The 69216-nt window shown below is 40.9% G+C and overlaps 1 protein-coding gene and 1 long non-coding RNA gene across 6 annotated transcripts; both read left to right on the forward strand.

Annotated features, from left to right (window-relative positions):
• Window positions 1-33370: 33370 nt before the first annotated feature.
• HNRNPA3 (heterogeneous nuclear ribonucleoprotein A3) lies at window positions 33371-53395 on the forward strand. Of its 5 annotated transcripts, none has more exons than XM_024198498.2 (13): window positions 33371-33444; window positions 35108-35224; window positions 39231-39333; window positions 46964-47086; window positions 47176-47322; window positions 47406-47616; window positions 47863-47952; window positions 48035-48139; window positions 48235-48315; window positions 49201-49374; window positions 52309-52434; window positions 52513-52582; window positions 52672-53395. In XM_024198498.2, exons 3-12 carry the CDS (start codon window positions 39268-39270, stop codon window positions 52563-52565), a joined length of 1176 nt encoding a protein of 391 aa, XP_024054266.2. In that variant the 5' UTR covers window positions 33371-33444; window positions 35108-35224; window positions 39231-39267; the 3' UTR covers window positions 52566-52582; window positions 52672-53395. The 5 variants fall into 5 exon arrangements, with proteins under 5 accessions (XP_024054266.2, XP_024054268.2, XP_024054265.2 ...); XM_024198497.2 differs by lacking the exon at window positions 33371-33444 and adding an exon at window positions 33916-34019; XM_024198500.2 differs by lacking the exon at window positions 35108-35224 and having other exon boundaries at window positions 33404-33444.
• A 996-nt stretch (window positions 53396-54391) lies between these two features.
• On the forward strand, window positions 54392-59568 carry LOC112105637. The gene is made up of 3 exons (XR_002908032.2): window positions 54392-56363; window positions 58314-58392; window positions 59235-59568. It is a non-coding gene; the product is annotated as an uncharacterized LOC112105637 (long non-coding RNA).
• The last annotated feature ends 9648 nt before the right edge of the window (window positions 59569-69216 follow it).

Here is a 69216-nt window from a genome sequence, read left to right on the forward strand (position 1 = left end):
GGAGGAAGAAGCTGCCTGATTTAAATGCAGAGAGGACAAGAGCCAGACTTGGGGAGTTTGTGTAGTGAAGGAGGCTATTGTCTGTGAAGTTGGAAGCTGTGTACTATTTGAAGTACTGGCGCCCACAAGTCTAGGCTTGCCCATAACGAAGTGCCCTCCCCCACAACTAAGGGAGAGGAACAATTAAATCCAAGATCCAATTGATTACGGTGGGACAACAAAGGAAAAGCGGGAACAAGAGTGAGGTCAAAGGTTGAAAATCAAGGAACCAGAAGGGGATACCGCGCAGAGAATCTGAGACAGCGCCCACTGCTCCTCATAGGCATCTAAGGAGTCAGTGGACACTGCCCAGAGGAACTCTGCCCAGAGATGTGAGCAGACAAGGGACAAGAAATAGGCCCCCCAATCGCAGGGCAACCCCACCCCTTTCAGCATCCATCTTGGCCAGTGCCAGGAGGAGGTTGATGAGGTGATCCTGTGACTTTGTGGGGCCAGGGTTGGGGTGTGCATAGATCAGGAGGTGTGGGGGGAAGTGCAGCCAGAATGGAGCTGGAAGAGGGGTTGCACTCTGACGCATCCTCTGTAGATGTACACCAGGGTCTCCCTCTTGCCACAGAAATGACAGATGTCAGGAAAGGTTTGTGCAGAAGAATGTCACAAGACAGTATCAAAAGAGGCAGCAAAATCATTTTAGATGGATAAACAGCTAAAAGTGGTACACTACAAACAGGCAGCAAAAATACCAAAATGGGGTTCCACACAACTGTGGAAAACAGAAAAATATCAGCACAAGTTATAACTGCCCTTAAACAACTAAGGTCTTGTCTTCACTGCTATATGAGGATTTGTTTTTTTACCTCAGCATAAGTAACATGTGAGCTATCTCAAGGAAAAAATATCATGAAAACAAAGCACTTTAGCTTTCTTGCCAGGTAAACTAGATGGGGTCAACCATAGGCGGGGGTAAAGTGCTGACCTTGCCTGGTTTACATCATAATAAAATGAAAGTGGGATTCACTTCTTCAAGACAGGGACCCCACATCATCATTTGTGTTATATATATGTATATATATTTGTGTGTATATATGTGGTATAATAGTAAGTACTGTACAGTAGAAATACCACTGTGATGAGAACAAGATAAGAATCTATATAGAATTGCTCCCTGATCCTAAAAATATGAATATTAAATAATAATTCAAATGTATTTACATAGACAAATGTAAAAGAAATATTCCATTGAAAATTAGACTTTGTCCCATGAGACTAAGATTCTAAATTATATAAATGTCAAAGAAAAGTACTTCAACAAGATTATTCTGATCAATTAAAAAGACTGGATTGTGCACAACTGCATAGTTAAGATACAAATAATTATGAAAGCAAAATAATAAGTTGTTGATTGTTAGTTGAGAATTACTTTATTCAATTTACAAGATTTTGAAGTACACATTAAAGCAACTATTTTTCAAAATCTTACCAAAGCCTGTATTAATTTCAAATTGTGAAGACTGTGTGAGACTCTCAAACTCAAAATTTCTCTGGGATTAAAGTAAATTTGAATAAATCTAAATCTGAATCTCAATATGGCAGCATATTTCTGTTCTGCCACTTCACTATCAGTACATACTGATTTAAATCACATTCACTGTACATAATAATACTGAGAGATTGGCTGCCTCCGATCCTCAGTGCAAGATGTCTTCTTTCTTGCTTGAGAGCTTTTTTTTTGTCCATTTCTAGTTCATTCTTTCATTGTATTTATTGAATATATCATTGTTCTAGTCTCTGAATATTATGTTTTTGTCAGCAAAATGTAACTGTTCTAACAAAACACATTCATCAACACCAAGCGTCTTTTTAAACCTATCTAAATGTTATCTAAATGCATTATAAAAGATTTCTTTAGAAGAATTGGCTTTTCCTAAAACACCTTGAATTGGAAACAAAACTAAATTAATGCAGTAATGCCAAGACTTTTCATGATGAATAAACAAGACAAAAAGTGTATCCTTGAAATATGCAGAAGCAACATATTAAAGACAAGCAGATAGGTTACATTCTCTCTTGATAATAATGTATATTTAAAGGTAGCCACTAAGGTGTCAATACTAATTTAGTGGATCAATTCCATTACATACTATTAACTTTCCCCACCTAATCTCATTTATTAAAGCTGATGTATTTGTTGAAAATCTGCAACTATAATTTAATAAAATATTATAAACACAACCAGGTCCAAGAAATATTTAATTTAGTTTATTTAAACATACATGCTTGTTTCTAATATAAACACTTGAAACTTTAATCTAAAGGCCCTGGAAGCATTATTCCTTTATATTCAGGAACGAACCATTGCTAATTACAATACTGCTTACAGTAACTCATCCAGTTCTGTGTGCTAAAGAACAGAAGAATCCTGTTCAGCAAGCTGGCCTTTAACATTTTTGTAAACTGTCAGGAATTTAACAAGTGAGTAAGGTATTATTTAAAACATTGGGTACCTATGTACACACTCAGAACTCTGATGGATGATAATTCTTTGTACCTCTGTAGTGCCTTCCATCTGAGGAACCCACAGCAATTTAATTAAACCACACTACAGCACTGCAAGGCAAGTGAGTATCTGTATTCCGATTTATCCTGCACTGATGATATGGGAGTTTTCTGTACAGATCAGTGGGCCATGTAAAACATCATGACTCCAAATTCACTCTTTCATTGGAATTTCTGGGCCAGAATCACAGTTGGTGCAAATCAGCATAGTGATTTATACCACCAAAGGATCTGGCCTTCCATGTCTAAATCAACTCTTTCAGTATACTTGTTTAAAAGATATGAGTTATTTAACTCTGCTAGCTATTAAACAGATTTGGCAGACTGTTCTCTTTGGGAAATCCTAAGTGTCCACATTTGCAGTTTTAATAACAACAATCTGCTTGAACATAAAATGGATTTGACACATAGAGTTTGTAAATGGATAAAGGTTGAGCAAGAGTGCTACATACAGATACACTATTAAATATACTGCATAATACAGTATCTAATTTGTTTTGAGCTAGTCTTCTGATTCTATTTTTACTCACTGTGATTTACCACCAGTATCCTCTGGGTGATAGTTAAGGAAACAGATGCTGGGAATCTCTGTCCCTCTGGTTCCTGAGAGGAGGGCTCTGACTCACACTCATGCCCAGTCTCTCCTTTGTACTCACACATGCAAAGGGTGGTGGAGTGAAACTTAAATTACTGCTTGATTTCCAGTTTCTCATTGCCAGTTTCCTCAAAGTTTCCACTTACGTATTTTACTGCCTTACCAGTTTCATTTAAAACAGACTTTATTACGTTTCCCCTTTCAAAACCTGAACTGCATGTTCCCAGGATAAAGTTAAATTCTTTTCTTTCAAAATATTCTTTATTTAGGATTTTCCAAATGTAACTAGATAGAAAAATGTACAGATCTGGGACTAAGTTAATTTTTAACAGATGTTTCATTCTGAATTTTTCCTCTGACACTGGGGGAAAAAAATACATGTATAGAATTTAGCATAGAATTTAGTACTTAAGAATGAAAGACATATTAGATCATCAGTTTCATCCCATAAAAGGGAAGAATAGAGCTCCCCAGCACAGAACATATATGACACAGATATTATTATACGGAGTCTGTGCTTATTTATAAAGGCTATCACAAAACTATTGTGTGTTTGTGTATATAGGCAAATCTTGACAAGATTGTTGGCTTAAAGTGACAAACTATTTCCTAAGGGGTTGAAAAAGCCACAGGCCGAGGTAGTTCATAGTGGTCCTCTCCAGTGCAGTAGGACATACCAGGTGTGACCTTGCACGCTATTGATCTGAATGGATGTTCTTTAAAAACTGGTGCCAAAACATGCAGCCCTGTAGCAGTGAAGAGTTAAACTGCTTGCCTTCTACTGTTTAGAGGAGATGTCTGCTTGGCTAGAATAAGTCACAGCACAATTCTGAGATGTGGTCCAGTGCAATTCAACAATGTGTTCTGGCCTGGCACAGTTTATAGAAGAAACAGTATAATTAATTTGGTGGAACAGCTGGATACACAGAATGCAATTAATTTTGCTCTGAATATTAACAGTTCCACAGTAGTGAGAAAGGGATGATATCAGTCAATAGATTTTTAGATTAACTAGTTTGTGAGCAATAAAGCAAATGAATGCTGGCATTGTAACAGCATTTAGGTCAACTGGAATATGAGAATAAATTTAACGATTTAATAAATATGCACACACATTTATATAGGAGTACATAACACCTAAATTTCAACCTCTAGCCAAAAAGTGAAGAGAAGATTCAAAGAAATAGACTACTCTGTTCATTAAATAGGGCAAACATGAATCTTCCTCAGTTTACTAGTTCATCTTTTAGTATGTAAATAGATATATCGGAACAGTGCAGAATTGACATCCATATGTTGAAAAACTGTATCTCAGATAATCAGAGATATAGGAAATGTTTCTTTAACAGCTTCTTTCAGGAATATTTCTCTGGTAAATGCTGGACTTCCAGACAGATGGTCACTGAACAAGAAACAGTTGAACAGTGGCACCCAGAGGTGAAAAGTGTATTGCTCCTAGAGATTTATATTATTTACAGTAATGTATTTCTCAGCTACCCCGTCTGTCACTCCCATCTTACTCCCTTATCCCTCCCCCCCATCCAAGTAACCAGTGCCAGAAATAGTCCTTTTTCTGCAGTTTGGAAGAGCATATTCCAGTTTTCAAGAAAACCTGCTTTTTGTAGCAACTGCCTAGTGCAGTTGGGTAGAGAAACTTTTTTTTCTATTTATTTTCTCTAACAAAAAAATGATAAAAATAATAATGAAAAAGAGCAGCATCACCTCAGATGTAGTGTTGAAAACACAAAGCCCTGTACCCTCCCTAAACCAACAAAACGTAATGGGTAGGAACACGGTATTAGAGCAACCTTTAAGGTCCTACTCTTAAAGGTTGGTGGATTTTTGGGAAGGGGAGCTAGGGAAGGTGATAGGTGTAACAGTGTTGCTGGCACAAGTGGTTCATATTCTGCAAGATCAGACTGCTTTTAATAACTTTCTACAGGCTATTGTATTATAGACCACAGAAATTCCAGCAGTGAGAGTGTCACTACTAATCGCTCAGCACTCTACTGAACATACACCTAAGTGCCAGTTATTTATTTCACCAAAACTTTAATTAAATACAAAGAAAAAAATGCCTGGTTCTCTTGCATCAATCTAAGCAAGGCCCAATAAAATCAGGCCCACTGATTTTAATTAAAAAGGCTATCCACCTTTGCAATTAACAATGAGTGCCTGCATTGCGCAGTTAAGAGTGGGGCTTAGTACCTGCGCTGAATTGCGGCAAACCACATCCACGCGCTCCCAGGAGCCTCCAATAAACCTTCGGCTAATGGGGCCAGAAGAGGGCAAGGATTTCTGCAAGCGTCTGTTTAAAAAACACACACACAACAAAACTGGCCTTTGTTTTTAGCTCGTATCTGAAACACAACGTTTAACTGGGGTAGGTAGAGGGGACTAGGGAGGTGATTGGAATTAATCTGAGCCCATGGATTTTCGTTTGTTACTTAACCTTCATTGGCAGCGCGATCCTTTTGTCTGCTATCTTCCCCACACGTTGATGTCAGGGCGGGGGGTATTATTATTATCACGTGTAAGGGGCAATGTTGATGTGACAGGCGCCGGAATAAAACTCGTCTTTCCCGAACTGTGCCTCCAGTTCAACAGACAGAAAGAAAAATGTTCCCAAACTTATCCTCTGCTCCAGCCCGCACAGGATTTCATTTAAACTGACTACCATCCCTGCGTCCTCCAGGAACCATCAGCTGAGGTTAATTTTCAACAATTTATGGGGCAAGATATTTCACTTCACCTGCCTTTCAAGAAGGATTTAAAACAAATATGTAAAAGCACATGAGGAAAGGAATTATGGCTCTATGCAAATCCATATCCTCTCCCCTCACTCCCAAACAAGAATGTGACTATTTGCATGCACTTTTTTTCATTAGAATTCCAGGGCAATAATCGCTGCAAGGATTCAGCATGTTGCAGTTGAATGTAGATTGTTGGGCTGGGGGAAGCTGTGGAGCATTGCCGGCAGAGAGCAATCCCCTTTTCAATGCAATGATCCCATAATGATCCCTGCCCAGTGATCATATTACCATAATTGTATCGCATAACGTCAAACTTATTGCATATTTTAACAGATCTTAGGGTTTATTACACATCAATCATATGGATCCGTTGAGCTGCCCCGCCGCATGCATGGAAAATCAACAGCTTCTCGAAGTGCAGAGGAAATCGGGGTGGGGGGTGGTGCGAGGATTCGGAATACGGAGCAGTGGATAATGGCGCCACCCCGTGGCTTGGAAATATAAATCTTCTAGCCTATATGCAAAAAAATAAAAAACCTTGCACTGCAGAGTTATTACATTGCACACTGAATTAAGTTTGTTTCAATGACCTTAAAATACATTGTCAGGACGTCTTGGTATAAAGTCGGACACTCAGCAGAATAGGGAAATGGTAATCATCAAGTGTTCTTTCCACATATAGCTCTACAATTCATTGACATTCAAGACAATTTTCATTATTTGTACTAACCGAAGTTTTCATTTCTAATTTTTTTCCTCTCAAGGAAAGCCCAATAAAGATTGATTCAGACCTGTAAAGAACATTATCAGTGCAAAATCCCAGATTATGTAATATGCAGCCTTTCAACTGCATCAATCATAGGGGGGATTTAGTTTATGTCCAGAAAATATTTTAATGAGCCCAGTTATGACTGTTTGGCTTTATTGTATTCTATGTGTGTTCTTTTAGCAGTTATGGACAGGATTTTGGCTACATTGTTTTTACATTTTAAGTTTTGGTTCCCAGAAAATGTCATCTGTAAAGTGATCTATTCCTTCTGAAACAAAAGTTACTTAAATGCATGACTGAAAATATAAAACTTAGCAACAATGTTTTGACCGCAATTCCTTTTTCAGGACTGAACCATAAAGAAAAAATTGCCAAGCTATAAATAAAGACAACACCTTTAATTTCATATAAATATGTAGGATGGGGAGGAAAACTTTGTGAAGGGAAAGAATGGAAAAAATGGTAAATATTTCCTTTGAGGGAAAAAGAAAGAAAGAAAACCACTGTTCCTTCTAAACAAGCACAGTTGCCTTATATGGATGTACGAAGAAAAATTAACAGTCTTTACTAGTAATAGACCAAGTAAGAGAAAAGTTGAAACAACATTAATGTTCTTGTTTCAACATCAATATTAAGATAAGTGGAATACCAGGTAGTTTAGCCTCCCTCCTCCCCATCCTTTAATTGCTTTTCTTTATAAATGTCCTTTTAAAATAGTTGGCTTTTGGGGAAAACGCTTTCCAACCCTGAAAATGAAAAGATGTTGCCTTAACCCTTGTTGCTTTACTTACATCCCTATATGTGTTTTTTCCCTAGATGTTATTAACTAAGGAGATCTTTCCATATTTAATAGTCAATGTTATGCTTAACTACCCAACATATTTCCCCGCATCCTCATCTCCCACCCATCTTGCAAACACTGCTGCTTACGCTGCATGGTGTGCTTTAACACAAGAAAATTGATATTTGCAATACTCTTGCATTTGGGTAAATGGTGTAAGAATTACAACTGTGCACTCTTTTTTCACTATTAACATTTCTGTTGCCTGTGTTCATGCCTAGAAGCTGAAGTGTCCTGTAAATGTTAGATTATTTTATATATACACACCTCAAATACAAATTATGGGCCTGATCCTGAGGGTTGATAAGCACCTAAAATTCCTGCTTATGTCCATGATGGCTGAGGAGTGCTACTAGTCTGCATCAATCATCATATTAATAAGTGATGCAGGTGCTGAGCACTTCTCAGAAACAAAGTAATTGCCAAACTGGATCAGGTAAATGGTCTAGCTAATCAAACATCCTGTCTCCTATAGTGGTACATACAAGGTGCTTCACAGGAAGGTGCAAGACAGCCCATGAAGTACAATCCTGGAATAAGCCATCCATAGTTAATTTTTTCCCCAAACTCAGGCAATTAGTGGTTGGCATACACCCTGAAGCATGAAGGATTATATCTAATGTAACAGTGAATATTATTATTCATATTACTGGCTAATATCTTGGATCAAAACAAAAAGATTTAATTTTGGATTGGAAACTTGATGTCAGTTGAAAATATAGTTGATAAATTGGAAGCCTTCAAGAAAATAGTAGACTGGACACAAATTACACAATGTAGTGTAGGGGAATACACCTGAATTGGCACAAAGATGGACTAGATTATCAAAGAGGTCATTTCCATTTCTAACTTCAGTGACTATGATTAAAAAGTTATAAAACACTTGAATTAAGTTATTTGATATAATTAAAGTATATCAGTGCTATATAAGCAAACTCAATTATATACCTTTATTTCTGGACATATAAATTATATGTTCAATAAATAATGCAATGTTATTTATTTTGTAATTTCTGACACCATTTAGAAAAAGTAATTGCTTTATACACAGATGTATAAAGCCCTTACCCTGCAATTGGATCCATATAGACAGATCCTTGACCTATGCAGATCTGACTGTAGGATCAGGACCTAACATGGGACAATAGGCTACATTCTACCAAACAAATACGTATACCAAAATGACAGTATTGTTTGGTAGCCCTCTGAGTGTAAAAATAAATTACATTTTACATATATTTATTTTAAACCTTTAAACATAGGCCACATTTCCCCTCCACAGGTGCTCTGTACAATGTGTACAGTGATTTGTTAAGTGCCGGATCTTGCAAGGTGTAGATATAAACATATACACACACACACTTTCATTTATATATATGAAACATTTTTGTTCACGTTTTTATGTTAACTTCTGTTGCCACACTACAATGCTTAAACTATGTACTGTAGGACAAATAAGGGCTGGATCCTGAAGCATTTACTCAGTCAAAACTTCCAATGATATCAATAGGAATTTGCTGAAGTAGGGCATGGAGTGGGCAAAAAGTTTGACACAACTACATATTTTTGTATGGTGATGATTACACCCTAAGTATCATAATAATAGGACCAACATGAAATATAGGGAGGAAATTACATAATAATGGTCAGTTATTCGACCAAACCAATGTGTTCTACCACTTGGGAGTCCTTAGGTGTCTTACTTTCTCAAGAATTCCCCTCTCCTGCAATGGAATATGTAAATCAATTGCAAAATGTAAATCAACAGTAATTATTTTACTACTCAAAAGAAAATCAATTAATCCACTTTTCTCTTGTTTGCCTCTCATTCTTTTATTCTTTCTGATACTTTAAAAGCTCATTTTGATGGCCAGATGAGATAACAGCAGTCATGAATCTTCTTATTGGATGTGGAGCTTGCAAGCCAATTTGCCAATCAGTGCAGAGCCCTCAGACCACCATTAAATCTGGTCAAAGGGCAGTCATCAATGATGGGTGACATTGTCTGTCTTTGGCCACAGCCACATGTGGGATCCCCTTATTGGCCCCAGGTGTGAAGGGTGGCTGCACATTGATCCTGTCCCATTTGAAATCCATTTAGAAGGGCCTGACATGGCAAATCAAAGCTGAGTACACACACAGTCAGGCCAATTATAAGAGACTGGTTTCTGACATCAGCTGCAGACTATTCTTCATACCATATCAATGCCACAGAGAAGTCTGGGCAGTGTAAATGGGCCCCTAACGGGCACCTTAGCAATAGGTGCACTCTTGGGTGGTCAAAGAGGTCTGTTGTGGTAGGCTCTGCTTTGCCTGATATTCTTAACCATTCTGGTTGTAGCATTCTCATGATGGATGTGTGGAGGAGTGATGTTGCTTAATACAGGAAGCCATGGTATTGGTGTGGGTCTAATCATCCAAGTTACGATTTGCACAGTTGAATATAATTGTGTGTCAACCAACTTAACATGAGATTATTGAAACCAGACCAGAGCACAGTATCATGATGCAGAGTAACAGACGGCTAAACTGGTTGATCAGAGATTTTTGAGCATTTGATCCCCATGAAACGCTGGCCAATTTACTTAGAAGGTTGACATGCAACTAAGGTATCTAAGTTTTTCTCAGGTGGTTAGAATATGTGAGAGATCTCTCTAGGGTTACTCTGAAGTAGAGTGGGTGGGATTTGTGTTTCAAGCCCTATCCACTGAGAAACATATTCAGTTCTTAGGCTGCTCTAGTATTGTAAATATGAAACACACCTGAAACTGTCTCAGTCACACTTGGTTGTAAATGCCCCCAACTACAATATTTGGCCATTTTAATCAAGTCAGTGTTTAGGGCATCTACAGTTCTGGGAATGACTGTGCTCAGATCCCAAAGCAAATATCTTCTGCGTATGTGAACTTGCGGGACTGGATAAGCAGAAGTCATGAATACCTATCCACTTTTAAAAGATCACATAATCCAAAGAATATATATGAACCTTTAGAACCAATGAAGTGAATTAAAATAATCATTTGTGACTTTAATATTTACCAGTTCTTAGAGAACCATGTAAAAGGAGGAATTAACATTATAATAGATAAAATCTAATTTCACCAGTACAAAGGTACCAGAGCAATGTTAAATTCAGGAAAAAATGTGTTACTCTTTCAGTTGTGTCTTTGCTAACAATTTGGAGGCATCCATTGTATTACTACTGCAGTGTTATTGAGCTAGTTTTATTAAGGCAAATTTATAGCAATGTTAGAAATTAATACCACTCTTATTTCCTCCACTGCCTGGCTTTATTGAATGCCATGGGGCATATTAATCAGTAAAGCCAACTAGTGCATGAAATAAAAGTATAAATTAACCAGTAACATGAATGTAAAAAGGGGCTTAATAAAATAGAAATAAATAACACTTTAGTGATAATCAACCCAACCTGGCTTAACCAACCACATAGTGTCATACTGCTAAATACAAAAAAACCCCACATTTAAATAAAGTTTAAATTGTGACAAACAGACAAACATAATAGCCAGACTTCAGGATAATACTTAATTCACTGCATTGTTTAAACACTCACAAAATCTTTCAAGGTCCAACCCTGATGTAGGCAAAACTCCAATTGACTTCAGTATCAGGCACAAAATGTGGGTTATTTACCTACGAGATAAGAATGATATCGGAGTAATTCTGCTCTCTGAGTCTCTATGGTTAAATATGCAACCATATAGGATCTTTTGTATGGTATATTTAACATATATACACATCTCCAAGTATCCAATATTTACCTGATAGACCAGAACCGTCGTTTTAAAGCCATTTCACCCGACAGGTGGTATATGTGTAATGTGTACAGTGATTTATTAAGGGCTTGACCTTGCAAAGTGTGAAGCCATTCTAACCTGTCATTAAAATGCATACTTTTTAAAAACATGTATTACATGGTATAATGGAACACCTCTATTGAGTAAATCCTTTTTTATCTCCAGGGTCTAGTGGAAGTCAATGAGACTACTCACAGTGCCTAAAGTTAAGCCCATTGTAAGGCTTTGCAGGATCAAAGCTCATTTTGCAAGCATAAAATTGTTCATGAATCAATTTCTACCATTACTGCATTTGTCCATACAAATGCAATACCACCTGTTTGTGCCTGCAAATTCATTAAATTGTATACGCAAAATGTTTGTATTCAAAATTAGACGCTGAAAATTTGGCCCTAAACCTGTGAAAAGCATCAAATAGCAAAGTGTGAGCTCCTCCTGCAGGCTCCGCTGCAGAAATTAAGTAACAAACTGTTGCCATAATTGTTCTGATATGGATGATGCTGACATATAAACATGGAGCAACTTCATGACAAACATGAGGTTGGGTGGAGGTGAGGTGGGAAACACTGCATCAGTGTTTGCCAAAGGGAGAAGCACAAAAATGGTAAAGAAAAAAATGTTTACTTTCAAGCTAAGATAATACAAAATAGAAAAATTTAAAACATTAAAAAAATAAAGTTCATTATATCATCATTTGAGAGATGCAATAATAGCAGATGCAATAAAGATTTAAAAGATACTACAAGGTATGTTTGAGGTACAATCCTTAGATAGAGGCCTGTACAATGACAATCGGTGCTGTTTAACTTTGTCACATTTGCCAATTGTATAAAACAGGATTGCAGTCTGGCTGCATTTAAAAGTGTATCCTGGGTCCAATAGAATTGGTTAAGGATCTTATTTTAGAGAAAATGTAATGGCACTGAACAGGAGGCAAGCTTAACATTTAGTCCAAGTGAGGTCCCAGTACTCTTCGGTGATGTTCACTAGGAGTTCTGTCAGCTAATGAGTTGAACCATCTGTAGCAGTTTCCTAACAGATGTGGAAAATTCCCATACTGAGTCACAACATCTTCTAATGGAGAGATCTGTGGAGGGCTCCATCGACAACATTCCGAATAAAGGATAGGATATTTAGCCATCAGGAACTCAAATGTAGCAATTCTTCTTTGTAAATAATCAATCAGCTTTTTTTGCCAGAAGGTCTTCTATACACAAAATTCCCATTGATTTCACAATGAGTGCTATGCATGGAATGACTGAAGAATCAGAGGATCTTTTCTTTTCAGTCTAGTTCAAGCAGAATGAAATACAAAAAGTGAACAAACAGCACACATAGTGAAAAGCACACCGGGTGTCTGAAATGCCTTCACAATTAATATAATCTAATTTGCTTTTAGTAACAGATGAAGATTTTTCTTCTATATAACTTTTAGCTCAACTACCCTTTTAAATAATATGCCTGTGAGTTTGCACAAGTTGATGTAATCCCTCAACAAAAATCATTGCTTTTTTTAATTCAATGGCATTACATAACAATGTATTTTCACACTAGTGCAGTCACACACATTAGACTGCCAGTAAGATTGTGACAGTTCTGCTTACTGCTTGCAGATGTCACTAACATTAGATCTATCTTCACAAAACATGATTGCAAGTGTGTTCATCTGGCTTATCCTTATTCACAATAGGTGACCTTCATGGGTACATGTGACATTTAAGAAGAAAAGTTCTCCTTTATAACCTTCAGTGTGATTTTAGTTATAAATTACTCATAGAGTATTAGTAATAATAATTGATTTTAGCAGTAAGTAATAGAGTTATAAACAGGTCCCACTATTTAATGATATAAATGCCTCAGCCTCTAATTTTATTTATTAGTATTCAAGAACCTTCCACAACCCCACTAAGATCAGTTATCGCTTAATTAAACTAGAAAAAATAGCCAATGATTCTTTATTAAAAAAAAAATACTAAGTATATTTTCAATTTCCCTGCAAATTTTACTTTTCTATTCAATTACATGATGATTTGAATACATATGTTTGCTGTACATAAGAAATTAGCTGAATTTTATCTTATATGCTTATAAAAACTGGGCTTTTATTTTCACTTGATGAATAAAAAAAATAGCCATTGAAGAGTTTTACACTTTATTAGCCACGTTATAGCTCTCCTTCTTAGTGTCCATAAGTGAATCAATAGCAGAGATAGCATAGGTACACTCAGGGAAGAAATACTCTCAACTGAATCTTTTGGGGGGGAAAACCAATATTAAAATATACTGCATTTTTAAGAAATGCGGTATTTCTAATCAAATGCTACAGTAGTTACATGTCCAGAATAGATAGCTAGTGATGACCAAAGTAAGAAACCAGCGACTAAAGACTGGCAAATGGTCTAATGCATGATGCAATCTCTCCATCAATAATAGCAAGAAGGTTTCAAATAAACAATCCCCAATTAAATCCTATTGGAAAATGATGGCAGCTGTCTGATTTTTTTTTTCCAGTCAAAATGCAGTGATAACTCACAAATAAAATGTAATGTCACATTATCATGATGCACATAAAAATATACTGTACACTTACATAAATGACAAGTCTGAGACACTACCTGTATATCATCTTTCACCACTAGCTGGCACCATAGCTTTAAAAATGTGGTGATGTAGCCCATTTTATATTTTACTAATTAACCAGCCAGCCAGATAATTTTCAACAGAAAACAATTATTCAGAGCAATGAGAAATATTTGGGGTCATAAACTAAAATGAATCTGAAGGTAGTATTCTCAATGACTTAAGTCATTTGCTGAAAAAATAAATGTATAAAGTTAATGGACTCTGAGCTCATTTTTATTAAACAGAAATAAATGGTTCTGTGCATAGATGAAAGGGTCTGATTTCCCCCACCCCTAGATGAGAAAGTGTAGAGGTCACCATGTTGGGTTATGAGGGGTATAAACCCAAATCAATTGCCACTTTACCAGACTTTCCAGTCCCAACTAACCTCACAGGGCACACCAGGTTCACTCCCAAGAAAGCTTCTTTATTGGACTTGCTAATAAAACTCACACAGTAGGTCTCTTTCACTGGTTTCCCTTTCCTAATAACTGCCTGTACATGATGCCCCAAGAAGCTAGGTTTCTGCTCTGGGACTGGAGTAGAAGTAAAGCAAATCTGGAGCCTTTTCCTGTGTGAAAAGCCCCAGGGAGGTTTTAACATTGTGAGGAAATTCTTACTAAGAATAATCCAGTTTCCCCACATCCACCCAACATAAAAGCCACTCTGAAATGTGGGGCATGCACAGAGGACTTGTGCAGTTACAATGGCTCTTCTGTCCCCCAATGCTTTACCTTTGAGCCCTGGCAGCACAGCTTCATTGGAGCTATGCCCCTCTGGCCACGATGGCTCCATGGGGGGATTATCAGGGAAGTTTGTGCAAAATGTGGCTGTGCTGCCTGCTGTACTCACTTTTTCATCTATCTTCCACAGAGCCAGAGGGAGGATGTTTTGCACCTTTATTAGCAATGTCATCCACATTACAGATTCTGTGCAATATCTAGCCAATACCCCCTTTTCCCCCACAACTGTTGAACAGGTCTCCTCTCTCCCCACAGAAAAACTCACATCACTGAGACAACAGGAAATCCCAAATGCACAATGTATTTGGGGGGGGGGGGGTTATATTCAATGAGATAGAAGGTGGCAGTTTTAAACCCAATCTGAGAAAGTACACCTCTTAATGATTTTTTTGTCCTAAACCATTTTCTGGAAGCGAGGAATCTAACTCTTAAAATAGTCTGTATACAGCACTACAAGGTACTCTGTTCCCAATACCCTTGAAATCAATGGGGCCATTACAGAGTAGGGCACTACTCCATGTTGGTAAGGGTATCAGAATCTAGCCTTAAGACAGCACATTGCTTCTCTACCAGAGCAAACAGAGCAACAAAAACAGCAGTTGCATCAAGCACTTCTGTCACTGAAGAGGTTACACAGGCACAGAATTTACCTGTGCTACCAGAGTGAGTACTATACTGGCTTCATAAGGTCTGCAGTCTAGACTGAGACCACCATTTCTACTAGATTATGGATTTGGAAGGATATATATGGCAGAACTGGGGGTTATTGAATAAAATTGCAGCAACTATTAAAATTGGTGCCATATTTTTTCCTTTCTCTAATTAAAAACTGTTGCTTTTCAGAAAAAAATCCTGAAGAGTAATAAGAGGAACACTGCCAAAATATATTCTCTTTCGATGTTTTAAATCTCTCTAAGGTCATTCCACTTGCATTCTTGGCCAATGTGGCTGTTTTTTTTAAGCAGGTTTCGATCCTGCATTAGCCAGGATTGTGAATGTGAACACTTTGTTGTCTAATTTCTTTTAAAAACAGAAGAGCACAAAGAAACAGCAAAGGCCACCTCTCTGTGAGGAAAAAAAAGATTGTGTGGGGGTGAGAGCACATATCTTTTCACAAGATGTTTAATATCAACATTTCTTAAATACATCTGGAGTTTTCAAATGCCTAAATGTTGTTTGTTACAGGTTATCCTGGCACTGTGTTGTTTGTGCAACTAAAGTTAATACAACAGATTTTGAGACTGAGCTTTGTCTAACAAAACCCTGTCAATGAACAATAAGTTACAGCCTCTTTCTAAGGTACTACAGTTGCCATTCTTTGCTATATGTGCTGCCATGGCATCAACACATCATAATGTCACAACAGAGCATGCTGGTGTTGCACTGTCCCGAACTTATTTTGGGCTACTTTGATGATCCTGTACACGCTCAACAGAACAGTCCCATGTAACCGAAGCAAGTCCACAAAATTCAGGACAGATGGCAATGTGAGACAAAGGGTCATAAATTGGAGAAACACTAGCTACAGTGATTGCAATAGAGAAGCTTGTAATGGCTGCAGTACGATAAAGAAGTGTTAGAATTAATCCACTGCTATCTGTCTTTATTTTGCTAACCCATTCAAGTGGACGCCACAGAACTGAGACTACATTAATCAAAATTTGGAATGACCTGCTTTTCATTGCAAACTGCAGTTATCTTTCTTTACTGATTGGCCTTGACCTGTCAGCTGCATTTGGTACTGCTGACCCTGGGGATCTTTTGAAGAGCCTTGACTACTATGTAGGGTTGTCTGACTCCATTCTTGCTTGGTTTAATTCATATTCTTCTCAGCGTACCCATTTTATTTCCAATAGAAATTGCTCATTTAATCGCACTGTAAGTTTTATGGGGTACGCCCCAGGCTGCGTTCTTTATGCCAAGCTTCTCAATATTTATATGAAGAGCGGTTGGGGGGGAGGAGGCACTTACAAAGCAAAACCAGGTTTCACAAAGCTGACAATTTTCACCTCTTTATTTTGTGCAAAAAGCAATTCTCTGCAGTAAAACAGAGTTTCTATGTCACAAGCATAGACTTACTTGCCAAATGTACACTTTTTTATTTAATGAACTTAATGTAGATTTTTTTTCCTCATAGATTTAGGAGTTCTTTTCTTAGTGCTGATGCATATTAAGATTAGAGATGGACCCAAACCACATCTTTGCATCTAACCACTTCTGAAGTTTGTGGGGATGGGGTTGATAATATGAACCCAAATCTGAATTTTGTAGTTCAGTCCCAAGACATTGATATTAGTGCTGCTGTATAAACTCCTCCCTTTCGCTCTGCCAAAACAACTCTGATTTGACCTCCTGATGTTTCCAATTCCAGGCATCAATAAACATGCTAACTACTTTGTGTATTTGTGATGTTTGCTAAAATATACAAGGGATTAAAATTGAGACTACAAAACTATTTCACCTAATCAGTTAATCTAGATCTGATTTCCAGTTTCCAGGAAGGCATTAAAATATTATGCGCTGTAAACAGACTCTTATCAGAACAGTCCATAAACCTGCATAGGAGTGCCACTTCTTTTAACAGGGCTAGATTGAAGGTAGAGGGACCATAGCCAGTATTTAGGACCATCAGATTCTTCGACCACTAGATGACTAGGGAAACAAAGGGCAACCAAAGTATAAGGTATGGGTACTAAAAAAAGGATGCTATATACATTCTGATTTTCATTGCATACTTTGTATTTATAGTATATTTCAAAATGCAGACCTGGGCCTCTAACTCATATATTTGACTTTATAATAGAACTAATTAATTCTACTAACAATCTCACAATCACGAGGCTTGCAAAATTGAAAGTAGCATTACCTTTCAGGAGTTCAGGAGAGGGGATACATTTCTTTTAATGATAGAGAAGAACAGGACTAACTTGGGCCCTTCTTCAATTTGTTCTGCTTTGGTGGACTGCTGCACCCACACATAGCCCCATTGTCTTCAGTGGGGCTCCATGCAAGTGTAAGTGTCTGCCCATACAGATACAATTGCAGGATTAGGGCCTCAGAAAGCAGAATACTGACACTGTATTACTTAGAAATAAAACAGATTTTTCTTGTTAGTATTGTTTATTTTTAACATGTAAGTAAGTTTGTTTTATGCAGTGCAGTGCAAATCATCACATTTAAAAAAAGATGGAGAGGGTTCAGAGATGAAAAATTAAAATTAAAAAGGTATGAAAATAAAATGTATGAAGAAAAGTTTTGAGAACTGGGTAAAAAAAGAGATGAAGAGTGATAGGAGACATGATAACCATTTACAAATATGGGAAAATTATAAAAAGGATGTTATATAAAAGGACTATATTGGTTTCACTTATCAATACAAACAAAGCAATGGACAGTAATTAGTGAAGAACCAGAATGCAAACCTTGAATCCAAATAACTCCAAACTTCAGGAAAATTCTGAATTTGATCTGAATCTGAATTTTGTGACTTGGGCCAACATATAGTAGAACAGGGTTAAATGCAGCAGGAAAATTTTAGACTATTATGTAAACACAACTTGACAAAACGCAGAAATGACTGAGATTCTATGTCATGTAGCCCAGTTTTACACTCAATTGACTTAGGTGGAGTTATTCCCAGTTTCCTCCATGTATAAGTATGATCAAAGACAGCCCAAGGGAGTCTAAGGCTATGTCCACACTAGAGAGCTTACAACGGCACAGCTGTATAGGGTGAGCAGATGAGAGACATTAAATATTGGGATGTGGGGGGGATGCCGGCGGAACAAAAAAAAAAGAGCTGCCGGAGCATAGGAAAAATTGGTGGGGGGCTGAGAACCCACCGACAGCGCCATGCCCCGCCCCCCCGCACCAGCTCACCTCCGCTCCACCTCCACCTCCCCTGAGCGGGCTGCCGCGTCCTGCTTCTCCCCCCTACCTCCAGCGCTTGCACCGCCATACAGCTGATTAGCACAAGCCTGGGAGGAAGAGGGGAGGGGGAGGAATGCGGCGTGCTTGGGGAAGAGGCGGGGCCAGGGCAGGGATTTGGGGAGGGATCCAATGGGGCAGTGAGGGGGCAGGGCTGGGGCCGGGGCCAGGGTGGGGATTTGGGGAGGGACCCAATGGGGGACGGAGGGGGCAGAGTTGGGGCGGCACGAGCCCCCTCCGCCTGTGCGCCAGAGGGCAAAATATCGGGACAATTCGCGTCCCGACCGAACATTGGTCAGGACGCAGGACAAACAAGTAAATATCGGGACAGTCCCAATAAAATCAGGACGTCTAGTCACCCTACAGCTGTACCAATCCAGCTGCACCACTTTAAGATCTCTCATGTAGTCACTCTACGCCGACGGGAGAGAACTCTCCTGTCAACATAATTAAGTCATCCCCAACAAGTGGCAGTAGCTATGTCGGTGGGAGAAGCTCTCTTGTCGATATAGTGCTGTGCACACTGTCACTTCTGCCAGCATAAGTTATGTCGCTCGGGGGGGGTGCTATTTTCACATCCCCGAGCAACGTAAGTTTTGCCGACAAAAATGATAGAGTAGACATGGCCTCCACAGTCAGTATCCACCCACCACTTGTACGGAAAAGTTTTTTTTTTCTTTCTATATCTGCCACCACACAATTCTCCAACCACTTTTTTACTATATCAACAAAAACAAAAATATTTTCTCCTACTAATCTGTAGTGCTCAGCTCAATAGCAAAAGTAGGAGAACTTGAGAATCAGAAATAAGGGCATCCTTACTCATTAATAGCTGATTTTTCTTCTTCCAATCACTCACATTGACATTCTTTTCAGACCAAAGTCTCCCTGTTGAACAATAACTGGCAGGGCAATATTCTGATTGAGACCACGTGTCATAACAAATTGCACTTTGGCTTTAACTTTCAGCTCTACCTCTCAGTAGCTCACACATTACACAAGGGGAAAAAAACACCTTACAAAAATAAACTAGGCAATACTGTTTTTCATTTATGGTAAACTTGGTCATCAGTCTGTAGCTGTATGTGACACTCTTAGGCAAAAAAATGATTTCCCCCCCCACTCAGTACTATAAAAAGCACACAGATATATTCTCCCAAGTGATAGGAAACATATAAAATCTGTGTTCACAAAACGTTTAGCTGTGACACTTGGAGTATCTTCCCAGACCTGAAGAAGAGCTCTTTGTGGCTTGAAAGCTTGTCCCTTTCACCAACCGAAGTTGGTCCAATAAAAGATATTACCTAACCCACCTTGTTTCTCACACCATGTTTATTCTGGAGAATACCCATTTACAAACCAGTTCCCCCACCTCCAGCCCCAGTTAAAAACACATCCCTGTCTTGCAGCATAGATGGGGATGAACTATGATGTATCCATGTTCCCAAACCATGCTACAGTCTGTGACTTTGAAGGGTTGTAGCACAATTTAGAAATTGTAACAAGGTAGCAGGATCTACAATCCTACACAGGTATTCAGGGCTCCTAAGCTAACCCAGGGTGCAAGCACTACGTTCTGGTCAGAGGGATGTAGGAACAGGGACAGGGAAGTCCTGCAGGAATAGCTAGATTTGGGGAGAAAACTTAGGCTTGAGGTTTATGTTCAATTATTTAAATACCAACAAAGCAGAACCCCAAGAAGGGAGTGAATTTGGCTTTTCTAGACAGTGTAGACATTATTTGGCTTAAAACATGGTCCAGTCCCCTCAGTACCATACAACAAAACTGTGTTTTAACAATGTTTTAGTGTAGATGGGAGTTTAGTTACCAAGTAATGGAATCTATATACTGTGTCCTCCGTCCTGAATCCCACTTTAGTGTCTTTGTACTACTCCAGCATAGCCATGTCTTATGTTACCCTCCAGATGGCCCCCAGCACAGCAGGCGTGCTAGAGGCCTTCCTGTGAGAAGGAGGCATGGCTGGAGTGCTCACACTACCCTCCAGCAACCCTCAGCTAATGAATAGCCTCCTGGGGGCAGAGATAGCCAAACACATTTTAGCGCAGCCCTGGGCCTATGCTGGACCTGAACTGGCCCCAAGCCAGCCTCAGTACTGGGAAGGCACAAACAAGTGCTCCCACCTCAGCTACACCTAGCAGATTTGTTGCAGCTGAGCACTGAGGGGTATGTCTTACCTGCCTGGCTTTGCCAACTACTGTATAAATATGTTCGATAATAGTAGTAGATCATTCCTTGTACTATACTTTGTTTACCGAACTTTATATTAACACTAAGGGCTTGTCTACACTACCGCTTAAGTTAAGATGATGTAACTTATGTCACTCAGTGGTGTGAAAAAACCACCCCCCAAGCGACGTAAGTTACATTGATTTAAAGCGATGTCTGTCACCGACATAGCTTTCGCCTCTCCCGCTGACACAGCACGTCTTCACCAGATGCACTGCATCAGCGCAGCTGCACCCATGTAGCACGGTAGTGAAGACAAGCCCTTAGGCTCTGTTCACACTACCACACCCAACAGCCGCAGATATAGGTGGTCAAAACTTATAAAGAGTGTTTGCAAAAAATTCAACATCCAGAGGTTCATAAATGTATTCAAAATGTTTTGATTGGAAAATTGTCAGTTTGGAGTTTTTTCTCTCCTGTCTTTCCCTTTTTACTACTTTCCCCTTTTGACACTGAAAAAAAGAGTGGAAGGGAATGGGTAAAAAGGAAAAATTGAAATGCAAAAATATGAGAACCAACTTCTTTTGGTTTTGGAGTTCATAAGAAAATTTAAATTTCAAAAAATTAAAACGTCACACAAATTTCTGTTTTAAAAAAGACTTTTTACAACACTTTTTAAATCAAAAAATGTCTACCATCTCTTGCCACAGCAGTATTTGAAAATTCACATCAAGCACTATTCCAGTTATTGATAACTGAGTGTTTGTAACTAGCAAACATTAATGCTCCAGTGCAGAAAGGGATAAAAAAAAAAAACACAAATGTAAGCACATATATATTTGTTAAAACCATGATGCAATCCCTAGGTTAAAGTAGAAATTGTTGACAAAGGGTCACTGAACCAAACAAAAGGGTAAAAAGAGAGCTGGTAGCACATGAGTAGATAGTGATATTGCCAAGTGTAACAATGTTCCACAATTGGCTAACAGTAATAGCTCTCTCCTCTTTCTCCCACCACTACAGTCATGGTCAGGACTGTCTGAACTTGTGCTTCCCACTGGTCAGCTTGGAATATTACATCAGGGCAATAGTTAAGCAGTTCCTTTCTTCTGTCCAAGTGGCCTGAGAATGGCTTCATTCGCCAGGGAAGCAGAGGATAATCTTTAGCCAGGGAGAACCCTCCCAGCACAACTGGAGCAACCTCCGCATCATTAATGGCCACAGTCACCTGGAGGCAGCTTCCTTTATTCATAAAGGCAAACGGCCGAGTTCCAAAAGATCCTAGCATGATGGACCTTTGCAGACCACCATTAATGTTTATGCACCATTTATGTTTATGCACCTTCGACGGTGCTTAATCAGGCGTTGGAGCACCAGGAAGAAATACCCCTTTCTATTTATAAACTCTGAGCCCTGGTGAGAGGGGCAAACAATAGGCACCTGGGTTCCATCAATTGCCCCAATTCAGTTTGGGAACTCTATGTGTGCAAAACCATCAATAATCTCCTGAGCATTACAAGCTTTATAACTTGGTGCACTACCTTAATGCACAGCATCACACACCTGTATGACAATGCCCCTAACAGTTGATCTCCCTATGCCAAATTGGTCTACATATTCAGGCATCTGAGGCTCACTCTACAGCAGGGGTCGGCAACCTTTCAGAAGCGGTGTGCCGAGCCTTCATTTATTCACTCTAATTTAAGGTTTCGTGTGCTGGTAATACATTTTAACATTTTTAGAAGGTCTCTTTCTATAAGTCTATAATATAACTAAACTATTGTTGTATGTAAAGTAAAGAAGGTTTTTAAAATGTTTAAGAAGCTTCATTTAAAATTAAACTAAAATGCAGAGCCCCTGGACCGGTGGCCAGGACCCGGGCAGTGTGAGTGCCACTGAAAATCAGGTTGCTATAGGTTGCCTACCCCTGCTCTACAGCATTAAAAACAGCAGTATAAACATTGCAGTTCGGGTTGGAGCTCAGACTCTGAAGTACTGAGAAACAGATGGGCTTTCCACGCCAACTACTGTGCGTCAACTCAGCATAAACTAAACCCGCCCGTGTAGACATGGCCTCAGTTGGTGTAAGTTGACACAGCTCCATCAAGGTCTCAAGAGCTTACATCAGCTGAGGATCTGATCCAATGACTTTTAAAGACTTTATCCAGGAATTTTCTATGTTTTGAGGACATTGTTAAAAAAGAGTTAGATTCCATCAACGCTACAAAATCATCAAAGTGTTTCAATCACACTGGGGACAAGAGTATTGTAACCAGTTCCCTTGACATCTGATAAGTGTAGGTTAGATGGACACCACGTTGAGTGTGGTTCTGTGACACATGGCCAGAAAGGGTTAAACATCCTGCAAATTAAACAACCCTTAAAAACATGTGGGAAGATAATGTTTGTGGTTTTGTGTATTTACGTATATATGGGTAGGGGGTGGACAATGTAATCAACAGTCCCTGTCTATGCTGTATTCTGATAATTCAATCAAAAGAACATCCTAGCATTTAAATGAATTGAAAATACGGGATCCCTCTGTATTCATCTCTCTTTGAAATGTATACCAAGTCATCTGTGAATGGTGGAGGAACAAGCAAATTGCCTTATGTTAATTCGTATAGCTAAGTACTGGTGATGGACCTCCTTCAAAGTCATGCTAATTACCTTTTGTTCCCGGAAGAACTCCAACTTGTCAAAAAGGACATGAAATTGTATACAAGATCCTTGCATCCTGATCCTGTTCATCTCAGATCTGCATAAGGCTTCATACAGGGGAAGCTTAGGCCATAAGGACTGAGATCCCAGTCCTAAACTGAAACACCCTGCAATGACATTGGACTATAACCTATGAACTACTTCTGAAAGAACTCTTTGCAACTACAAAGCTCACCATCTCTGCTATGAATCTGAATCTTAAGAACTGAACTCATGTCGGTATGTATATTGATCTTTTAACCATACTCTCTCTCTCTTTTGTTTTGTAATAAATTTTAGTTTAGTTAATAAGAATTGGCTGTATGCATGTATTTGGGTAAGATCTGGAATATTCAATAACCTGGGAGGTAATGTGTCCGATCCTTTAGGATTGGTAAAACCTTTTCTTTTATAAGATGAAATAAGATTTTCAGAAATCTTCATTGTATTTGATGTGGATACCTGGATGGAGGCCTTAGTCTGGACCCCTTTAAGGAAACTGTGTTGTTTGAACTTCTGAGTAACCAGTAAGGTATAAAAGAAGCTGTTTTATGCTGGCTTGGTAAATCTAAATATTGGAATATCCACCAGCTTTTTGGGGATTGTCTGCCCCATTCTTTGCAGTTCACTCTAATTGAGTGACCACAGCTGGCCCGCACTGGGACCCTGGTCACAGGTTGCAAACCACATTTCAGCTGCGTTTGAGCATAACAGTGTTTTTGCAAACATTGATACAAGCTCTGGTGTGGGCAAAGCCTTACATTATGAAAACTTCTGGATAGTTCTCAACAGGATCCAGAGGAGATCAAATGGATATTTCACAAAAACCCACATTTGTCTGCTTCTTCTATCTAAGCCTGCTAAGTACTGTTTACTTGAAGTAGTTTTCTCATCACAAAAAAGACAACATTTCCAATGTGAATGCTGTTTCAGTTATGTGAAATCACTTGTTTAAAAATTAATTACTGTCTCAAAATATTATTCCATTTTTATGTATTATACAGTTGACCTTATCTTAGATTTTTGTTTGTGTAAACTGCTTACATTACTATCCTTCTTATTAATATATGGAAAATGATTAATTATATGGTCAACGAAACCAGGAGAACTCAAATCATGTGTGTCCTGAAGGCAGGAAATGTCATCGGGTTATATATTGCCATAAATATTTCTAGTATATTCAGCAGTTTCCAACTGTGCCTGTTGCAATGTGACCTACAGTATTTGGTAAACAGGTGTACACCGTCATTACTGTGGTGAAATCTGAACATATTAGTGCCACACAAATGGTTTTATCTTTTAATATGATTTGCTGTCTCAGAAAATATGTCCACGTATTTCAGGCATTTAAAGGTAAATTTGGCTCTAGAAATTAGCTGCTGCTGTTGTTCACTAACACCTACACAGACATCTTGTTTTAGGTTAAATCCTCCCAGTCAGTTCTATGCATACATCTCAAATAAGCGATTAAAATAGCTACAATGTGTTAATGGGGCTCTACCATTCTCTATGGTTTTATGCTAGATGCACAGCTTTCACTTTGGAGCTGCAGGTGTAGTCCAGAAAAAAATTAAGGAGAGGGCTACTTAGAAGAAAACATGTGGAAGTCACCTATGCTCCTGACACAATCTTAAATTAAGACCATTTCACATAAAAGGGGGAAATGTGTTTGTATTTAGGACTATTTATTCCTAAATAAAAATGTTCTTCCTGTTTATAGGGAGAAATGAATGATATACAGCTGCTTACTCAAAAGTGGGATCACTAGACAGATGTCAAGATACATGTATTTTTCTAAGATATGTTTTAAGATGAAAGTCCCATTGCAAACATTAGTATAATATGTGGATGTGAGACACTCCCCTGGAGGAATCAACAAATTCATTCTGGCACCTTGTGATAGACACAGCTCTATTTACATATGTTTTATGCTATATATAAAAAGAAACTATATCCATGTTCCTCAGATAAATAGTCTGAAAGTCTCAAAAAACAAGAAGTTTCCCTCAGCAAGAATAGACAAGGAAATATTGTATGTAAAATCAATTTGAGATCACCTTTTAAAATTTCAGACATTTTTTTAAAATGAAGCACAATTTGTGAACAGAACATGGAAAACAAAAAGACAAGGTATGCTACAATCAGAAAGCAGGATCCTAGCCACTGAGAACAGTAAACATAACTGGGAGAGTAAGTGCAGAATAAGATATTTTTTTAAAACTCTGGGATAATCCTTCATGAAACAATTTTTGAGGGTAGCTGTTGTTTATGCTGGAAGAGTAGTCATAATTGTGCTTTATATAATGTAGTCAGAGTGAGGAGAGTGTGTAAATTCAGATTAGAAAATAAAAGTGAGAGTTTTCCATGTTTAGCAGCAAGGGAAAAAAGCATCTTGAATCAATCCCACACATTTTAATCCATTCCCAGATGGAAGGCTAACTATTGGTTGAATGCTGACCATGTGTTTGAGCTGTACAGATCTGAAAACCCCTCCCAAGCCAGATCTGCATTGCAGTCAGTGAAGGAACAAGATTTATTTCCTCTACCCTCTTCACATGCACAGATATGTAGACAATCAGGAAATTCACTTGCAGATTGCCCCAGTAATACACTATAGCCTGTAATGTTTAGTATTTACCTAATAATACAATTATTTTTTATTAATGTCTTCCAAGCTGTTAATCATTCATGAGGAATTCATAAAATAAAATATTACTCTTAACACTTTGATTTAAGGCAGAAAATATCTTACCTGAATTGCCATAAAGCTCATCATCTGGGTTTGTTTTCTCCTTTGGTAATATTACTTCTGTGAATTTCTCTTTCCCATTCATGGATCTTTTGTTTGGTATCTTAGGATCTTTTCTTTCCTGTGGAGCGGACACCAACATTAGTTAGATCTGTGTCAAAAAATCTTATATTTATTCTTTGCCTCTTTCCATATTGTGATGATTTCTTTATATATATATTTTTAGCAGGGCTGGATTTAAGTGCATTCATTCGCATTACCTTCAACACGTTAGCCTGCATCTTAACTGGGTTTTCAATAGTGGTAAACTAACTCAATTGAGCTAATATAATTGAAAAAACACACCATTTTCTCCTGACGAGACACACCCAACCTCTTTGTCCTTCTTCTGGTCTATACTACAGAGTTGGTTGACATAAGGCAGCTTATGTCGACCTAACTCTGTAAGTGTCTACACTAACGTAGCTCCCACCAATGTAAATCGACCACTACACTGACTTAATAACTCCACCTCCGCGAGAGCCATAGCGCTGGTCGATGTAGTTAGGTTTACACAATGTCAGTGTAGACACGACATTGCTTGAATTGACTGTTGCTGCATTCCAGAAGCCATCCCACAATGCCCCACACTGACAGTTAAATTGGTGCAAGCACTCCTGGTGAGCTCAGATGCCAGCGACACCAGGACCATAGTGTGGACATGCAAAAGCAATGTAATTAATGTGGTGGCTGTACATTGACATAAGTTAGGTTGACTTAATTTTGTACTGTAGCCTTGCCCTAAGATTTAAAGGTGATGTGTTAGCTAACATTAACACATTTGAAAAGCATACACAAAGCACACTGTCCCACTAAGCTGATCAAGTTAAAGCCTAGGGTAACTCAACCAGTTTTGCATTTTTAAACTTATACACTGCCTTGATTACATTAGATTTTTCAAATATGTTTGCTAACACATTCTAACATTACCTCTTTAAATCCTAGCCTAGGAAATGGGTTAACTGGTAATATTAGGCCCTTTATCCTTTGAGCCAGCCTATCCTGTGATCCAGCCACTGGAATGCAACTTTGTTCACAAACTCACATTCACACATTACACTGGCACCTCAGGAAGCTGCCTTTGCCTGATTTTTGGAGGTCTTATTCATTATTTGGTAAGTCTGAATAGGCTTTGGAAAAACATGCCTGGTAAGCAATTTCCACCTCATTTTTTGTCAGAGGGGCTCTCTTTTATTCAAGAAAACCGTTTGTTCAATGATACAATTTAAAAAGAGAAAAATGCCACCAAAACAGTCTGAAAGGAAAAAAGGGAATAAGATTGAGCTAAAACCACAAAACCTAAACCATAAATATGTTCAGATTTGATTAGTGTTTAGCACGTTAAAGAGATTTGAATTGTCTACAAAATTGTATCCAACTCACAGTAATCCAAGGTGTAGATTATTTTCCCATATGGTAAAGACTGATTGCAGAGCATGTGCATGTGCACACAAAATCTTTACAAAATATAAACACTTTTGTACAGTATGCTGCTTGTAGAAAAAAATCTCTCTCCTGACCCTGAATGAAAACAAAATATACAGCATCTCCAAGGGAAAAAAGCCATTTAAAAGTGCTTTTAGTTGAGCTAGCTGCTGACTATTTAATATTCTTTGTTCACTGTTAGAGCCCCATGAGAGTCACAGCAACCAGATGTGCCTCTTTGGGAGACAGAAGTCATACAATGTAAGTCTAAAACAGCAGACAAAATAGGGCAGTCATAATTTCAGGGGGAGAAGGTGTTTGGAGTTATTTGTTGTGTTCCTTTGGTTATTGTGTGCATGTATATACATTATATACACACAGAGAGAGACTTTTTAACAGAATAGATAAAAACTTATTTAAACCAAACAACGTTTAAAACAGAATAAATGTATAGCTTGTTCAGATTTTTCATCCTGACACTTATAGTCATTTTGGCGCTAGGCATTTTAACATTAATTGAGTGAAGTGAATGTTTGCAGTCTACATTGGATAAAAATGAATATAATTATGACTACTAACATTTAAACACATTTACATACTGTGTATGTTCCTGTGTTTGCTCAGAAAAAGTTGGGTAATAAAATTAAATATAGAGGTCAAAATGATGGGTCCTAAATAAAGAAGAAATTGCAGATTATATAATAGTTCAAGCTTCTGCAGTAGCATCCATATTTAAATATACAATATTCCTATAAATCCAGGGAAAGTACTGCATACTGAGCAGTCTACTGCCTTGCAAACTCATCTGGACTTTCTTGAACTATATAGCACTCAGGCCAGCTAAAGAGAGATTATAAACCACATGCTTTTTAAAAGTACAAACTACTGTCCATCAGATTTGTCACTGTGAAGGGGAGCCTGAATATTTGCAAAAGCAGCTGGAAAAAAAGGAGGAGACATCCTAGTTGCCTCCACTGGTAGCTGCTGCTACCTAATATGACACATAATAGGGAAAGAGGAAACTAGAGCCACCAGTAGAATGGATAAAAATAACTACATTACATTTCCATGTAAACAAATGTTGTGTGATCACAAATGGAAAGGGATATGTCCAGGAGATATGATTAATCAGTTTGAGAATCCTTGGGGCATGCTTTCTAGCTAACAAAAGTTCTATAAACTCCTGTAACTCACTGGAAAAATTAGTAAATTATATTCTGTAGTTCCTTAGTTATTCAGAATGGTCCCATTATAATTTTTTTATACCATTATATGCCAGTTTTACAAGAGGAAGATTGTCCTGAATCTCTGTCATTTCATCTAAGCTGATGCCTAGTCCTACATCCAGTTCTGGTAAACTGATGTGAACCTGTGTAATGTGAAATCATCAGCCACAATTCACCATTGCCCTGCACTTTATATAGTACTTGAACAATGCAAAGTGAGTGTAAAATGCTACCATTCTCAGTTAGTAGCATTTTACTACCACTTTACATTTGTGCAAAGGACTTCATGAAGTGCATGGTAACTGTGAATCAGGACTATTGAACTCAAACTTGATCTGTCTGTGGATTGGTAACAACATCAAATCAGAGGAAAACAGAGTTCCAGTACTACTGAACACTATTTGAAACCATTTACGCTTCTAACATTATTGTGATAACTGCAGGCGATACATGCAAATTCAACCTACTTTCTTGGGACTGAGATTTTTACAATAACGTCTGGAAAACATCATTACACAAAAAGATGATTATAGAAAAAAAAATATTTAAAGGAACTAATAGGAAGATTACCCTGTCTACTATGTTTTGTGTTAATGAACAGAATTTCTATGTAACTGTGATTACTCAGTTTAATATTTTGTTAAACCAAATGTATTGATATTACTTGAACCACATTAGTCCCTAGGAAACCATCACCTTTCTCTCACATTGTCATAGATGGATGAGAGTTTATTATTTTGCCTTTATGTTCTCTCCTTATGAGTATTATTACTCCTTTCCAATAAAGTATTTACTGTATATTACACTATCAATTGTATTTTATTTACTGCATGACTACAACGTTAAATTACACAGATATAGCCTAAGTCAGAGTACTACTATTTCCAGTGCTTAAGTTTAAATATAAATAAAAAGAATACATCTGAGACCTCAATAACGTCTTGGCTTTTGCAGCTGAAGGAATACTAAAAAGTTGAACCATATCACTCTTTGACTGCTATAAGGCAATCCTAGCAAAAAACAATAGCAAACTTTTTGCTATATTTTTTATTTAAAAAAAAATTTTGGTCAACACTTGCTACAATGATCATTAAATATCTTTGTTGCCCATAGTACCTAATTCTAGGAAACAGGGCATGAGTAAAACAAAAGCCAAATTTAGGGAAACTATTTTATTTGAAAACAAAGCTAGTTAAATGCAGAGAAGTTTGTTTAAATATCAGATATTAAGGGCCAGTTTGGGATTTTTGGTAATGGCCCCTAAGAAGCCATCTCCCCACCAACTGAGAATAGCCAGAGCACAATAGCAATCTGATCACCTCCCTTCCCACCTCCAGTACACTCCATACACCAGGGCCAGAGGATATACCATCTCTGCCCCAACTTGGTGGAATGCTTGGTTGATGAAATCCAGTAATTTTCTAACCCATTTGCATCAACTGGAGTGAACTAGAGCATCTGGTCTGAATCTAAAAGAGCAGCAATCTTCTGAGTACTATAGATTTAAGATACTTGATCTATAGAAAGAAGAGTCATTAGATATTGTGCTGGATATTATGGAGACTTTTCCCCCCAAAACTTTGTTTGTATAACTATAACAATCACAATGTGTTAAATACAAAATAATAGTTAAAATACAAGCCTTACTATAATAGTAGCTAACACACTTGTAGCAGTTTTCCTCTACATTTCTGCTTATTTACTCAAAACATTCTGTATACTGTTTCTGCTCAAATTTTATAAAGCCTTCCACCACCTGCACCCCTTCAGTAAAACCACACCTATTGACTTACTCCACCCAATAAACTGGTCTTGTGACCATATATAGAGGGAAGGGGGGAAGCCTACAAAGAGATAAATACTGACTTGTTCTACCTATTATTTTGGCTAAAAGGTGTATTTGAGTTAGTGTATCCTTCTGAAATGGCTATTGCTACAATCAAAGAGGACAAAGATATTCAAGACTATGTAAGAAGAAAGGATGAAGACTTTTACAGGTTGACTAGCTTTGGGGGGTTTTATGCTTATTCTGGTGTCCTTCTCCAAAGAGACAGAAAGAATTGCTTACCTATACTTATAACTATTCAGTTTGTGTCCTTCTTCTATGCTATGTGTAACAAACAAATTAAGTACTTCCCAGTCCTATTTATTGGGTTACTTGACAGTTTGTTAATCCACTTCTTCCAGTCCCTAACACAAGGGTGTGTGATAACAAAATCAAGAGAAACCTGGCCTAATTGGTGATGAGCTTGCTTGTTACAATACTGTAGCTAAAACTTTCAAAGGTAACTGCAGATTGAAACTATTGCCTTTATTTTTAGTGCTCAATTTGAGACACCTTAACATGACCTGACTTTGAAAGTGTAGGTGCTCAATAATTCCTGCAAGTAAAGCTGTTTACAATATATCCAGTTGAATATACAAAAACTAAGGTATGCAAAATCACTCCTGAAAAATCTTGACCACATTTGTGCACAATTTAGTGTTAATCTAAGATTACTTTTGCAGTATAGATTTCTGAAAAATTACTATTTTGAGACAGGAGGCAAGGCTTTTCCAATATTGCTATGTCTTATGATTTTATCATAACTGCAGTGATTTTTGTGGTATTTTTATTTTAATGTGCCCTATGAAAACATGCTGAATAGTGCCCATGCATCAATTTCCTTATTCAAAATGGCCACCAACTACTACTAGGGTATGTCTACACTACAGGATTAATCCGAATTTAGATAATTCGAATTTGGGAAACAGATTGTATAAATTCGATTGTGCGCGGCCACACTAAGCACCTTAATTCGGTTTTAAACCACATTAATTCGGTGGTGTGCGGCCACACTACCCCATTAACTTAACCACAGTAATTCGGTGGTGTGCGTCCACACTAACCCTAATTCGAATTAACAAAATCGATTTAGGCTCTACTCCGTTCGTCGAGGTGGAGTACAGAAATCGATTTAAAGGGCCCTTTAATTCGAATTAACTGGCTCTGTAGTGTGGACGGGTGAAGGGTTAATTCGGATTAAGGCAGCTAAATCCGAATTAAAGTCCTAGTGTAGACCAGGCCCTACTCTCAATGGAGCTGAAGCCACCAAGATGGCCACTGTTTCCCTACAGTTTCTCTGCATATGGTAGCAAGACTGCCCTTTATAAAGTTGGCTGCCATCTCCCACTGTTTTCAGTGAGATTGATGCCATCCCTGCAGGCAAAATGGCTGCTATTCTATGGTTTAGGGGGTTAGCAGGACATAGGGACTATGAGGAGCAGCAGAAATACTGTGAAAGGTGAATGGTGAGAATAAGGTAGAGCAGCAGGTGGATCTATAGGTTGCATGGGGATGTGGGGCTGAAGGGGTGCAGAGTAAAATGATGGGGGGAAGAATGGCAGTAGCACTCCTAGCCTGGGGTAGTGGTGGGGAAGAGATGGCCCCTCTGAGCAACCGGGAGAAGGCAGTCATGCCAACTCTTGCAAACTGATCATGAGTTAGGGCATTTTTTGTTGGCACCTGCAGGAGCTCTGCTGTGATGTGAGAAGTTCCTCTGAGCCTGTGACTTTTTTCAGGGCTGGGCAATGGCATACTAGCAAAATTCTACGTGAGTGCCTTGGGATTGAGGATACTACAGATCTGCCCTACCTACATGTATGGCTAGATAGCAGGGAGAGGGACCTGGGGTGAGGGGAAGCAGTGATGTGCTGTTACTCCTCCTGGGCAGAGAAGTCCTGGGGAAGCAGGGGGATTCAGAGAGCTGGTATTGGTGGGGCACAAATGGAAAAGTCCCAGGGCAGCAGGGGGTGTAGAGAGTAAGTGAGGTCTCCATCTGAGTATCCAGGGAGAGGATTGCATCTTGTGTGCATTACTGGTTGACTTTTCAACCTGACATTATGACACACTGGCAGAGGAATAAAGGGGGAGTTAAGAAATTAAAAAAAACTGATTAAAAAACTGATTTTTCTAGGCCAAACTTTGTCTCGTGACTTTTGATCTCTTGAGGGTGGCAATCCCGTGTGTTTTTAAACTCTAGAACACTATTTTATCTCACTAAGTTACTAACTCTCATAATATTCAGCGTTTGATGGGTGGGTTGTTCTCTTTAACTAATGCTGTTTACTGTCTAAAGTGTTGTGTATTTTTGCCCTTCCTCTAATCTGCTGCTATTTTCCATTTTGCTTGATGGAAGTGAGCCCACATTACCCTCCCGTGAATTGCGTAGGATTTTTGAGGGTGAAAGTATGGCTGCCCTTAGAGAAGATGGCTCACCCCCCTTCGTTCCAACGGGGAATGAAGGCAATTGGCTGTCAGGGAAGATGGCTGCTCCTTTGAGGTGTCAGATATAGCAGGAAGAAAGGCTGGGGTGAGCACTATTGGGAGGGCTGAGAAGGGAGGTCCTTGAAATCTGGAAGGGCAGGGAAGAGAGACTAGGAAACGTGGAGGGGGCGGGGAGCAGGAGGCTCGCTGGACGTAGAACCGAAGTGGGACAGAGCTCCCAGACAGAGGTGGGTAGAGTCCTTCCATCAGGTCGGGGGAGGCCCTCATTTTTGCGCATATGTACTTAAGGGTGACTTGATAGTGCACGGCATATGCAACTCAAGCCCCGTAGGCTGCTTTCCAGGCTCTTGCAGGGATATTCCCTGAGGCAGGGGGCTTGGATTTATGTGTTGCGGTCCTATGTCGATATCCGAGTCAGGGGCTGGGGCATGGCGGGCCACGCGCGCTGCGCCTTCTGAACAGGGAACATTCGTCTCTCCGCCCCTCCCCACGCTGCATCTTGTATGTCTATCCTCCCCTCCCCCAGCTGTGGCTATTTCATACAGCGTTCTTGTTCGCAGCTTCCTTCCCCCCTCAGGGGTCGGGATCGCCCTGAGCCGCCCTCCCCGGCTTCCTGGCGGGAAGGGGAGGACAGAAGGAGGCGGCTCCGTCACCGCGCGCGAAAGCTCTGCCGAATTCTCTGTTCCTGAGCGCACGCGCTGTCTCGAGCCCGCCTCCCCTCTTCTCACGTGACCCCTCCTCTCCCTTTCGGCTCCATATTGAATTTGAAACTGAAGGAAACGAGTCTGGTCACAAAATGGAGGTAATCGCCGCCGCGTTAGCGCCGCGTGGAGGGAGCGGGGCTGCTGTCTGGCCAGACACGAGGGAGGGATAGTGAAGTCGCCCCCCCCCCCCCCCGCGCTGCTTTCGTGCCCGGCCGGGCTCCATGCGGGTGGATTTGGGACGGGAGCGCAGGCAGCTGGGTGTGTCGGGCAGGCTGGCGGCAAAACGGCTCCGCTTCCCCCGAAGGGTTTCCCCCGACCCAGCCGCCTCGGCGTTGCGAAATAGCGCACTGACCGAGGGCGGGGGGAGGGCTGCGCTTCATGCTCCAGCCCCTCAAGCAATAGGGCTGCGGCCGCCATTTTACTGCCCTCTGAGCACTCTACTCCCCGGGGGTGGGGGAGGGAGGGAGATTGACACTATGGGCCCGGCCAGGAAACCGCAATCCTCGTAATAGCCCCCCGCCGGGAGGGTGGGGGTGGAGAGTGAGCCCCGGCCCCCAGTAAAATCCCCACCGCATGCACCTAAAGGAGGAGCGTAATTTCCAGCAACCCCCCCTCTCGGCATCGACAAACACTCTCCAGTCGGCACCCGAGAAAGGCTGGGACACCCTCCAACCCACAGCTGCAAAATGCCATCCTGCTGCCCCCCTTCCTCCTGTAGAGAAACCGCAAAATGCCATCCTTCTCACTGCACCTCCTGGGGGAGAGACTGCTATACGTGACACCTCCCCACCTCCAGAACAGGCTGGCAGTTGCACCCACAGCAGCACAATCCCCACTGTCCCCAGGGGGAGAAACGTCTAAAGCCAAAGTCTGTCCCGGCCAACAACCAACATACAGCTGCCACGACTCTGGGAAGAGAGACAAAGGAAGAGTCTCACACGGAATCTGATCCAAAGCCCATTGAAGTCAGACTCCCATTGACTTCAATTGATTTTTGGATCTGGCCTACACTGAGAGTAAGATACAAAGCAAATCCTACCACCACCCATGGAAGATCCTGTAATGCCCCAACTGTTGGAGAGAGCTCTTACACAGCCGTTCCTTTCTCTGTGATCCATTGGGGAGGGATGTGGGTATCCCTGCTCAGTAGAAACTCACAGCAAGATTCCACCACTCCGTTTCTCAGGTATCCAGGCCTGAAGCGTGTAAAAGCAACTAGAAGAAAGGGAGAACCTGGCTGCCTCCATTAGTAACTGCTACTGCATAAGAGGCAGAGAGGAAACTCCAGACGATAGCATAACAGGTCAGAATAACTTTCTGTGTAAGCAATTGTTTTAGTTGCCTCAGGGATGTTGCACAGTTTGCAAATGGTAGGGGAGCTGTCCTACTGACATTTAACAGTGTGGATCATGATTAATATAGCTTGAAAATCCATGGTGTACCTAATCAAATGATAATGCTGCTTACATTGGGAATGGGTTGTCTGCAACAGTGTAAACCATTTACATTGTTTCTAGCCCAGTTTTAGTTCTGTTTATGAAACTATCCTGTTTCCCCGAAAATAAGACAGTGTCTTATATTAATTTTTGCTCCCAAAGATGCGCTAGGTCTTATTTTCAGGGGAGGTCTTATTTTTCCTGGAGCTTCGGGGCCTTATATTCCGGGGTGGCCTTATTATCGGGGAGGTCTTATTTTCGGGGGGATGCCTTATATTACAGCGAGAGGCAAAACTGGAAGTAGGTCTTATTTTCGGGGGATGTCTTACTTTCGGGGAAACAGGGTATGTTTTAAAGGAATTCAGATATATTTGCAATATATTATCCTTGTCAGAATTGGCTTAACTACAGCTGTGTTTAAATGCAGTGCCATAACTTTCTGTGAAACACATTGTAGACATAGCACTGCCAAATGTCGTGCATGTTGACACTTCTGCATATTGTAAGCCTATCAGGCCTGCCTGCATCCCAGTTGATACCTCATGCATTCAACTGGCCTCTAAGCCAGGGGTGGGCAAACTTTTTGGCCGGAGGGCCACGTTGGTGGTTGCAAAACTGTATGGAGGGCCGGGTACGGAAGGCTGTGCCTCCCCAAACAGCCTGGCCCCTGGCCCCTGCCCCCTATCCAACCCCTCCCACTTCCTGCCCCATCAAAACTCCTGACCCATCCAACCCCACCCCTCCCTTCCGCTTCTTGTTCCATAACCGCCCTGGGACCCCATCCCCTATCCAACCCCCCCTGCTCCCAGTCCCCTGACTGCTCTGACCCCTATCCACACCCCCGCCCCCTGACAGGCTCCCTGGAACTCCCACACCTATCCAGCCCCGCTCCCTGTCCCCTGACTGCCCCCCGGGACCCCTTGCCCTTTATCCAACCCCCCGGTCCCCTTACCATGCCGCTCAGAACAGCATGTCTGGCAGCCGCGCCGCCCGGCTGGAGCCAGACATGCTGCACTCTCCTCAGCAGGTGCATGCAACCCTGCCGCCCAGAGCGCTTCCCGCACGGTGGCATGACAGTGGGGAAGGGGCCGGGGGCTAGGCTCCCCGGCCAAAAGCTCAAAGGCCAGGCAGGATGGTCTGGCCCACCTGCCTTAGTTTGCCCACCTCTGCTCTAAGCACACAGTAGTAGTTCCTCCTGGGCTCCTGTGTTCATTGTGGCACCAGATTTCAGGCAGCGTCTCCACCCTTCCTGCAGTGCTGGCCTGCATAGAGCCTAGCTGGTGGTGACAACAGCTGCTGATAGGAAAGTGAGGGAATTTAGAACCTTAAAAAGGCACAGTAGAGGTCTAAAAGGGGGAATAGATTGAGGAATCTCCTCCCACACCTCTTAACAACTCCCCCAGGCATGTGCTTGCGTGCATCAAAACCCACCCATGCTCCCGTTTGGCAGCCCCTGACTGCCTCCAATTCGTGGTCCCACCACCTGCCTCCTCCAGCTACCCATAATTCCCTATGTTCTTCAGAAGCAAGGAATAGACTCCTATTTTCTCCAACACCTGCTCTGAGGAATCTTGAGAGAGAAATTGGTGATTTTTACCTCTGAAATGACATACATGAAGCTGCACAAAACTTAGCATTGAGGTAGACAGTGTTTGAGGACAATAGAGAAGCTCTGATGGTACTTCATAAATGCTCCTATAAAAACTCCTGTTTCTAAACAGGATGTGTTGTTTAAATCACAGCATTTAAATTTGGATTCAAATCTGATCAAATTAAAGTTTGATTTAAATCTTGTCTTGTCTTAGTTTACAGAATAAAAGTTCATTCTCATTTAATGTAGAATCAAAACCTTTATCTAGTCTACACATTTAATGCATGCAATATCTACCTAAAAAGCTAATAGTTCTGTTTGGTAACTTGCACATGTGATGGTCAAGCAGTTACTTGGTTTACTAATTACATTTTTCAAATACCATTGTTGGACTAAACATAGAATTGCTCCTGATTTACTAGATTCTACATTGCTATATTTTGCTGAATATGTTAGAATTAAATCTAAAACCAACATACAGTATTAAAACTATTTTTCCCTTATTGGGGATTCCTATATTGGTAACAAAATGGGATATGGGATAATTTTAGATTATTGATACTTCTTGCCCCATGAAGAACTGTACATCTGACTCTTACTAACTGGGGTCTCTGCCTTCCCCAGGATATTCTTCAGTGGCTGAAATAAAAAAAAGTACATTGAAATCACTGATTTATATATATCCTGTAAAAGCTAAGTATATAAAAGCTAAGTTTAGTAAACTGACTGAATTATCACCAGGGCAGAGAGAATCTGTCCTTGTGTTTTCAGCTTATACTTTACTCCCACTTTGGAATACATTTACCAGAATATTTCACAGTTGAATAGATTATATTGTAAATTTCTTATGGTGACTAGAAAGTTTAGATGTTGACTAAATCTGTGTGCAGTTGTTTCCAGCTATTCATTTAGAAGTGTAGAGGAAATTGAGGGCCTAAACTACAGTGTTAACTGAAATAGCCAAGGAGTAGAGGGGACATGCTGCCTTTCACTTGTTAAAGGACAATAATCTAGTACAGGGGTTCTCAAACTTCATTGCACCATGACCCCCTTCTGACAACAAAAATTACTACATGACCTCACAAGGAGGGACAGAAGCCTGAGCCTGCCCAAGCCCCGCTGCTTGGGTTGGGGGAAAATGGGGGAAGCAAAGGCCAAGGGTTTTAGCCCCAGGTGGGGGGCCTGTAACCTGAGCCCCACTACCCAAGGCTGAAGCCTTTGGGCTTCAGCCCTGGGATCCAGCAAATCTAACACCATCCCTGGCGACCCCATTAAGGATCCTGACACACTTTGGGGTCCTGACCCACAGTTTGAGAACTGCTGATCTAGCACACGAGTTCAGACACTTTTCAATCTTGAAGATTCTTGTTGACTACCTCCCTTATTTGTGACTGCATGTGCCCTTGGTAACTGTAAGCAGTTTCTTACAAGACAGATATTAGAAATGTTATAGGTTTTTAGCTTTAATTAAACTTACAACGGGAAACAAAGATGAGGCAAAACCATCTGACCAGTTGTACTCTACATACAGATCACTAGTGGTCAGCTTACCACAATCTTGGACTTTCTGAACTAGCAGAAACCCACAGTGGCATTAGAGGATTCTTGCATTAATGTCTAAAGTAAAGCATTAGAGCAATATTTGCTGTTATGGCAATGGTTTTTCCCATGTTATAGTGCTCCAGTCTTGTAGGCTACTTGCTCAGTGAGTAGAACACAAGGGGAAACATACCCAATAAAGTAGGGAAATCATCCTGTTAATAAACAATGTTTGTTAAACATTGGAGGCTTTAAAGCCGTGGTAGGCAACCTGTGGCCCGCCAGTGGTTTACCCTGATGGGCTGCAGGTTGCCCACCATTCCTTTAAAGGATATCAGGAACAGAATCTAAGACCAGAAATGAAATTTTATGTAGTAAGATGAATCATATATTGATAGCTATACAACAGCAGTCAGATTTCATGGTGTTTTATAAATCAACTGAAACATTTTTTTCAGACCTCACTTCCCTAACTAGCAATTAGAGTAACTATCTTAAAAATAACCTAAAGGTTAAACACAAAAAACAAATCCCGTTGCAGCACTCTTCCTCTAAGCTTCCATCTACTGGCTTGTAACTTGTTCTACTATTTTTTTTTATAGAGCTTTGCCCCACTGCCATACCCTGCCCCCCTTAGTAAAGCCACTTGTTTGTTCCAACCCATGGAAAGGCATGCTTCTTTACCTATGGGGAAGAAAAAGACCCCAAGAGGTAAATATTGACTCGTACTGCTTGTTTCCTAGGTTAAAAGGAGCAACTGAGTTAGTGCATCCTTCCAAAATGTCTGGGATCAAAGAGGAGAGAGATATTGAAGACTACAAGAGGAAAGGAAGAAGATCTTCACAGGTAGTGTTTCCTTTATTTCTTAAGTTCATTCTGGTTCTCCTATATGGGTAGATGAATGAGTCTTGTCTGTCTGAATGTTTCTATGCCAGGTATGTAACAACACTTCACCATTCATCCCTGCTGGGCTCTATTAACAACTTGTTCAAACACTCCCATCCCTTGCATTACAAAAACCGAAACAAAACAGGGTCCGAGCAACAAACTTGTTTGCTAAAATGTTATGTATAGTTTATTACTTCTACAGGACAGACTCTGAGAATGAGATAAAATCTGTACTTCTATTCTGTTACTATAACAAAATTTATCTTACAAATGTCCTCAAAGTTGCTAATTTTCACTGATTGAGGTGTTTTCTGCTTTACTGCTTATGCTCAGGAGCATCAGCAGTAAATTAATGAATTCTTGATCTTATAGATTCTAGGACTGGAAGGGACCTCGAGAGGTCATCGAGTCCAGTCCCCTGCCCGCATGGCAGGACCAAATACTGTCTAGACCATCCCTGATAGACATTTATCTAACCTACTCTTAAATATCTCCAGAGATGGAGATTCCACAACCTCCCTAGGCAATTTATTCCAGTGTTTAACCACCCTGACAGTTAGGAACTTTTTCCTAATGTCCAACCTAGACCTCCCTTGATGCAGTTTAAGCCCATTGCTTCTTGTTCTATCCTCAGAGGCTAAGGTGAACAAGTTTTCTCCCTCCTCCTCATGACACCCTTTTAGATACCTGAAAACTGCTATCATGTCCCCTCTCAGTCTTCTCTTTTCCAAACTAAACAAACCCAATTCTTTCAGCCTTCCTTCATAGGTCATGTTCTCAAGACCTTTAATCATTCTTGTTGCTCTTCTCTGGACCCTTTCCAATTTCTCCACATCTTTCTTGAAATGCGGTGCCCAGAACTGGACACAATACTCCAGCTGAGGCCTAACCAGAGCAGAGTAGAGCAGAAGAATGACTTCTCGTGTCTTGCTCACAACACACCTGTTAATACATCCCAGAATCACGTTTGCTTTTTTTGCAACAGCATCACACTGTTGACTCATATTTAGCTTGTGGTCCACTATAACCCCTAGATCCCTTTCTGCCGTACTCCTTCCTAGACAGTCTCTTCCCATTTTGTATGTGTGAAACTGATTTTTTCTTCCTAAGTGGAGCACATTGCATTTGTCTTTGTTAAACTTCATCCTGTTTAACTCAGACCATTTCTCCAATTTGTCCAGATCATTTTGAATTATGACCCTGTCCTCCAAAGCAGTTGCAGTCCCTCCCAGTTTGGTATCATCCGCAAACTTAATAATCGTACTTTCTATACCAATATCTAAGTCGTTAATGAAGATATTGAACAGAGCCGGTCCCAAAACAGACCCCTGCGGAACCCCACTCGTTATGCCTTTCCAGCAGGATTGGGAACCATTAATAACAACTCTCTGAGTACGGTTATCCAGCCAGTTATGCACCCACCTTATAGTAGCCCCATCTAAATTGTATTTGCCTAGTTTGTCGATAAGAATATCATGCGAGACCGTATCAAATGCCTTACTAAAGTCTAGGTATACCACATCCACAGCTTATTCAGAATTCCTTCCATTTTTCTCAATGAGAGGGAAGACAGGCTATCTGTAACTAAAATGAACAACAATTCCTTACAACCTCTGAGAATGGAAGTGAGACTATACCTCGTAAAAGTGATAACTTCCCTATCAGGTCCCTCGGCATTTTTAGTCCTGAGAAAAGACTTGGTTTTTGTAACCTTTCCTTGTAGGTCAGGTTTTCTAAACCTTTTATCACTTCTGTTCCTCTCCTTTGGACTTGCTCCAATTTACCTGCATCTTTCCTAAAATGTAGCACCCAGAACTGGACCCAGTACTCCAGCTGAAGCCTCACCAATGCTAAGTAGAGTTGGAATATTACTTCCAGTGTCTTACGTACAACACTCCTGTTAATACACCCAAGAATACTAGCCTTTTTAAACTTCTTCATATTGTCTCATTCAATTTGATCTATTATACCCCCCAGATCCTTTTCAGCAGTACTACCACCTTCCATTTGTTCCACATTTTGTAGTTGTGCATAAGGATATTTTGTATCAAAAGTGGTCCTTAAACCTTTTAAAAACAATGCCATAACTATTACATTCTATCCAAAGATGCAAAAAAAGTAACATCAGTCGCTCAGTCTCTGAACCCACAAGCAAAAAATGAGTTAAATGGTCATTTTAGGGCTGCAGATTTCATGGTGGTGAAAATGTTATGGATGTGGTTTCTCTGACTTCCATGCAGGAAGGCTTTAGGTGGGTTGGCCTGCCAGCCTGGTGAAGAGGGGAGGCCCTGAGGATGGGGTATGTCCCTCAGTGGTGGCTCCTATGGGGTAGGGCCTGGTTCTCCATTCAGGGCTTTGCAACATGGGCAAAGGGTCTCAGTGCCCCCATGACTGAGAAGTGACCAGGCCAAACCTGAGTGCTGATTGCAATATCCAGAGCAGGGAGCCAGGCTAAGTCCTACAGGATGTAGGAGCTGCCATTGGGATGAATGTAGGGCAGGCTTGCTCTTCAGCCTCCATCCCCTTCCTTACTGGGCCAAGATTAGAGTTGCTGTGCAGAGGATAATGATTCTGTTGTGGATGTTGGTGCTCCCTCAGCAGGGTGAGGAGGAGAACATGACAGAGGAAAGGCTGTAGACGCTGGCCTATGATTTTAACAAGATACTATGTTAAAGTATTGTATAAAAAATCACAACCTATGGCTTTTACTAAAGTTACCATTACTGCTGATTTTCTTGATTAAAAATGTCATGACAAATCTGCAGCCAGTTTTCCAGAGGACAAGTGTCTCCACCAAACACTGTCACTAACTGTCAGTCTTATTTTTGGTCTCTGAAAATACTTGGGGATTGAATAGGCTTGGAGATTGAGCTGCCATATCTTATTCTTAGCTAGGGTTGGTCCCTGAGCTGCCATATCTTATTCTTAGCTAGGGTTGGTCCCTGCAGATCAGTTGGTATACACTGACAGTGCCAATACAAGCTTCTCCACAGTTCCTATCTGCATGTCTTTTTTATCCCCCTGTTGATAAAGGATATTGATATCTCGGGCTGTGAAAACAGCACCTGTAAGTAATCTGGGAAAACACTGTAATCTAAGTGTTCCTCAGAAGCTGTTGTGCTATAAATATGAAACAAGTGAACTGGTGTTGGAGCTGCTTCCCAAAACATAATTTGCTGTTGCACTTAAGTGCTTTTTAGTCTTCCGTGGCTAACTTTGTGTCTCTGGACAAAGCGTAGGCTTCTCATGGAGTGCTGTGCGGGCTTGCAGAGGGGGTTTTGGCAGCGGTTTCCACATGTAGGTGGAAATGCTAGGATCTGGGGGCGCCTGTACAAGGGAAGGACAGAGACTTAAGGAAGCGGCGCGTTCGCACCCGGCCATGTCTTGTATTTCGCCCCTTCCTCATGCGCTCCTGTTGTGGCTGCTTAGTACAACGACCCTGGGGTCTCTAAACAGAAAATGTTGGTCTTGCATATGGTGCCAGAGACGCTGCTCCCACAGGAGAAAGAGGGACAGGCCCTCTCCCTCCTCCCCTTGCCAGTAAGCGACAGCTGGGTGCGCGCGCTGGTTTCAAGCCCGCCTTCCTCCTATCACGTGATCCCGCTTTCCTCTCTGCTCCATATTGAGGCGAGGGTGAACGCGGCGACTCGTGTCCGGTCACAAAATGGAGGTAACCGCCGCCGCGTTAGCGCCGCGCCGGGGGAGCGCGGCAGCTGGCCTAGACTGCCGGGAGGGAGGGGGGGCTGGCGGCGGAGCGTGCCGCCTGGGCCGGGTCGGAGCAGAAACTGGCCGCTCCCGTTCCGGAATTCGCCCCCTGAATAGGCGTCTCGGCGCCGCGAAATGGCGCGCAGGCCCGCAGTGTGGGCTCGGGGGAGGCTGCCCTTCCTCTATGCAAGAGGCTGCGAGCGCCTGTGCTGCGTTTCCTCTCCATTGCAACCATCTGCTCGGGAGGGGAATGGAACAGGCTGAAAGTAGATGACATGATATAATATTCAGCATAATCCTGGAGACTAACACCATAGTCCATCTCACACACGCATGAGGGACAATGCTGATCCCATCCCGAGGAAACTAACATCTAGAAAACCCCAGCCATCCGTCCCCAGAGAAAATGAAATCCTTAACAAGTTAGCCCTGCTTCCCAAGCGACAAACTCCCAGAAAAAAACATCTTCCTGGAGAGCTTCTTTAAAATAGAAACATCCCCCTTCACTCTCATGCAAAAAAAAAAAAAAGAGAGAGAGAGAAAAAATCACTAGGAGGAGAGTGCAGTACCCAGCAAAATACCTCCTGCCTCAGGGAGAAACTAATGCACCAAGATCTATTCCTTCTTGCCCAATGAGAATACAATACACAAGAAATCCCAAGGAAAGACTGCAGTTTGTGCAGGAACCAGGGGGAGAAAATGACACAGCAGAATTCCCCTTCCACCAGGAATGACTCTTTTCAGTTGTTCTCCAGTCTTATTCCTGGAGCATAGATAAGACCTGATTTTTCTCTTATTTGTATATTTATATTAAAATGGCAGGCCTGATACATGTTGAAAAACAAAAGGGACCAGGTCCACTTTTTCTCTTTGTAGGTCCCTTTTAACAAAGGAACCCAGCTCAGTTTTTCTGTTAGCAGGCTGAACTGCCAAACAAAATTCATGTTGAGATAGCTTTTCTTCACACTTCCTTTTGCTCCATTACTGTGAGCAGGCAAGTTTGAAATATTCAAGACCTTTACTTATTATTTCTGTAAATTCAGTGCCTGCTAATACTAAAACAGACAGGCACAGCAGGGAAAGGAGTGTGTGTACATATACAATCAAAAACAAAGCTGGCTAATGTAAATGTAAAAAAACATGTAGGTTAAATACTGACTCTTTAGCATATGTCATGTAAACTTATGAATGCTGCTGATTGCATTATATTGCAGTTAATATCAAGCAATAATTACACCATGACTAAACTGGAATCTTTAAAATTTTTAAATACAAATGTAACTAAAGTATTTGGAGTAAAGGTACTCAAATATTTTCAGAGTCTGGACCATTTAAAGTATTTCATGACCCATGTCTCCCACTTGCAGTCATAGGACCCCGGAAACCCCCCTCTCTACTTAACCATTACATAGTATTTGTATGGTAACTAAGTCAGTTGTTTAAAATATAAAACTAATATGGGGGTGGGGGGGATGCTTTTGGCTATCTATAGTTTCTCATCTGAAAATGAGAGCCAGCTCTTCATGAATCACCAGCCATTGGTCTTTGCACTATAGTTTGGAACCCACTTAATTGAATATTTCCCAGAAGTGGTACAAAATTCAGCCTTAAGCCTTTGTTTGCTAAGCACTCTTGAACAAATAACTTATAAATATGTTGTCCTTCAAAGCAGCCATATTGCATTCACTCAAAGGGAAATACATTTTTTTTTCTGAAAAAAACCAAATGACTGTCCCTAACCTGAGAGCAGGACTGGAATGCTCCACTTGCAGATTGGAGTGGCAGATCACATCTGTCTGAGGCCAGGGTTACTTGATCCATATAGTTGTATCTACAATCAGCCATCCTTCAGTTTGCCCTGTTTCTGCCCCACATTAGCCTGTTGGGAGCAGATGCAGTGGTCCCTCATGCACATACCCACTGTAGGGCTTTAATTGTGCACAGGGCCTTGTGCCAGCACTCCACTCTGGAGTGTGTTTCCTATTTCTTATTTTGTGACTATGCTTTCATAAACGTTAAAATAGTCTTCTACTGCTTTTCCCACATGAGCTGTTGTATGAGTTGCCCAGTAGTCTTAAAGAGATGTAATCAACTTGTAACACTCTTTAATTTTTAACCTGCTGTGTAATTTAGTAAAACCTGTGGTTACAATAATTGGTAAGTTTGCCGAAAAAATGTTGTACATTGTCAGCACTTTGACTGTCAGTTATCTCCTTCATTGCTTAAGTCACTTGAAACTAATAGGAAGGAGAAAACCCCTTACGTCTTTAAACTTAAAAACAAAATTCAAAATATACTGTTAAAGCAGTGGTTCTCAAATGTTTGTACTGGTGACCCCTTTCACACAGCAAGCCTCTGAGTGTGACCCTCCCTTATAAATTAAAAACACTCTTTTTATATTTAACACTATTTTAAATGCTGGAGGCAAAGCGGTGGAGGCTGACAGCTCGTGACCCCCCCATGTAATAACCTCGCGACCCCCTGAGCGGTCCCGACCCCCAGTTTGAGAACCTCTGGGTTAAAGAACTCCCTGAGAAGCTGCACTCTGGGAAAACTAAACTGTGCATTTAATTTTAATAGCTCACATTAAAATTTAGCTCAACTAAACTAGAAACAAGCTTTTCCTTACTTTTGCTTTCCATACAGTAGTTGTTCCTCCAGCTTTAACCTTGTTTCATGGGCCCAGCTCAAGAAAGTACCTTGGGGCCCTTTTTTCACAGCACTGTTGAGACTAGTGTTTCAAGATACTTTACATTGTGGCCTTTTAGAAAAACGTTTGTTGAATGAAGACATAAAATAAGCTTACACTTAATTCAGATTTCCAAAAATGTCTTAAATTTGATCTACAAAAATAAGTCATAGAAGATGTTCTAGCATGACCTAAATGTTCTTTTAAAATACTTGTAATTGCTTCACTAATTTGTATACGATCCACATTTTTAAGCACTGTCTTCACATGTCCTTGCAGCTTTTTGCAGCAGTTTAACTAAATCTGTTTTTAAAATAACACCTTCAGGTAAATCAGTTCAACCCTGCCATATAGACAAGACCTTGTTTCACTCTTGGACAAGGTGTGGGGCCACAATGCTTTTCGTTATACTTTCAGACTAACATAGCTAATGGCTGTTGGTGGATGGAATTGTTGCTGTCCAGTCAGAAAGGTTGGCAAAGGAGACATTTGAATCTTGCTATAAGAAAGCTTTTACAACTTTGTTTGCCTCTGTACAGGGGCCGAGATGCTCAAAAAGTGACTGATTTTGTATATCTTAGTTTTTAGTTGCTTATCTTGAAAGATCCCATCCTCTGAAAATTGGGCCCCTTTATAGTGTGGGCTCCCAAAGTCACTGGTCACTTAAATCTAGCAAAACAGCATGTTCTCAGACCACTGAGACTCTGGTCTTCAGTTCCTTGACGGTGCCCTTTGGCTTGGTGTCTTGCTTTATTTTTAACCTTACAGAAGTTATTTGCCAGTATATAGTGGTGGCTCACTTATAATGAAATCCATAGGATATAGTTCCTGAGACTTGCAGATCAAATAGCATTAACATGCCATAGATATTTGGATACACTTTAAAAATAAACTGTTTGATACTCTTGTATCTAGCTATAGGTATGACCAAACTTGTAATATTAAAATTCAAAACCAAGTTCTAGCCTGCTAAACAAAACCACACATCACTAAAGAAGCTAACCAGTGGAAATACTTAAACCTATTCTTCACCGAATGTTAAACTTTTTTTATTGTTGTGAACAAAACTTATTTAAATATTTATATTATGGGGGAAAAACTCAGAAGAATTGTTAGTAATGCTACCAAACTTGTTAACTTGACAGGACACAAGTGTTTGGTGTAGCTTGCTGAGAAAATGTCTTGTTTTTGCAGGGCCATGACCCGAAGGAGCCAGAACAGTTGAGAAAACTGTTCATTGGAGGCCTGAGCTTTGAAACAACAGATGATAGCTTAAGAGAACATTTTGAAAAATGGGGCACGCTCACAGACTGTGTGGTAAGTTGTCATAATTCAAAAAATGTTTCTGAAACAATGTAAATATCTAAATGTAGTAAGATGATAGCATGTCTCTTATGCTCTTGTAGGTGATGAGAGACCCACAAACAAAACGTTCCAGAGGCTTTGGCTTTGTGACATACTCTTGTGTGGAAGAGGTAGATGCTGCAATGAGTGCTCGACCACATAAGGTTGATGGGCGTGTGGTCGAGCCCAAGAGAGCAGTTTCTAGAGAAGTAAGTCATAACTTAATTTGTACTGAGTATATTAAGAAGTCATGAGAAATATAAAGTACTAAATATAATTTCTGGCCTTCTAGGATTCTGTAAAGCCTGGAGCACACTTAACAGTAAAGAAAATATTTGTTGGTGGAATTAAAGAAGATACAGAAGAGTATAATTTAAGAGACTACTTTGAAAAATATGGCAAGATTGAAACCATAGAAGTCATGGAAGACAGGCAGAGTGGAAAGAAAAGAGGATTTGCTTTTGTAACTTTTGATGATCATGATACAGTTGATAAAATTGTTGGTATGTGACTGTTATAGAATGTGAAATTACTTGAAATAGTATAACTGATTTTACACAGACCTGAACCATGCATGGAATGTGTTATTAGTAAGCAAATAGTTGACTGAAAGTATGCTACAAGAAATATTGCATGTAGTATAATCTTTGCTTTTAACCTGTGCTTATGCTTTTACTAAAGCTTCGTGTAGCTCATGTTCTAGTGAACAGTGAAAACGAGAAACTATTTCAAAATTGTTTATTTTCTAGTTCAGAAATATCATACTATAAATGGACATAATTGTGAAGTGAAAAAAGCACTTTCCAAGCAAGAGATGCAGACTGCTAGCTCACAGAGAGGTAAGTTTGAGGTGGTGCATAATGGGATATTTTTACATAGATTAGTTTGCATTTCATTTAATATATGTAAAATGTCTTGTAGGTCGCGGGGGTGGCTCAGGCAACTTCATGGGTCGTGGAAGTTTTGGAGGAGGAGGAGGTGGTGGTGGTGGAAATTTCAGCCGAGGAGGAAACTTTGGTGGCAGAGGTAGATGATTGAGTCTCTTTCATATTTCATCAAAATGAGATGTTGGCTCAACCAGACTTCTGTTTGTTCATGAAAACCTCTTTTCTTTGGTCCAGGAGGCTATGGTGGCGGTAGCGGTGGTGGTGGGAGAAGTGGAAGCTTTGGGAGTGGTGATGGATATAATGGATTTGGCGATGGTAAGCATATCCTAATACCACTTGGTCAGAACTGGCTTTGGACTTTGGAAAGTGAGGTTATTTTGGCAGTGATTGTTTTCTTGGATATTGTGCAACATGAGTTGAATGACTTCCTTTTGATATTTTTTTTTCAGCGCAGTAACATCTTCCCTAGATGAGCAAGTTGGTTAAAATGAAACTGATCCAAGTGTAAACTGAGCCTTAAACACATCTACATTTAAGTAAATGATGGTCAAATAATTCATTGAGTGAAAACAGTTAAATGAAAGCTAACTTTTTCCAGTCCCTATGCCTGCTCTGGCTGAAACCTCAAGGGTCAGATATGACCAGATGATATGAAAGTTGACTTAATATCTGAGGTTCATATGTAAAAGATTTCATAAACTTGTAATCTTAGCAGACTTGGGTTTGGATTAACATCCAAACCAGTGTCTGGACAGAACTTCTGCAAGTTTCCCATCAGTGAGATGTGTAAGTGGCACTTCTGCCTTTGAGAACAGTAGACTATTTTAGACCTGATCTTCCAAACACATGTGAAGTAGTCACATTGAGTTCAGTGGTCTACTCTTGTGTGTAAAGTTACTCCCCAAAGAAATGTTTGCATGATTGGTCCCTTGCACAGTATGTTGATTTGAATCTTTTTCAATATGCCTTTTTTATCTATATAAAGCAAGAACACCTGGCAGTGATGCAAATATAATTAAAGCTACTTTATTGCTTTTGGTACAGACACATAGACTAATGTGTTGTGACTTACCTAGCTATTAATTTATCAAAGAGTATTCTTGTAGCTGAAGAAAACTTAGCATTTCAGTTGCAGCATACTTATTCTACTTAAATCTATACCTAATTTTTTTGGTACACTGACTAATCTTTCTTTTTTAGGTGGGAACTATGGAGGTGGCCCTGGTTACAGTAGTAGAGGGGGTTACGGTGGTGGTGGAGGAGGACCAGGATACGGAAACCCAGGTGGTGGATATGGTGGCGGCGGTGGTGGTGGAGGAGGAGGAGGAGGTGGTGGATACGATGGTTACAACGAAGGAGGAAATTTTGGTGGCGGTAAGTAGTAGTTGCAGATCTTTAAAATGTAGCCTATAGCTCGCAAATCTAAACTATATAGAACCTAAAATTACGGGCTATAGTAATCCTTCTAGAAATGACAGAGGTTAGGGTTTGGCCCCAAATATAATCAACATAAGGATATTGCAGAGGGGGTAAGCGAACTTTCCTTATGTTTATGCTTAATTGTACAGGCTTTCATTGCTCAGGAATTTTTTTATAAAGAGCAATGACCATAATTTTTGGGGTGGAGGGGGGGAGTAGCAGATAGAGGAGAGACTTTCTTCTGATGTCTTGAGCGAGGAGGAGTAGAGAATTCCCAGGACTATGCCCAACTTAATATATCAAAATTCTGTAACGTGGCGTGAAGGTATTTAGTTTAATCTTTCATAACCTGCAGACTACTACTATTTTGGCCAGAAAGTAAGATACAAAACTTCCCTTCCTCCATCCTGTGACCTCAGCAAGGTTTGAATATCAAAGTCTGTATAAGACATTTAAATACTAACACTTAAGTATTTCAGTTTATTGCATTTTCTTTCATTAGGAAATGAGTGCAAAATTACTAATTAGACTGCAAAAGTCAGGAAATTAGTCACTACCACTCTTGATATGTAAACTATATTTGACAATTAAGCTTATTAGCCTCAAACCATCAATATAAGTATTAATAAAGGGATTACATATAGGTTAACTATTAGCAAAAGGTTGCTTTCCTAACAAGTCCCTGTGTGTTATGAATGGGTAAAGAAGGGAGGGGCATTTTTGAAAAGTTGAAATATCACCAATGTCTATACATGCAGCTTTCAATGAGGACACTCAGTGTTTTTGGTTGCATAATGGTGTATTAGAATAAAGACCAGGTCTACACTACACATTCTTGCTAGTATAGCTGTATTGGTCAGAAGGGTGATACCTGATCAACATAGCTGTGCTGGTAAAAATCCTTACTGTAGGATGCAGGTACACTGGCAAAACTCTGCTTTTGCCAAATGTAGCGTACATCCCTTGATGTCTGGAATAAGAGATGCCAACAAAAGTAGTTGTGAAGGTATGAGCTGAACTCATACTAGGAGCACTCTGCCATTGTAATATACCCCTACAAAGCCCACCTAGGGCTTGCCTATGGGGGTGTGAGTTGCAGTATGCACTAAACCAGGGGTCTGCAACCTTTCAGAAGTGGTGTGCTGAGTATTCATTTATTCCCTCTAATTTAAGGTTTCGCATGCCAGTAATATATTTTAATGTTTTTTTTTAGTTCTCTTTCGATAAGTCTGATATATAACTAAACTATTATTGTATATAAAGTAAACAAGGTTTTTAAAATGTTTAAGAAGTTTCATTTAAAATTAAATTAAAATGCAGAGTCCCCCGGACCAGTGGCCTGGGCAGTGTGAGTGCCACTGAAAATCAGCTCGCGTGCCACCTTTGGCACGCATGCCACAGGTTGCTTACCCCTGCACTAAACCATTGTACTGTAAATACCCTGTGTAGGCCCTGCTAGCATGAGCATAAAAGCTACCTAGTTCACATTAATATACTCCTGGCAGTGCATGCCACAACTCACTCCTATAGCCTGCCCTGGGGGCTGTGTAGACCTGGCCAAAGGATGAGTCTGTTTTGAAAGGTAAGGAAGTCCCTGTCAACATAACCAAAATGTCTCTTTCCACTAAGTTCAATCAACTTGATTGGAAACCCTTCCAAACACCAATATAGACAATTGTAATGTATTTTATATCTTACAAGCTTATCTGGCTTGATTGGAAGACTTTTTGCTCATGTTGATGGGGTTTATGGGGCTTTTATACTCTCGGGCATTGCAGTGATTAATAGGATTAGCTCACTGATTAACAAATTGGCTTTTCAGTTGATTTAATTAAGCCAGTGGAGCCCCTTTGAAGGAAACTTTCTTAAATCAGTGTAGAAATGGCTAATATAAATTTAGCTAAACTTGGTGATATTAGTTCAGCCACTCCTACACTGACTTAAGAGCCCCACAAAGGCATTGCACTACTTAAACCAGATAGGTGTAACTAATTTGTTTTTTAATCAGTGCACTTTCTATATATAGACCTGGCCAAAGGCTCCAGTTAAGCACATTCTTAAGTACAGGGCTAATCAAGCCATTAATGGTTAACTGGCCTTTTTGGATATAGAAGGAGGAGTGGGTCCTGAATTGATAGTTTGTTTTTCCTATAAAAGGGGGCGGAAAACTCTCTGCAGTTTTCCTGGATAACTTTTCTCTTCCAAGACTGGTTGGTAGCTAGTTAGCAGCTATCAAGGACTTGAAAAGGGTTCATCTTGTTTAACTGTTATCTCTAACTGTAGAACCTTCATCTAGCGATGCTTTTCGGCAACTAATATAGTGCGAACCCACAAATACTGCTATAAGTTCTGCCTTAAAGAGATACTGAATTACAGGTGGAAAGCTGTTAATTTGGGTAATTATGGTTAGGGTGCCTCAGTAGAAAAACTGACTTTCTGCCTTAATAGAGGTAGAAATAGGAGTGACATAATGGTGTGGATGCTTGGTCAAAGACAAGGTAGTACATGTTCTCTTCCCCAAGATGGTGTTAAAAGTTGGACTGGCATGGGTTAGCGTGAGGCTGTGGCAAGCCATATGACCAGAATTTTGTAAAACTTGATTATAAACACTAATTTGTCCACATTGCTCTCCCTCATAAGAAAGTTAAGACCCATTTCTTACTTTCCCCTAAATCAGAAGTGATGTTTCACGTTTTTCTTTTGTGGGTGGGGAGTGGAGAGAACTTCTATGTTGAGGGCTACATTAACAATACCAGTTTTGAGTTTGCCTTTCACTTCTGTGGCTTAAGTATACAACCTGAGGCCAATCAGTGGGGTTCTTCAGGTTTTTGTGTTTGAAGCTGTCTTAGGTGGTAAATTTGGGATGATTAAAAATAAATTTTGTTTCAGGTAACTATGGTGGCAGTGGAAACTATAATGATTTTGGCAATTATAGTGGACAACAGCAGTCAAACTATGGACCCATGAAAGGAGGTGGCAGTTTTGGTGGCAGAAGCTCAGGCAGTCCCTATGGTGGTAAATATAACTCTTTGCGCAAAAAATTTTAAACACTTGCAAAGAAATTTTACGTAAATATATATATGTTACTTGTAGGTGGTTATGGATCTGGAGGTGGCAGTGGTGGCTATGGTGGCCGAAGATTCTAAACTGAACCAGAAAAAGGGTGGGTATATTATACATATAAATGACAATGATGATGAAGAATATACAGCTGTTCACTGAGTAATAATTTTCTTATCCTGTATTCAACAGGCTACAGTTCTTAGCAGGAGAGAGAGAGCGAGGAGTTGTCAGGAAAGCTGCAGGTTACTTTGAGACAGTCGTCCCAAATGCATTAGAGGAACTGTAAAATCTGCCACAGAAGGAACGATGATCCATAGTCAGAAAAGTTACTGCAGCTTAAACAGAAAACCCTTCTTGTTCAGGACTGCCATAGCCACAGTTTGCAAAAAGTGCAGCTATTGATTAATGCAATGTAGTGTCAATTAGATGTACATTCCTGAGGTCTTCTATCTGTTGTAGCTTTGTCTTTCTTTTTTTTTTTTTTTCATTACATCAGGTATATTGCCCTGTAAATTGTGGTAGTGGTACCAGGAATAAAAAACAATTAAGGAATTTTTAACTTTTCAATATTTGTGTAGTTCAGTTTTTCCACATTTAGTTCAGACTTTAACAAAAATAAAGAAATGTAGCTTAGGGTGTTTCTTGTTAATAGAGAAGATTGATGCATTTCTCAATTACCATTTTGTGTTAACTTTAACTGTAGAAACACCTGATTTGCAGTCTTAAGGGGTCTAGTCTCAATGCATATATGTAACTCCCATTGACATGAGTTATATATATCTATATATGCGCAAATAGAGAGAACATATGTTGCATTATAGTTTGTTTAGATGTATTATTAGGATTGAGTTATTTAAACTAGTGTTTGTGAATGATAGAATTAAGCTTACTTTCAAATGAAAATTTCAAATTACTTTTTGGTTTGTGCATATTTTTTAATTTGTAGTTCTGTATTAGTGCTGGCTCTGCAAGAAAATAAGGCATGATAAATATTTTAACAAGACTTCCTTTAGCTACATAAAAACTGCCTCCAGTCTCATTTTGAGATATGTAGGGGATACCTGCAGTCTCTTGTTCAAGTTCTGGGTGAAGAGGAGATGGACTTGCTTTTACCTTTTTCAAATTCTTGTAAAGCTCAAAAGGGTGAAACTCAAGTGCCTATTACCTTAGGGTATGAAGTTAGATATTTTTTGGATGAAATTGTGCTTTGAAGAGAGCAGCCATGATGTCTTTCTCTTGAATTAACTATTTCATTTGAAAGTGCTGCTGTAGTGAGAGAATAGGTATATGTTGTAAAACAATTTAATGGCTATATGCTTCCTTGTATACACCCTAGGCATTTTTTCTGGACACATCCTTCTGACTTGGAACAAAGAGTAGCACAGGTATAATCCCTGACAGTCTCAGGTAATTTATTTAAAAGCCTCATGATGATGGGCAAACTGTCATAGTTCAAGTATTTTACTTCTGAAGATATGGGTTCAAGTAAGGGATTTAGGGCTATTTAAAAATAAACTTGGTCATATTTTAGTGGCAGGAAATCTTTAGTTCCATTATTTGGGATAGATTTGATACCAGCGTCAGTTTGCTTAAGAGACGCCCATAATCAATTCAGATATGATACACTGGATGGTGGCGGTGTATCAAAGTGGAATACAAGCAGAATAACTGGGTAGGTGACAGTAATGCTGAAAAGGATCTGGGGGTTATAGTGGATCACAAATGAGTCAATGATGAATTTGCAATCAGGGCTAATGTTCTGGGGTGTATTAACAGGAGTGTCTCCATGTAGGATATGGGGGGGAGGGGTGGTGTTAGTGGTCCCTCTGCTTGGCACTGGTAAGCCTCAGCTTAGAGCATTTTGTCTAGTTCTGGGTGCCACACTTCAAGAAAGATGTGGAGAGTTAAGAGGAGAGTAACAAATAAAAGGCTTAGAAAACCTGACATGAGGAAAGGCTAAAAAAACTGGGCATGTTTAGTCTTGGGACAAGAACATGGAGCGGGGACCTGATAAGACTTCAGCAATGTTAAGGGTTTTTACAAAAAGGATGGTAACCAATTGTTCTCAATATGTACTGAAGGTCGGACAAGCAGTAATGGGCTTAATCTGCAGCAAGGGAGATTTAGGTTGGATATTAGGAAATCCTGTTTCACAATAACAATAGTTGAGTTCTGGAATAGGTTTCCAAAAGAGGCTCTGGAAAATCCTTTTAAGAACAGGTTGGACAAAATCCTATCAAGGTTTACTTGGTCCTACCTCAGCACAGGGGGATGAAGTTGATGACCTCTGAAGGTCCCTTCCAGTCCGCCACTTCTGAGATTGTGCTATATATAGCCCTAGCAAGTATGCTTAATGCCTTACTCTGAACCCCAAATTCAGGCACTGGTCATCCTTTCCTCTACTTGATTTGACTTTTCTCTCAACTCTTGCCAGAGCAGTGCTTTCTGTCATACAGGCCCAGAAGAGTAGGGATACAGTCAGTAGAAGAAAAACCCCAGACATTTGACAGTATGTGATGCTCGAATTGCTCTCACCTGTTTCACCTCTGAGTCAATGTGCGATTATAAGGTAAATGCAATTCCAGCACAGGAATCCATCTTCAAAGATGTTATGAAATGGCTTAAGTTACGACCAGTCAAACTACAATAAGTTACTATTTAAGAGGTTTTAGAAGAAATAAAAATCAATACAATCATTAAGCAATGTTGCCGAACATTGTTATGGGAGTGTGATCAAATTTCAGAATACTAAAGAAACAAGGAACACTGTCAAGGTTGGTAGGCACCAAACTGGATTTTTTTCTCCTCTGCTCAGGTTTTTTTTCCTGTGGGAATGTTCTAAAATGATTTTTTTTATCTCTGGTTTTAAAAAACCCCAATAGTCCAGTATCTGCATGAATCCAGATATAGTAAAATGGCATGCATTGAGATGGGAGTTGAAAAGGTAGCACTTACATGAGATATTTAAATCACCTCCAAGGAGCTTGTAGACAATGGCCAAACTTTAAAAGGTACATCAAATCTGGCATCTGATCTGGATACTTGCAAAATTGGGGGTGAGTTCTGCAGACACACAACATTTAGATCACTCCTTGACTTGCATGTGCAAATGCTTGCTAACAAGGAGTTGGGTAGACTTGGCTCTGCATCTGATTGTAGGGAAAGAATTAGGATGGGTTGAGGTAAAGTCTTGACAGTGTTCTTTTTAACAAGGCCTCTGTAGCCGCCCTGTAACACTTACATTAGTTTCAAGATTATCAACAAGACTCGTTTGCAACTTGAAACAGTTGAAGTCTGCAAGTGACTTGTTCCTAAATGGGTGGGGTAGCTTAGTTGTGGTATGCAATATGGAAAAGTGTAAGCTGTGAGACAGTGATTAACCAGCTTTAAGAACCTAGGATGTACTTCTTAGCAAAGTATGGATCAAAGGACTCATAAGACAGGACTTCAGCAGCCTATTGAGTATGGACAAGTCAGCATAATTAAAGAATGACAAGGCAGCAGCAGCAACAGCAGCTTCAACTTCCAGAGAAGTGAAGGCATAAGATACTGTGCTGATAGTGAGCAGCTTTCCAAAGGCTAGTTAAATCTGCTGAAATATCGAAGAAAGTCTAGCAAGAGTTCTTCACCTTTTGGAACCTCCTTGAGTGATAGCCACTTGAGTTGACACAAAATCAATAGGTCTAGCATTTAGACCTGAAAGGAAGGGCAATGAGATAGGTAAGGTTTGCCTTTAAAAATTTTTCATGAATTAGAATAGTAGTGGTTTTTTAAACAAGGTAAGAGTAATTTATTTACATTGCAGGTTGAATGAGAAGCTGCAGCTTGACAAAATGAGGAATGTCTTGCATATCCTCTTCAGTTCAAAGGTTTCTGACTAGGTAAGACTTGTCCTGTACAACAAGCATCTGATCATGACCCTTTAACTCACTCCCTTTTAGATTCTCCTCTCCCCCCCCCCACCCCCCCCATTAACTTGTATTGAGCTTTTTCCTAGATAGGAGAAAGAAGTACATTAGCAAATCGCAGCATTTGCTGCTCAGAATTAAAGATATTTTTTGGGAGTGTGAAAGCAGTTCTATATAATTCATTTCTCAACTGTCTTGCAATAATATGTGGATCAGTGATTGAACAGTGTACTATAGTCTTCCCGCTGTTAAGAGCGCTTCTAAACAACCTTTTGACCACAATTCAAAATAGTCTTTAACATAGTGGCTGTAGAGTATTGCAGATGAAAGCATTCCTCCTATTAACGAGAACAATGATCTGTTCCTTTGCAAAAGTCTAGGCTCTCTCTAACGGCATTAGTAATTAGCAAAGGCAGTTTTTTCCTTAGAATGTCCTATAACAAGTAGGGATCACTTAAAGTGGATTTTAGCCCAAAACAACGCTTTTATTTATGTGGGGACAGAACAATAAAATAACTTGTTCTCTCTATTTTGCACACAAGTCCTTGACTCTCTTGGACATTTGCTGTTTTTTCAGTGTTCATCTCTCTAGGCCTGAAGCTGTCACGGTGGGGAATATTTCCATTGTAGCCCTTTTTTACACTGGAGTCTAGTACCTGTTTAAATAAAAACTTTTCAGTCAGATAAAATATCTACTAGTTTTTATTTTTACTTTAAGACTGCTTTTCAGTGAACAGTCATAGTTCAAGTACAGCTCAGCCAGTATTGTCTGCTTAAATTGCACTAAAATGAAAAATTCAAATGAACACATTTCACTTAGTTTTAGCTGTTAAGTGTTCATATATGGATTTTGATTAGTACTAGAATCCCACCAATTGAGTCCTGTCAACATCTGCCTGTGAGCACCTAAAAATCCAACCTTTGAAAACATTGGTGGGAATCATTCTTAATAGTTATCTTTAGATGGCATGTTTGTAAACACCATGAAAATCTCACTTAGTGCATTTTTACAAATTAAATGATTCCCCCACCCTAGGTTGAGCCAAGGTTGAAAAGGTAGCTTTGTACTGAGGCAGAAGGTTCTCGATACTAGTCATAGTTAGAGTACTAGATACCCTTGTTGCATCTGGTGACTAGCATCCTTTCTTAGCCGGAGGTTGAAAACTGCTTGTGCCCGCCTGCTCTAATCTTCCCAACCCTGGCTAAGAGGAACCTCTTCTGAATGCACATGATCAACAAAGGATCACTTCTAGATTAGATCATCGATTGATTTGCTGCAGCCTGCCTATAGCATCTTCAAGTGTTAAGAACATACAGGGTATCTAGGTATACAGTTCCTGGAAAGTATTTAGTTCAGTTGTAAGATCTATAGATATATTGGTGGTTCTTACGATGACTCCAGAAAATACACCTCTACCCTGATATAACGCAATTCGGATATAACACAGTAAAGCAGCGCTCCTGGGGGCGGGGGGCGCTGCGCGCTCCGGCAGATCAAAGCAAGTTCGATATAACTGGAATAAATTGCCTAGGGAGGTTGTGGAATCTCCATCTCTGGAGATATTTAAGAGTAGGTTAGATAAATGTCTATCAGGGATGGTCTAGACAGTATTTGGTCCTGCCATGCGGGCAGGGGACTGGACTCGATGACCTCTCGAGGTCCCTTCCAGTCCTTGAATCTATGAATAAACACGGTTTCACCTATAACGCGGTCAGATTTTTTTGCCTCCCAAGGACAGCGTTCTATCGGGGTAGAGGTGTAGCTACAAAACATCAGTCTTTTCTGTAGATTTATGTGCTTTGGAGATTTTCTTAATATTTTAAGTGTAAAGCTTGGATATCCGAGTTTCTGAAATTTCTGGATATGTAAAATATTGAACTAATTTACTTCTGCTTACTGTCTTCCAATTGCTTATGTTTTAGTTTCATCAGACAAGGAGATGAACGAATTATTTTAAAGAAAAGTTGGACATATGTTATAACAGAATATCTGAATTTCCAGGTAATATTTACATAGGCGCTTTAAAGAGTGAGGATTGTCCTTTTTTCATGGACAACACTTTCCTTTCTCCAAACTGGGATCCACTTCAGATACTGGAACCAATTTACTTGGTGCAGTTGCTGAACTAGCAGTAGCAGCCATGCTTGTGAACAAAGTCACTGCCATACCAGTTTCTAATTGGTTGCTTTGTAAAGTACTTTAGGATACCAAGAGTATGAAATATGCTAGATAAAATCAGATTATAATAGGATCAATCTTAATTTGCTGTCCTTGCTATCAAGGATAAAGTTACAAGGCATTTGTTCCTGCATTGCAACTTTAATGGGAAACTCCATTAAGAGTTTTCATACTTGAAAGTATTTCTCTGTCTGTGTGTGTAATATATATAATGTCACTTCCATTCTGTGTGTGTGAACTGTCCTGTTCCCCAGCAGGGGCCCAGTTTGATGCAGAGTGAGACTGAAATTTGGTTTGCCACTAGAAACTATGGAAATCAGTCTGAAAGTTTTTAATTAAACTGGTTATCTTATATTACAACTTTGAAACAGTCTGGTTTCCAGTATTTTAATGGGTGGAGGGAAAGATAGTAGTCCTTCCCTGTATCAGAATGTCACAATGCCTTGGCTTACCGTCTCTTGGCTATATGTTGAAGACACTTTGTACAATGAATAAAATAACATTTAGTTACTTCACTGGAGTATTCCTGTAAATATCAATCTGATCTCATTTATCAAGACTTGTATTTTAAAAATATGCTTGAACATAGTGATACAAAAACAGTCTGGGGTATGTTAACTTTCTAATGTATCTGAATGATTCTTTTTCTACTGTGGATGCTGCAGGTTGACTCCTGTACCTCTAAGATAACTTTTTCCTGAACTCAGTGGTGCAAGTCTGTCCATCAGAAGAAAAACGACCCTTCCATAGAGGATAATGTCACAAGATTTGAAAACAGAAATTAAATCTATAATTAAAATGTCAGATAAAGACTTAAAGGATAATAGTGTACTGAAACTTTACAGCTTGCATTCAAACAAGTTTTAGAAAAGAACATCCATAAATGTTAACTATGTATATCAAAGTATTGTCGATAATGCATTTCTCATTTTCTGTACGAGAATGAACTGTAAATTGTCATGACTTTTTATTAAAAGTTCTCTTTTTTGAGTAGTGTCAGTAAAGTCTTTTGTTGTCTTCCTATAGTACTGTAGAAGTAATTGAATTTAGAGCCATTCAAAGGAGGCTTGTGGCCAGAAGCAATCCTTCTAATGCTATTTGACTTGAATGAAATGTGTGGTCTTAATTCAATTAAGTCCTGGTCCAGTGTTCGCAACACTTGGAACTGGAGGGGTTGACCAGGAAATGAATTGAATCTGCATGGGGATTTGAGAATATAGTAGGTCAATGTTGTGTAACACTGGTAGGGTTGCATAGGAAAACTTGCACTGCCACTGCCCTTGTAACTATCTAGTATTTTCATGTGTGCTGAAATCGCCCTTTAAACTGGAAAGCTGTGGAGGTTTTGTGGCGAATGTTTTTTAGGAGAGATGAGGTAGGATGTGTTAGAACTTGTTAAGGTCTTATGTTAAACCTAACTTGCTAGAAACCCTCCCCCCAAATTTCTTCCCTGGATTCAGCCTGTGATGTGCCCCACTCCTCTACCAGGTCTTGGCATGACCATCTGCCCCTGGATTTCTCAAACAGGGGGTCGTGAGGTTATGTGGGGGGTTGCGAGCTGTTCTCCTCTACCCCCAAACCCCACTTTGCCTCCAGCATTTGTAATGGTGTTAAATATATAAAAAGGGGTATTTTAATTTATGGGGGGGGGGGGTCACACTCAGAGGCTTGCTGTGTGAAAGGGGTCACCAGTACAAAAGTTTGAGAACCACTGCTAGCCAATTGATAATAGGACAAATGACCACACTTGGGATGGGGAGGGGAGAATAATTACCCCCATTTAAATGCTGGTCCACTGCCAAGCAACTGGGGGTAAAATTGTAACTCTGTGGGAAGTGAGGAAGGACCATCTCTTCCGCACAAGTTCAGAGAGCTTTGATCGATGTGAGGGCTTAATTGCTGAGAGAATGAACATATGTTGTGGTCCCTCAAAGCAGCCTACACATGGGATAGTATGCTCTCTTGGTGCAGTCACAGTTGTAACTAGCACAGTTTATGTAGTAGTAATATTACCTTAAACTCTTAAAGTACAGATTCAGTATTTGAAGCTGTTTTGTTTCTTCACAAAAATGCTAATTTAGTAGTGTTTATAGTGAATTTGAGTGAATGTAGCACTGGAAGCAAACTAGAGTTACAAGATAATCAACTTTACCATTTATAAAACAGTTCTCAATTGTTTTAGTTGCCTAACACTTTCTATTATAAGTCTTTTGTGAATTCTCATACCTCTGTTTGCATTGGGCTTCTAAAATGTACCCAGGAGAATGTCCTCCAGCTAAAGTGCCTTTTCTTTTTGCATGCAGAGGTGTAGCCATGTTAGTCCCAGGATATTAGAAAGACAGGTGGGTGAGGTAATATCTTACTGGAGAAAACTTCTGTTGGTGAGAGAAGCTACACAGAGCTCTTCAGGTCTGGGAAAAGGTACTGTCACAGCTAAAAGCAAGCCTCTGAGTGCAACCCCCTCCCCCCCCGTATAAATTAAAAACCCTTTTAAATATATTTAACACCATTATAAATGCTGGAGGCAAAGCAGGGTTTGGGGTGGAGGGCTGACAGTTTGCGATTCTCCCCCCATGTAATAACCTTGTGACCCCCCCTGAGGGGTCCTGACCCCCAGTTTGAGAACCCCTGCTGTTAACTCTTCAACTTTCTCCCTATAGTTTAATTCACTACATTCAGAAATATCAACACTCAATTTTCCACAATCCTGATTTTCTTTTTTTTTAAACATAATTACTAATTCAGGCTTAAATCTTCTAACTTTGCAAGGTCTATAAAATCATGACTGGTGGGGAGACAGTGAATGAGGAAATGTTATTGACTCCTTCACATAACACAAAAACCAGGGGTCACCTAATGAACTTGGACAGCAGGCATAAAACAAAGAGAAGTACTTCATACCATGCACAGTCAGCCTGTAGAACTAATTGCCAGGGGTGTTGTGAAGGCCAAAACTATAAGGGGGTTCAAAAAAGAACTAGACAAGCTTGTGGAGGATAGGTGATCTTGGTGTCCCTAACTGCTGATTGCCAGAAGCTGGGAGTGGATGATGGAATGGATCACTCAATAATCGCATGTTCTTTTCTTTACCTCTGAAGCACCTGGCATAGGTCACTCTCAGAAGACAGGATACAGGGCTGGATGGATCATTGGTCTGACCTACTATGTGTATTTTTATGTACATACATTTATATATGTCTCACTACGGTCTAGTGAATATAGTAATTAGCACTGCAGCTGCAGGGGGTGACATAGATTTAGACTGTGTAGTGAGGGCCTGAAGAGGCAAGCTGCAGCAATGAGTGGGTTTGGGTGCTGCTGGATTCACCACCCAAACCCCAGGCTGCATGTCGTGCTCTAACCCTCCCCCTCTCTTCCCCCCCCCCCTTCTGGACCCTGCTGTGCTATGTTAATGCACTCTTTAGTATCTGGAGGGTGCTAGGAGGGTCCACTGGGGGCAGTTAGAACACTGCAGCCTGTGTCTTGAGTGGTGAATCCAGCATTTCAAACCCCCTGACATCTGGCTTTCCTCTTGTCAGACCCTCACTGCTCTCTGCAGTGGAGGAGAAGCCAGAGAGGGAATATGACAGCAGAAAGCAGGTCCAGGTCTGAGCTAAGGTAATTGAGGGGAGTGAGGCCACAAACAAGGACTATAAATGTTGCACCCCTGCTCAGCCTGGCATTTGACACAGCATGAGAAAAGGTTCTAAACTATGGGCTACTATGGTAATGACAGTTTTGACCCAGGTTTTGACCTGTAGGTGGGGGTATTCACATAGTTTTGATTGATCAGAAAAACAAAATGCCTTTTCTAGGATCTGAAACTTTTCATAATCACCTTTTGCAAAATCCCTTAGGCATAGTCTGTGGATCCCCAGAGGTTCACGGACCAGAGGTTTAAAACTACTGTACTATGTCCTCGGTTGCTGCACCACCACCCCACTTGGAAGTGCAGCAGAAATGATTCCTGCAGATCAGTGAGGCCACAGTCCCGACAGGTAACTTTGTGGGAATAACATTTAAGCCACCCTTTAGCAGCAGAATTCTCATTCGCAAGCTGGAAAAAGGCTGTCCTAAACCACAGTGAGTAGAACTGATGGTACCCCTAAAAACACATAGACCACAAATGAGTATCCTTGTCCTAACCCCACCATGCTTTCAAAAATGACTTACTTGCTAGGATATAAAAAAGACTCCACACAGCATAGGCAGGGTTTGTATTATTCTCTCTGCACCAGATGTACTGGAAACATGATGGAAATGCAGGCAAATTGATCAGTTGTATGGGGTAACCAAATCAAGGAAATCTGCATACCTCCACCTATAATCAACACACTTCTGTGGTCACTGATCTCTCAACCTAGGACTTCCTGAATTCTTTGATTCCCCTCATGCTTCTTTGTATCTGAGGATAACCCTTGGAAGTGGTATAGGGAGCAAACCAGGGCATGTGACCCAGCAAAACTTCTTCCCTGCTCCCCTCTTACTTCAGGGCAGGGAGTACTTTAGTATAGCCCTTTTCAGGACACACACTATCCCCCAGCCAGTTCAGTGGTGTACCCATTCTGACCCATTTGCTCACAGTGGAGGGGGGAGTATGATGCATGCAGACCTTGTTCTTCCATACCTGGAGCCACAATAGGTTTGTCTTAAGGTAAAAAAATCCTGTGAACATACCCACCAGCCTTACTCCCCCAAACAGCTGTGTAGCTTGAGGGAAAAATATATACCTTCATTTTACTTTCTCCACAACACATGTCCAAAGGTATCTGGACTCCTTATCACAAGTACAACCCACACATGAAACAAGGCAGCATCATGCCACCAAGAGACTGGGCAAGACTGCAAACCTATGTAAAACAAATACACAAGCTATTGGGCTTGACAGTGTTCATTTACATGGGAAGGAAGAATAAGCTGAAGCTTGAGGAGCACTTATTGCTGTCTCAACAGCCACAACAATGTATGGTTCTCACAGTCTTGGCATGAGCCCAAGCAAAGGACGGGGAGGAGGGAAACCCCTTCCAACCCCACTAATACAAACAACTATAGTAGAACTACAACTATAACTATTAACTCTAAAACTATGCTATAATTATCAACTATTAACAAACTATGTAGGAAAAATGCTAGGGAGAGTGGAGAGTAGCAAAGCAAAGCTCCACAGTTCCAACGACCGTCCGACGGCCGTGCACGCAGCGCACGCACACCTAATTGGAATGGATATGAGCAACACATCTCAAAGAAAAACAGTTACAAAGGTGAATAACCGTCTTTTCTTTTCAGCACAGTTCCTGGAGTCACATGAATAAAATAAGTTTCTAGCCCTCATGGTTGCAGAGAAAAGTTTGAAAATGTAACTTGAATGTATTCCAAAAACTCAGAAACCGGAAGGCAAGTAAAATAACCCAAAATGTATTATTAAAAGTCCTGTAATTTGGGGGGGAGAGCTGATTTATGATTTTTGCATGCTTGACTTTGGTCCTATTGAATGAATAACTTGTCTGAAAGACATGAACACTGAGATCCTCATCCCCTGCTCTGGCTCTTTTAAGCTAAGTAAAAGAGCTGATGTAGCACAAAAGGCCCTAAAGGCTCCAGTTCGAGACAGGGGAGGATTCTCCCAGAACGGGCACTGAAGAGAGAGCCATAAGATTGCCTTTCATGGACACCTTGCAAGCTGTTGTGTAGAAAAGTGGTTCTCAACCAGTGGTCTGGGGACCCCTAAGGGGCCACGAGCATATTTCAGGGGGTCCACCAAAATAAACCAGAGAGCAAGGCCAGCATTAGACTCAGGGCCCAGGGCAAAAAGCTGAAGCCTGAACCCTGCCACCCAGGGCTAAAGGCAAAGCCCAAGCAACTTAACTTCACAGGGCCCCCTGTGGTATGGGGCCTGGGCAATTGCCCATCTTGTTACCCTCAACACCAGCTTTTAATCTACTTGATATGCAGAAAAACAGTTGTTATGGCACTGGTGGGCTATGGAATTTGTATAGCATGTTGGGGGGCCTCAGAAAGAAAAAGGTTGAGGACCCTTGGTGTAGAAGGTGTGCTGGGATAGAGGCATGGCCAACAGCACTATGAAGATTTCAGATAGCTCTATGGCCTATTGGGGCAGCCTGGGATGGCTGCCATTACTTAGGACCCTGTGGACTGTTTAAGTTACACCTGCACCTCTCCAGCCCTGAGAGCAGCCTAGAATCAAGAGGGCACAAAGGTGGCCTAAAATCACCATCACAGGAGAAGGCTACTCACCCTGTGCAATAACTGATGTTCTTCGAGATGAGTGTCCCTGTGGGTGCTCCACTCCAGCTGTTGGTGCATCCCTGCACTTTCACTTGGAGATTTTTACAGCAGTACTCGTACCGGTCGTGCATGCACAGAGCCCACCTCCCCACCCCTCACTCTGAGTGTACGTTAATAGTACGCGTGCACGACTGGTCTCCTCAGTTCCTTCTCTACAATGGAGGCTACCCCAACTTCAAAGTAGAGGGGAAGAGGGACGTCAGTTACTGCACAGGGTGAGTAACCTCCTCTTCTTCTTTGAGAGGTGTCCCTGTGGGTGCTCCACTCCAGGTGACTTAAAAGCAGTGTATCTCAAGGAGGTAGGGCTTCGGATCTGGTAGGAATGCAGTAGATAATACGGCTCTGCCTAATCGTGTATCAGAGAGAGGGCCTTGAGTAAGGGCATAATGCTTAACAAATGTGTGTTCAGAAGACCAAGTGGCTGCTTTACAGATGTCAGCCAGAGGAACTTTGCGTAGAAAAGCGATGGAGGTAGCAACAGATCTGGTGGAGTGAGTTCTGATGCCGGCTGGAGGCATAACTTTCTTTATCTGATAGCACAGTCGGATACACTCAGAAATCCAGTTTGAAAGTCTCTGGGTAAAAATAGGTGTCCCTTTGGAGCGCTCCGCAATGGAGACAAATAGTCTAGAAGAGTTCCTAAAGGGCTTAGTTCTATCCAAATAGAAGGACAAAGCCCTGCGTACATCTAACGTATGCATTGTGGATTCAAAAGAGTTTGCATGTGGTTTAGGAAAGAAGGATGGTAGGTGTATCGGCTCATTGATGTGGAATGACGAATGCACCTTTGGAAGAAATTTGGGCTGTAGTCGGAGAGTAATCTTGTCGTTAAAAAATAGTGTATAAGGTGGGTCTGCCATGAGGGCTGCTATTTCTTCTGCACGTCTGGCAGAGGTGATTGCCACTAAGAATGCTGTTTTCATAGAGAGAGGTGTCAGAGGGAGCAAGTGGCTGTTGTCAGATGCTCCCGGTGTGGTGCTCTGCTCTGTTCAATGTTGATATCAATCGGCTGCGTGCATGTGTTCCCTCTGTGTGCTGCCCCAGCTCTGCGCAGATAGCTGACACAGCAGATCCCAAGAGAACCCCCAATGACCACAAACTCTACTAAGGTACGAAGGCACGTCGGCCAGGTTTATTGTCAAACGAAGCACAGTAATAGTTCCCTCTAGACTTTACTCTAGAGGACGTACTACGAATATGTATCCCCTGGCAATGGACTCAGCTCAGTCAGTGGCGGGACTTTCCACTGGCCCCTAGGCTGGACAAAGATATCCACTCAGGGATGCATTCTTATACACACATACAAACAAGTTACACATCACTCCTGACGTATTGAGGTGCAACCCCTCTACGCAGCAAGGTACAACCCCTTTATGTAGTAAGGTGCCGCCTTTCACCTTGTACATGTTGGTTTGAACAAAACAACTCTATCCATCATATTACCCTTTTGGTCCTGTCATTGGTATGGGTCAGCCTGTTCCTTGTTATCTGTGTGGAATGTGCAAGTATCTGAATGTTCTGATATCTAGTGTCCAGTACCTTTTAGGTATGTATCTTTTTGCAGCATCAGCCCTTTCCTTACCAGCTTCTGTGAGCAGGGCCTGCCTCTGGCTCACAGCTTAACTTTTCTTTATTTTAGCAAAGTCTTGACCATTACTTTAGTTCAGGCCTTAGGCCTCATACCAGGCCTCCTGATACCAAGGTTTATATCTCAGGGCCTCCTCTTACTACAGTGGCTAGGGGGTCAAATGGTTGTTGAGTTAAGCAGGATAATACTAAGTGAAAGTCCCATGGGGGGTAGGAGGTTTAATGTCCAGGTATAGGGATTGGAGCCCTTTGAGAAAACATTTGGTGATTGGATGAGCAAAAACAGAGGTATCATCGATCTTGTCATGAAAAGTTGTAGTAGCAGCTAAGTGGACTTTGATGGAGCTGAAAGAAAGGCCAGATTGCTTAAGATCTAATAAGTAGTCAAGTATGGGCGGAAGAGGTGCAGAAGTAGGAGGAAGTTGTTTAGATGAGCACCGTTGTGTGAATCGCTTCCACTTCTGGAGATGTATGGAATTGCTGGGTGTATGTGGGGTAGTGTGGTCGCTGGTAAGGCTGATATCAATATTGTTGCCTTCTGGTCATAGGACTTTGAATTCCCTGCAGTCCTTCATGGAGTGGAGTACGTCATTTGTGGTGGAAGTGAACAGTTTGTCACCGTCGAAGGGGAGATCCTCAACGGTACTCTGGACCTCCCGGGGAAAGGAAAAGGACGAGAGCCATGACCCTCAGCGCATCACAACTGCTATGGCAGTGGACTGTGCTGCAGTATTGGCCACATCAAGGGCAGCTTGAAGAGCAGTGCGGGAGATGATTTGACCCTCGGAAACTATGGCTGTAAATTGTTGTTTCTTTTCTTCTGGAATGTGATCAATAAAAGTCCATGACTTTATTGTAATTTTTGTGGTCGCACTTTGCTAGAACAGCTTAATTAGCAATGCAAAACTGCAACGTGGAAGAGGCGTATACCTTACGTCCAAGCAGATCTAATCGCTTACTGTCCTTGTCGGAAGGGGTGGAGCAGGGAAATTGGTGTTTGTTCTTTTGGTTAACTGCATCTACTACCAGCGAGTAAACAGGAATTCCGAGCCCTTGGAAGAAATAAAGTACTTTTGGTCCGCTCTCTTACAGGTAGGCTCTCTTACAGGTAGGCAGGCTTGCAGCCGGGGTTTGCCAAATGGCCTTGGCAGGTTCTAAAAGGGCTGCATTGATAGGTAATGCAATTCTAGAAGAAGAAGAGGGCTGCAGGATGTTGGTTAGCTCATGCTGCTGTTCAGGGACTTCCTCCAGGTTAATTCGTAGTTCATTGACAACTCTTTTAAACAGGTCTTGAAATTTTGAGAAATCGTCTGAGACATCAGGGGAGGAGGGAGCAATGCTTCATCTGGCGGAACAACTGGTTCTACCGGGTTAGAGGCAGGCCGTGCTTGCTCTTGTGGTTGTAACAGGGCTGCCTGGTATCTGGAGTCAGTGGTAGGGTCGTCAGCTGGTGGTACCGAGCCGGTCTCATGCCTAGCTGCAGTGGTATAACGAGTGTGGTCCCGAGTATAAGGAGCCCATGGAGCCCAATATTACCACTGTGGTGGAAATGGCATAGGTGGTGCCATCCAGGGGTTCACGCACCATGAGGCAGGACCCTCGGAGTAGGACGAGGCAGCTTTTCTATGACCTCTCTTGATTGGGGTCTGTGGACGGGAGATCTGATAAGGTAAAAATTCTCCAAGCAGCCCAGATTCCTCATCGCTGGAGGAAAGCTGTGAGGACTTTGCCTGAGGGCATGGCTACACTTTGAGTTAAACTAGCCTTCGTAGAGCGCAGTAGGGAAAGCGCTGTAGTCTGTCCACACTGACAGCTGACAGCGCACTGGTGTGGCCACACTAGCAGCTCTTGCAATGGCCATAGAGAGCAGTGCATTGTGTTAGCTATCCCAGCATGCAAGTGGCTGCAATGTGCTTTTCAAATGGGGGTGGGGTGGAGTGTGACTGGGAGTGTGTTGTGTGTATGGGGGGAGAGAGAGTGGGTTTTTGGGGGGCAGAGAGCATGTCAGCATGCTGTCTTGTAAGTTCAGACAGCAGCAGACCTCTCCCCCCCAGGCCTTTCTCTCACACACACAGCATTCCACAGTAATGGTTGCTTTGTCTCAGAGCAGATAAGCATGCCGGCTGTCAAACGGAGCTGTCAAAGGGCATATCCAAAACAATGACGAGTGGCCACTTGACTTAAGGGGATTATGGGACATTTCCGGAGGCTGATCAGAGTGCAGTAATGCAACACCTTGTTCACACTGACGCTGCGGTGCTCCAGCGGGGGTGCATGAAACATTATTCTCCTCACCGAGGTGGAGTACCAGGAGCGCTCTAGCCATGGAGTCAAAGCGCTCTACGTGCCTTGCCAGTGTGGACGGGTAGTGAGCTAGTGCGCCCAAGGCTCCTTTAATGCACTGTAACTCGCAAGTTTAGCCAAGCCCTGAGTGTCCAGAGAGAAGTAGGTGTTAAGTAGAGGTCACTGCAAGATAGATGACACCAGAAGAGGTGTCTTGAGTGTGTGAATTGCAGTGTGTGAATTGCGGTGCTGCAGTGCCTCTGTGAGGGGAGGGCTGAGCGAGAGGAATTTGTTGTGAGGAGGGATTCCTCTGCACCGGTGTCCTGAGCATTCTGTCACTGCCGGCTAGCTCAAAGGCTGACAGTGCCGGGAGAGTGAGAGGAGCCTGCGGGGGGGTCAGGCAGGCTAATATGCGTCGGCACCACTTCCATTGCGGTGCCAAACGGTGCCGTGTGAGAGGCAGGCAACTGA

This window comes from Terrapene carolina, unplaced genomic scaffold, assembly GCF_002925995.2.
Source record: "Terrapene carolina triunguis isolate 2854851 unplaced genomic scaffold, T_m_triunguis-2.0 Scaffold62, whole genome shotgun sequence".
Taxonomy (NCBI): domain Eukaryota; kingdom Metazoa; phylum Chordata; order Testudines; family Emydidae; genus Terrapene; species Terrapene triunguis.

Bases quoted from the DNA above. Each gene is read 5' to 3' on its own strand.
- HNRNPA3 (XM_024198498.2), top strand. From the start codon at position 39,268: ATGTCTGGGATCAAAGAGGAGAGAGATATTGAAGACTACAAGAGGAAA. The intron at 47,087-47,175 runs GTAAGTTGTCAT...ATGCTCTTGTAG, and splicing joins GCACGCTCACAGACTGTGTG to GTGATGAGAGACCCACAAAC. The intron at 52,435-52,512 runs GTAAATATAACT...TGTTACTTGTAG, and splicing joins CTCAGGCAGTCCCTATGGTG to GTGGTTATGGATCTGGAGGT.